This window comes from Salvelinus namaycush, unplaced genomic scaffold (assembly GCF_016432855.1).
Source record: "Salvelinus namaycush isolate Seneca unplaced genomic scaffold, SaNama_1.0 Scaffold430, whole genome shotgun sequence".
Taxonomy (NCBI): domain Eukaryota; kingdom Metazoa; phylum Chordata; class Actinopteri; order Salmoniformes; family Salmonidae; genus Salvelinus; species Salvelinus namaycush.
The window spans coordinates 2549-74637 of NW_024061121.1; the positions used below are offsets into that span (position 1 = coordinate 2549).

Sequence of the window (72089 nt, forward strand, 5' to 3'; positions counted from 1 at the left end):
TGTCAACTGGACTGGGCAACACTATCTCCTAATAATATGTCAACTGGACTGGGCACTGAGACAAACTCTGGATGCATCCCAAATTGCACCCTATTCCCTATAGTGTCTTATTCCCTATAGTTCCCTATTCCCTATAGTTCCCTATGCCCTATAGTTCCCTATTCCCTATCCGTCCCTATTCCCTATCGGTCTTTGTTCCCTATAGTACCCTATTCCCTATAGTACCCTATTCCCTATAGTTCCCTGTTCCATATTCCCTATTCCATATTGTTCCCTATTCCCTATAGTGTCATATTCCCTATCCGCCCTATTCCCCATAGTTCCCTATTCTCTTCCTTAAACCCCAGAAAGACTATCTGACTCAGTCTTTCTGGGGTTTAAGGAAGAGGTTAAACTGAGTCAGATAGTCTTTCTGTGGTTTAAGGAAGAGGTTAAACTATCTGACTCAGTTTAACCTCTTACTTAGACTCCAGAAAGAGAACTGATAGTCAAAGCTTCTCTTTTAGGCTGTGTACAGAAATCAAAGTCCTGGATCCTCTACTAGCAATAGACAACGAGAAATCCCCAGGAGCCGACCAATTTGGATCCCGGTCTGTTTAAGTGTGCAGCGCCCATCATTGTTGTCTCAAGAACCCATATTTTTTATTTAACATTGTTGTCAGGAAATATTCCAAAAGTATGAAAATCATCTTGTCCTGTAACTCTACAAGAGCGTGGATAGTAGTGATCTTAATTATTATCCATCCTTTTCAAGGCGTCCTTGTCTAGATTCTAAATCACCTAATCATCCCCAGCTTCCAATTGGCTCATTCATCCCCCTTCTCTCCCCTGTAACTATTCCCCAGGTCGTTGCTGTAAATGAGAACGTGTTCCCAGTCAACTTACCTGGTAAAATAACGGTAAAAAAAAATAAAATAAAACATTCTAGAATCCTTGGTAAATGTACAACTTTGTTCATCTTTATTTAAGAAATGTATTTTGAATGTTAACCAATCAGCTACTACTCTTGAACCTTTGGATGTCATCTCCCATAGTGCTCTTTGTTTTGTTACAGGGGACAGTTTTTATACTCACCACTGCATCCTGTATCAAAAGGTTGGCTGGACTTCTCTAAAGACCCGTAGATCTCTACATGACTCCCGTTTTGTTTACAAGGCACTACTTCATAAACGTCGTTGGCTGGACTTCACTAAAGACCCGTAGATCTCTACATGACTCCCGTTTTGTTTACAAGGCACTACTTCATAAACGTCGTTGGCTGGACTTCACTAAAGACCCGTAGATCTCTACATGACTCCCGTTTTGTTTACAAGGCACTACTTCATAAACGTCCGTCTTATCTAACTTTGCTGTTGAAGTATAGACACCTGAGTTGACTGACCGGATCATAGGATTGGTTAACTGTTGAGGTTCCTAACCCGTTCACAGGATTGGTTAACTCTTGAGGTTCCTAACCCGTTCACAGGATTGGTTAACTCTTGAGGTTCCTAACCCGTTCACAGGATTGGTTAACTCTTGCGGTTCCTAACCCGTTCACAGGATTGGTTAACTCTTGAGGTTCCTAACCCGTTCACAGGATTGGTTAACTCTTGAGGTTCCTAACCCGTTCACAGGATTGGTTAACTCTTGAGGTTCCTAACCCGTTCACAGGATTGGTTAACTGTTGAGGTTCCTAACCCGTTCACAGGATTGGTTAACTCTTGAGGTTCCTAACCCGTTCACAGGATTGGTTAACTCTTGAGGATCCTAGGGATTTCACTGAGCTAGGTAAATTTAATGTACCGTATTGCTGAAACAAAATTCAAAATACATTTCAGCTTGATGTTCTGGTGCCGTTCGGGCAATTTAAAGTATTGATTTGGGACTTATTTGTGGAGGAATGTAACTGTTTTTTGGGGTGATTTGTGATGTTTTATTTGTGCTTAGTATGACTGTGTTTTTGGTATTTTAATGTGTGTGTGTGTGTGTGTGTGTGTGTGTGTGTGTGTGTGTGTGTGTGTGTGTGTGTGTGTGTGTGTGTGTGTGTGTGTGTGTGTGTGTGTGTGTATACAGTGCATTCAGAAAGTATATAGACCTCTTGACCTCTTGACCTTTTCCATAAATGTCCTCATCAATCATCACACAATACCCTATAATGACAAAGCGAAAACAGGTTTTTAGAATTTTTTGCTAATTTATTCAAAATAAAAAACAGAAAGACCTTATTTAAAGAAGTATTTAGACCCTTTGCTATGAGACTCGAAATTGAGATCAGGTGCATCCTGTTCCCATTGATCTTCCTTGAGATGTTTCTACAACTTCATTGGAGTCTACCTGTGGTAAATTCAATTGATTGGACATGATTTGGAAAGGCACACACCTGTCTATATAAGGTCCCAAAGTTGACAGTGCATGTCAGAACAAAAACTGGTCGAAGGAATTGTCCGTAGAGCTCCAAGACAGGATTGTGTCGAGGCACAGATCTGGGGAAGGATACCAAAACATTTCTGCAGCATTGAAGCTCCCCAACAACATGGTGGCCTCCATCATTCTTAAATGGAAGAAGTTTGGAACCACCAAGATTCTTCCGAGCTGGCCGCCCGGGCCAAATTGAGAAATCGGGGGAGCAGGGCTTTGGCAAGGGAGGTGACCAAGAACCTGATGGCCACTCTGACAGAACTTCAGAGCTCCTCTGTGTAGATGGGAGAAAATTCCAGAAGGAGACCATCTCTGCAGCACTCCACCAATTAAGCCTTTAAGGTAGTGGCCAGATGGAAGCCACTCTACAGTAAAAGGCACAGTCCGCTTGGAGTTTGTCAAGAGGCACCTAAAGGACCATGAGAAACAACATTATCTGGCCTGATGAAACCAAGATTAAACTCTTTGCCCTGATTGCCAAGCGTCACGTCTGGAGGAAACCTGGCACCATCCCTACGGTGAAGCATGGTGGTGGCAGCACCATGTTGTGGGGATGTTTGTTAGCGGCAGGGACTGTGAGACTAGTCAGGATTGAGGGAAAGATGAACGGAGCAAAGTACAGAGAGATACTTGACGAAAACCTGCTCCAGAGCACTCAGGACCTCAGACTGGTGTGAAGGTTCACCTTCCAACTGGACAACAAACCTAAGCACACAGCCAAGACAACGCAGGAGTGGCATCGGGACAAGTCTCTGAATGTCCTTGAGTGACCCAGCCAGAGCCCGGACTTGAACCCAATTGAACATCTCTGGAGAGAACTGAAAATAGTTGTGCAGCGACACTCCCCATTCAACCTGATAGAGCTTGAGAGGATCTGCAGAGAAGAATGGGAGAAACTCCCCAAGTACAGGTGTGCCAAGCTTGTAGCATCATACCCAAGAAGACTTGAAGCTGTAATCGCTGCTAAAGGTGCTTCAACAAAGTACTGAGTAAAGGGTCTGAATAATTACGTAAATGTGATATTTCAGTTTTTAATTTTAATAAATGTGCAAACATTTCAATAAAACTATCTTTGCTTTGTCATTTTGGGGTATTGTGTGCAGATAGATGAGGAAAAAAACTTTTAATCCATTTAAGAATAAGGTAACAAAATGTGGAATAAGTGAAAGTGTAACGGCTGTCGAAGTCGTTCTCCTCCTCAGACGAGGAGGAGCATGGATCGGACCAACACGCAGCGAGGTATGTAGACATGATGATTTTAATAATAATAACGAAGACGAAAATACACTTGAACAAACTACAAAACAACAAACGACGTAGACTGACCTGAACAAGAACTTACATAAACACGAAGAACGCATGAAACAGGAGCAGACTACCTAAAACGAACGAACAAACGAAACAGTCCCGTGTGGTGCAAACAGACACAGACACAGGAACAATCACCCACAAACAAACAGTGAGAACAGCCTACCTTAATATGGTTCTCAATCAGAGGAAACGTCAAACACCTGCCTCTAATTGAGAACCATATCAGGCAACACATTTAACCCAACATAGAAACACATAACATAGAATGCCCACCCCAACTCACGTCCTGACCAACTAAACACATACAAAAACAATGGAAAACAGGTCAGGAACGTGACAGGACCCCCCCCTCAAGGTGCGAACTCCGGGCGCACAACCAAAGTCTAGGGGAGGGTCTGGGTGGGCATCTGTCCACGGTGGCGGCTCCGGACGTGGTCCCCACCCCACCATAGTCAATCCCCGCTTCCGTAGCCTCCTCCAAATGGCCACCCTCCAAATTAACCCCACTGGATTTAGGGGCAGCACCGGACTAAGGGGCAACACCGGAATGAGGGGCAACACCGGAATGAGGGGCAGCTCCGGACTGAGTGGCAGCTCTGGACTGGCTGGCGGATTCTGGCTGGCTGGCTCTGGCGGATCCTGACTGGCTGGCTCTGGTGGATCCTGGCTGGCTGGCTCTGGCGGATCCTGGCTGGCTGGCTCTGGCGGATCCTGGCTGGCTGGCTCTGGCGGATCCTGGCTGGCTGGCTCTGGCGGATCCTGGCTGGCTGGCTCTGGCTGCTCATGGCTGGCTGGCGGCTCTGGCTGCTCATGGCTGGCTGGCGGCTCTGGCTGCTCATGGCTGGCTGGCGGCTCTGGCTGCTCATGGCTGGCTGGCGGCTCTGGCTGCTCATGGCTGGCTGGCGGCTCTGGCTGCTCATGGCTGGCTGACGGCTCTGGCTGCTCATGGCTGGCTGGCGGCTCTGGCTGCTCATGGCTGGCTGTCGGCTCTGGCTGCTCATGGCTGGCTGGCGGCTCTGGCTGCTCATGTCTGGCGGAAGGCTCTGGCTGCTCCTGTCTGGCGGAAGGCTCTGGCTGCTCCTGTCTGGCGGAAGGCTCTGGCTGCTCCTGTCTGGCGGAAGGCTCTGGCTGCTCCTGTCTGGCGGAAGGCTCTAGCGGCTCCTGTCTGGCGGAAGGCTCTAGCGGCTCCTGTCTGGCGGACGGCTCTAGCGGCTCCTGTCTGGCGGACGGCTCTAGCGGCTCCTGTCTGGCGGACGGCTCTAGCGGCTCCTGTCTGGCGGACGGCTCTAGCGGCTCCTGTCTGGCGGACGGTTCTGAAGGCTCAGGACAGACGGGCGGCTTTGAAGGCTCAGTACAGACGGGCGGCTTTGCAGGCTCAGTACAGACGGGCGGCTTTGAAGGCTCAGGACAGACGGGCAGTTCAGGCGGCGCTTGGCAGACGGACAGCTCAGACGGCGTTGGGCAGACGGGCAGTTCAGGCGCCGTTGGGCAGACGGGCAGTTCAGGCGCCGCTGGGCAGACGGCAGACTCTGGCCAGCTGAGGCGCACTGTAGGCCTGGTGCGTGGTGCCGGAACTGGAGGTACCGGGCTAAGGACACGCACCTTCAGGCTAGTGCGGGGAGCAGCAGCAGGACGCACAGGACTCTGGAGGCACACAGGAGGCTTGGTGCGTGGTGTAGGCACTGGTGGTAATGGGCTGGAGACACGCACCATAGGGCTAGTGCGTGGAGGAGGAACAGGGCTCTGGAGACGCACAGGAGGCTTGGTGCGTGGTGTAAGCACTGGTGGTACTGGGCTGGGGCGGGGAGGTGGCGCCGGATATACCGGACCATGCAGGCGTACTGGCTCCCTTGAGCACTGAGCCTGCCCAACCTTACCTGGTTGTATGCTCCCCGTAGCCCGACCAGTGCGGGGAGGTGGAATAACCCGCACTGGGCTATGTATGCGAACCGGGGACACCATGCGTAAGGCTGGTGCCATGTATGCCGGCCCGAGGAGACGCACTGGTGGCCAGATGCGTTGGGCCGGCTTCATGACATCCGGCTCAATACTCAATCTAGCCCTGCCAGTGCGGGGAGGTGGAATAACCCGCACCGGGCTAAGCACACGTACAGGAGACACCGTGCGCTCTACCGCATAACACGGTGTCTGCCCGTACTCTCGCTCTCCACGGTAGGATCGGGAAGTTGGCGCAGGTCTCCTACCTGACTTCGCCACATTACCCTTTAGCCCCCCCCCCCCCCAAGACATTTTTGGGCTTGACTAACAGGCTTCCTACCGCGTCGTCGTGCTGCCTCCATTCGCCGGTATCCCTCCTCACACTGTGCCAGAGAATCCCAGGCGGGCTCCGGCACTCTCCTTGGGTCGATCGCCCACCTGTCGATCTCCTCCCACGTAGTGTAGCCCAGATCCTTCTCCTGCTTCCGTGCTGCCTCCTCATACCACCGCCTCTCGGCTTTATCTGCCTCCAGCTCTTCACGAGGGCGGCGATATTCTCCAGGTTGAGCCCATGGCCCTTTACCGTCCAGTATTTCCTCCCATGTCCAGAAATCCTGCGATCGCTGCTGTTGCTTTTCACGCTGCTTGGTCCTTGTATGGTGGGTGATTCTGTAACGGCTGTCGAAGTCGTTCTTCTCCTCAGACGAGGAGGAGCATGGATCGGACCAACACGCAGCGAGGTATGTAGACATGATGATTTTAATAATAATAACGAAGACGAAAATACACTTGAACAAACTACAAAACAACAAACGACGTAGACTGACCTGAACAAGAACTTACATAAACACGAAGAACGCATGAAACAGGAACAGACTACCTAAAACGAACGAACAAACGAAACAGTCCCGTGTGGTGCAAACAGACACAGACACAGGAACAATCACCCACAAACAAACAGTGAGAACAGCCTACCTTAATATGGTTCTCAATCAGAGGAAACGTCAAACACCTGCCTCTAATTGAGAACCATATCAGGCAACACATTTAACCCAACATAGAAACACATAACATAGAATGCCCACCCCAACTCACGCCCTGACCAACTAAACACATACAAAAACAATGGAAAACAGGTCAGGAACATGACAGAAAGGGAAAGGTGGGAGACCTAATCAGTTGTACACCTGAATGCATTCAACTGAAATGTGTCTTCTGCATTTAACCCCACCCCTCTGAATCAGAGAGGTGTGTCTTCCGCATTTAACCCCACCCCTCTGAATCAGAGAGGTGTGTCTTCCGCATTTAACCCCACCCCTCTGAATCAGAGAGGTGTGTCTTCCGCATTTAACCCAACCCCTCTGAATCAGAGAGGTGTGTCTTCCTCATTTAACCCAACCCCTCTGAATCAGAGAGGTGTGTCTTCCTCATTTAACCCAACCCCTCTGAATCAGAGAGGTGTGTCTTCCTCATTTAACCCAACCCCTCTGAATCAGAGAGGTGTGTCTTCCGCATGTAACCCAACCCCTCTGAATCAGAGAGGTGTGGGGGGCTGCCTTAATTGAAATCCATGTCATCGTCTCCCGAGGAACAATGGGTTAGCTGCCTTGCTCAGGGGCAGAACAACAGATTTTACATTGTCAGCTCGGAGATTCGATCCAGCAACCTTTCAGCTACTGGCCCAACGCTCCTACCCGCCAGGGGTCTGAATACTTTCCAAATGCACTGTATACAATATATATATTGTGTTTAATGTGTATTTTATATTGTATTATACAGGGTGCATTTGGAAAAGACACCAAGGTCGCAATATGTCTTCCCTGTCAAAATTAACGTGAATATATATATATATATTAACAAAAGGCTCTGATGGAAGAAGGCTCTGATAGGCTCTGATAGGCTTTGATGGTAGAAGGCTCTGTTAGGCTCTGATGGAAGAAGGCTCTGATAGGCTCTGATAGGCTTTGATGGTAGAAGGCTCTGTTAGGCTCTGATGGAAGAAGGCTCTGATAGGCTCTGTTAGGCTCTGATAGGCTTTGATAGGCTCTGATAGGCTCTGATAGGCTTTGATGGTAGAAGGCTCTGATAGGCTCTGATGGATGAAGGCTCTGATAGGCTCTGCTGGATGAAGGAAAGGCCCCGCTTTGAGATCAAGGAAGCGAGCTGAAGGAATTCACCTCCTGAGATATTGACAGGCACCCTTCACGACGTGAGACATGGATGGATGAATACTAGACACAAGGGGAGGTAGAATTCTCCCAACTCATCGATTTCTCCCCTCCTTTTAAAGAGAGGTGGAATAAAAGCCTGTGAGAAGTCCAGGTGTGGAGAGGTGTATCTGTGGAACAAAATACTTTAAATGTCCTGTCTGCAAGATTGAACACAGGCATTTCCTCTTTCCCGTGGTTACATGTGGCCACGTGCTATACCTCTCCCCAAGCGTACTTCCATGTCAATAGCTGTCCTGTCATTGTCTGCTAACTCTGATAGTCTACAGGGGACAGGGTCTGTCTGTCTGTCTGTCTGTCTGTCTGTCTGTCTGTCTGTCTGTCTGTCTGTCTGTCTGTCTGTCTGTCTGTCTGTCTGTCTGTCTGTCTGTCTGTCTGTCTGTCTGTGTCTGTGTCTGTGTCTGTGTCTGTGTCTGTGTCTGTGTCTGTGTCTGTGTCTGTGTCTGTGTCTCTCTCTCTCTCTCTCTCTCTCTCTCTCTCTCTCTCTCTCTCTCTCTCTCTCTCTCTCTCTCTCTCTCTCTCTCTCTCTCTCTCTCTCTCTCTCTCTCTCTCTCTGCATGCTGGGAGTGTTTGGTGCATGCTGGGAATTGTATGAGTGAGTGTGAGTGTTGTCTGGAGTTAGATGTGTTTTCTTTCTTGTTTCGTCTTCTTGGTGGTTTTCCTGTTTCTATGCACGATTAAGGTTTTCATCATTTCTATATTTGTGGTAGAATTAAGTATATTGTTTTTCTTGTCGGAATTGCACTGGTTTTGGCGGGGATGGCGACCCACATGGGGACGCCGTCCCTTTCACTTCGGCACGGCTTTAGGTGAGTTACTGAAGCCACTGTCACTGTGGAGGAGTTTCTGATCATCGTAGGAGAGAAGGTAGGCTATGAAAATGTTGCTTATGCATCGCGGATGAATAAAGTGGTGGTGGTTGTTCCTAAAGAAGAGAGTCTTGTTGATCGTATGGTTGAGCATGGTGTACTTCTTAAAGAAGAGAGTCTTGTTGATCGTATGGTTGAACATGGCGTACTTCTTAAAGAAGAGAGTCTTGTTGATCGTATGGTTGAGCATGGCGTACTTCTTAAAGAAGAGAGTCTTGTAGATCGTATGGTTGAGCATGGTGTACTTCTTAAAGAAGAGAGTCTTGTAGATCGTATGGTTGAGCATGGCGTACTTCTTAAAGAGGAGAGTCTTGTAGATCGTATGGTTGAGCATGGTGTACTTCTTAAAGAAGAGCGTCTTGTAAATCGTATGGTTGAGCATGGTGTACTTCTTAAAGAAGAGAGTCTTGTAGATCGTATGGTTGAGCATGGTGTACTTCTTAAAGAAGAGAGTCTTGTAGATCGTATGGTTGAGCATGGCGTACTTCTTAAAGAAGAGAGTCTTGTTGATCGTATGGTTGAGCATGGTGTACTTCTTAAAGAAGAGAGTCTTGTTGATCGTATGGTTGAGCATGGTGTACTTCTTAAAGAAGAGAGTCTTGTTGATCGTATGGTTGAGCATGGTGTACTTCTTAAAGAAGAGAGTCTTGTAGATCGTATGGTTGAGCATGGTGTACTTCTTAAAGAAGAGAGTCTTGTTGATCGTATGGTTGAGCATGGTGTACTTCTTAAAGAAGAGAGTCTTGTTGATCGTATGGTTGAGCATGGTGTACTTCTTAAAGGTATGTTTATTCAAGTTACGCCGCTTATTTCTCCGTCAACAAGGGTAACGGTTTTGAATGTACTGCCGTTTATTCCCAATGAGGTTTTGGAGCGCAAGTTATTGGGGTTTGGGAAGTTTGCAAGTTCAATTAAGATTGTCCCGTTGGGTTTCAGACACCCGGCTCTGAAACAAGTTATATCGTTTCAAACACCCGGCTCTGAAACAAGTTATATCGTTTCAAACCCCCGGCTCTGAAACAGGTTATGTTGTTTCAAACACCTGGCTCTGAAACAGGTTATATCGTTTCAAACCCCCGGCTCTGAAACAGGTTATGTTGTCTCAAACACCTGGCTCTGAAACAGGTTATGTCGTTTCAAACACCTGGCTCTGAAACAGGTTATGTTGTCTCAAACACCCAGCTCTGAAACAGGTTATGTTGTTTCAAACACCTGGCTCTGAAACAGGTTATGTCATTTCAAACACCCGGCTCTGAAACAGGTTATGTCGTTTCAAACACCCGGCTCTGGAACAGGTTATGTCGTTTCAAACACCTGGCTCTGAAACAGGTTATGTCGTTTCAAACACCCGGCTCTGGAACAGGTTATGTCGTTTCAAACACCCGGCTCTGAAACAGGTTATGTCATTTCAAACACCCGGCTCTGAAACAGGTTATGTCATTTCAAACACCCGGCTCTGAAACAGGTTATGTCATTTCAAACACCCGGCTCTGAAACAGGTTATGTCATTTCAAACACCCGGCTCTGAAACAGGTTATGTCGTTTCAAACACCCGGCTCTGAAACAGGTTGTCGTTGCAAACACCTGGCTCTGAAACAGGTTGTCGTTGCAAACACCTGGCTCTGAAACAGGTTATGCTGTCTCAGACACCCGGCTCTGAAACAGATTATATCGTTTCAAACACCCGGCTCTGAAACAGGTTATGTCATTTCAAACACCCGGCTCTGAAACAGGTTATGTTGTCTCAAACACCCGGCTCTGAAACAGGTTATGTTGTTTCAAACACCTGGCTGAAACAGGTTATGCCGTTTCAAACACCTGGCTCTGAAACAGGTTATGTCGTTTCAAACACCTGGCTCTGAAACAGGTTATGTCATTTCAAACACCCGGCTCTGAAACAGGTTATGTCGTTTCAAACACCTGGCTCTGAAACAGGTTATGTCATTTCAAACACCTGGCTCTGAAACAGGTTATGTCATTTCAAACACCTGGCTCTGAAACAGGTTATGTCATTTCAAACACCCGGCTCTGAAACAGGTTATGTTGTCTCAAACACCTGGCTCTGAAACAGGTTATGTCATTTCAAACACCCGGCTCTGAAACAGGTTATGTTGTCTCAAACACCCGGCTCTGAAACAGGTTATGCCGTTTCGGCGACAGGTGTTTATGTTTTTGGAGTCACCGGAGCAGACTTGAGGTATCGTTTAAAGTCAAGTTTTACAACAGACTGTATATGGCTTATGCTAGTACGGGTAGTCAACAGTGTTTTGAGTGTGGGGATGTTGTAGGAGGTAAGGACGGATTTGGGGAGCCATTTCCCCACACTGGTGAGGAGATGTCCAGTACGGGTGATGGGGTACAGGAGGTGGTTCAGGTTGAGCTAGTCTCCTAGGTAGTGGAGGAGATGCCTGGCACGAGTTATGGGGTACAAGTGGGGAGTGTTGAGAGGGATGTGGCCTCAGTTGAGGTGGATCAGGAGAAGGATATGGACGTCTCTTGATATGATAGCAGTTGGCGACGACTAAATTTACAATTTACAGGAGGTAAATGGGTATCTGGATCAAGACTTTTGGAAAATCATTCAAATTGGCAGGTTTCTTTGATGTTGATTCGTTTGTGAGGTCAGCTGTGGTATTACAGAAGACGGTGAGGTTAGACCAGTTGAGTGTGAAGAAGATTTTCCGCTTGAGGAAATTTGTTACTGCTGTTACGGCAGCAAAAGGTAGTGGGAAACGTTAAGAGAAAATGAAAACGATGATAATGATAACGCCTCATTGGGTGTTTTTTCTCTCTGTTTTGTTTCTCTGTTGTTTCTTCCGTTTTTCCTTTCTTATTTCTATATGGCAATCAACTGCAAGGAACCTTAATCAACATAGACAAACTGAGCGTGATATATAATCGTATAGTACATGGCGAACTCACTTGGATTATAGTGGCTTTGAGGCGAGCCTTGCATTTCATTTTCAAAGTGGGTGACAGAAGCAAAACTGCCACCTTTTACCAAGATGTGCTCGGCATGAAGATTTTGCATCACAAAGAGTTTGAAGAAGGATGTAAGGGCCCTTATGATGGAAAATGGAGCCAGACAATGGTCGGCTTTGTGGATGATGACTTGTGGCTGAACTGATGTACGTACATACCCCAACCAGAAGCCATGGATTACAGGCAACATTCGCACTGAGCTAAAGCGTAGAGCTGCCGCTTTCAAGGAGTGGGACTCTAACCCAGAAGCTTAAATGAAAGCTTCCAACAAACCATCAAACAGGCAATACAGGACTAAGATCGAATTGTACTACCCCGGCTCCGACACTCGTCGGATGTGGCAGGGCTTGCAAACTATTACAGACTACAAATGGAAGCACAGACGAGCTAAATATCTTCTATGCTCGCTTCAAGGCAAATAACACAGAAGCATGCATGAGAGCATCAGCTGTTCCGGATGGCTGTGTGATCACGCTCTCTGCTGTCGATGTGAGTAAGACCTTTACACAGGTCAACATTCACAAAGCCGCAGGGCCAGACAGATTACCAGGACGTGTACTCCGAGCATGCGCTGACCAACTGGCAAGTGTCTTCACTGACATTTTTAACCTCTCCCTGTCTGAGTCTGTAATACCAACATGTTTCAAGCAGACCACCGTAGTCCCTGTGCCCAAGAACACTAAGGTAACGTGCCTAAATGACTACCGACCCGTAGCACTCACGTCTGTAGCCATGAAATGCCTTGAAAGGCTGGTCATGGCTCACATCAAAACCATTATCCCAGAAACCCTAGACCCACTTCAATTTGCATACCACACCAACAGATCCACAAATGATGCAATCTCTATTGCACTCCACACTGCCCTTTCCCACCTTGACAAAAAGAACACCTATGTGAGTTCCTAACACTCAGCTAAGGACCCTGGGATTAAACACCTCCCTCTGCAACTGGATCCTGGACTTCCTGACAGGCCGCCCCCAGGTGGTGAGGGTAGGTAGCAACACATCTGCCACGCCGATCCTCAACACGGGGGCCCCTCAGGGGTGCGTGCTCATTCCCCCCCTTTACTCCCTCTACACTCATGACTGCACAACTCCAACACCATCATTAGGTTTGCTGATGACGCAACAGTGGTAGGCTTGATCACCGACAATGATGAGACCGCCTATAGGTAGGAGGTCAGAGATCTGACCGTGTGGTGCAAAGACAACAACCTTTCCCTCAATGTGATCAAGATGAAGGAGATGATTGTGGACTACAGGAAAAGGAGGACCGAGCACGCCCACATTCTCATCGACGGGGCTGTAGTGGAGCAGGTTGAGAGCTTCAAGTTCCTTGGTGTTCACATCACCAACAAACTAACATGGTCCAAGCATACCAAGACAGTTGTGAAGAGGGCACAACAAAACCTATTCACTCTCAGGAGCCTGAAAAGATCTGTCATGGGTCCTCAGATCTTCAAAAGGTTTTACAGCTGCACCATCAAGAGCATCCTCACTGGTTGCATCACTGCCTGGTATAGCAACTGCTCGGCCTCGAACCGCAAGGCATTACAGACGGTAGTGCGAACGGCCCAGTACATCACCGGGGCCAAGCTTCCTGCTGTCGTGTCTTTGGCTATGCCGGATTAAGTGATATGACATGCTATTCTATAAAATCCTTTCTCTGTAATTAATATTACCTGATTGAGCTAATCAGGTAAATGTAATTAACTAGAAAGTCGGGGCACCACAAAATAATACTTATAGAGCTGTTAACCTCTACTTCATCACCCTCCCGGATCCGGGATCCTACGAAATAACATCATAAATATTCCCTTACCTTTGATGATCTTTCATCAGAATGCAGTGCCAGGAATCCTAGTTCCACAATAAATCGTTGTTTTGTTTTAGAATGTCCATTTCTTCTGTCGAATTAGCAACTTTGGCTAGCATGGTGTTGCTCACGTGTCCATGAAGATTTTACGCATGAACGAAAAATTCAAAAAGTCATAATAATAGTCGAATAAACTGGTCAAACTCAGTTGATAATCCATCTTTAGGATGTTTTTCAGAAATATATCCAATAACGTCCCAGACGGAGCATTTCTTTGTGTCTACCTAACGCATTGCAGAAAACGATATGACAAACCTAAGTGCGTAGCCAGGTACTACCAATATGGCTGACCTCTCACTCCAACGACTCCCATCCGGCCCCAGAGAAGGCTAGACACTTCATTCCACGTTCTACTGCCCGTTGACATCTAGTGGAAGGCGTATGAAGTGCATACAGATCCATAAATAAAAGACAATTGAATAGGCAATGCCTTTCACAGAGACCCATTTCAGAATTTTCACTTCCTGTTTGGAAGTTTGCCTGCCAAATGAGTTCTGTTTTACTCACAGATATAATTTAAACAGTTTTAGAAACTTCAGAGTGTTTTCTATCCAATAGTAATAATAATATGCATATCATATGATCTAGGACAGAGTACGAGGCCGTTTAAATTGGGCACGATTTTATCCAGAAGTGAAAATGGCGCTGTGGACTCTTTGGACTCCAACATGGCGGACAATGGCTGAGCGCTGTCTCAGATTATTGCATGCTGTGCTTTGTACTAAAGTTATTTAAAAAAAATAATCTAACACAGCGGTTGCATTAAGAACCAGTGTATCTTTAATTATATGTGCAACGTGTATTTTTCAGCAAAGTTTATGATGAGTTTTTCGGTTAGATTACGTGGCTGTTTCTCCGGACATTTTGGTGCCATTTGTGACACACATAAATGTATTGTATAACATGATGTCATAAGACTGTCATCTGATGAAGTTGTTCAAAGGTTAGTGATTAATTTTATCTCTATTTGTGGGTTTTGTGAAAGCTATCTTTACGGTGAAAAACATTAAAAAAATCGGACATGTTGGCTGGATTCACAAGATGTTTATCTTTCATTTGCTGTACATCATGTATTTTTCATAAAAGTTTTATGATGAGTATTTCTGTATTTCACGTTGCTCTCTGTAATTATTCTGGCTGCTTTGGTGCCATTTGTGACCATGGCTGCAATGTAAAACCACGATTTATAGCTATAAATATGCACATTTTTGAACAAAACATAAATGTATTGTATAACATGATGTCATAAGACTGTCATGTGATGAAGTTGTTCAAAGGTTAGTGATTCATTTTATCTCTATTTATGGGTTTTGTGAAAGCTATCTTTGCGGTGAAAAAATGGCGTTGTGTTTTGGGCTATTGTGGTGAGCTAACATAAATATATGTTGTGTTTTCACTGTAAAACATTAAAAAAATCGGACATGTTGGCTGGATTCACAAGATGTTTATCTTTCATTTGCTGTATTGGACTTGTGATTTCATGAAATTATATTATATGATATCCCTGTGGCGCTAGGCTAGGCTATGCTAGTCAGCGTTTCTGATGAGGATGATCCCGGATCCGGGAGGGGGGGTCGGTAGAGGTTTTTAAGTACCAACGCATATGTTCAACTGGTTGGATTACCAAAATATGGTTCATTTACCCCCACCTTCTGATGTTCCCAGAATCTCTATGTTAGCCACAGGATTTTCAATAGTCACATCAGTAGGGTAGAGAGAGGAAAAAGGAAAAAGGGGGGGAAAGGTATTTATGACTGTCATAAACCTACCACCAGGCCAGCGTCATGACACTGCCATCCAGGACCTCTATACCAGGCAGTATCAGAGGAAGGCCCTAAAAATTGTCAAAGACTCCAGCCACCCCAGTCATAGACTGTTCTCTCTGCTTCCGCACGGCAAGCGGTACCGGAGCACCAAGTCTAGGTCCAAGAAGCTTCTAAACAGCTTCTACCCCCAAGCCATAAGACTCCTGAACAGCTAATCAAATGGCTCATGCATAGCCACTTAAATAAGCCTACCTGCGTGTACATAGTTATCTCAACTACTTCGACACCAGTGCCCCCACACATTGACTCTGTACCGGTACCCCCTGTATATAGTCTCCACATTGACACTGTACCGGTACCCCCTGTATATAGCCTCCACATTGACTCTGTACCGGTACCCCCTGTATATAGCCTCCACATTGACTCTGTACCGGTACCCCCTGTATATAGCCTCCACATTGACTCTGTACCTGTACCCCCTGTATATAGACTCCACATTGACTCTGTACCGGTACCCCCTGTATATAGCCTCCACATTGACTCTGTACCGGTACCCCTTGTATATAGCCTCCACATTGACTCTGTACCGTAACACCCTGTATATAGTTTCCACATTGACTCTGTACTGGTACCCCCTGTATATATATTTTTTAAACCTTTATTTAACTAGGCAAGTCAGTTAATTAAGAACAATTTCTTATTTTCAATGACGGCCTAGGAACAGTGGGGTTAACTGCCTTGTTCAGGGGCAGAACAACAGACTTTTACCTTGTCAGCTCAGGGATTTGATCTTGCAACCTTTCGGTTACTAGTCCAACGCTCTAACCACCAGGCTACCAATAGCCCCGCTATTGTTATTTACTGCTGCTCTTTAATTATTTATTTTTCTTATCTCTTCCTTTTTTGGGGGTATTTTCTTAAAACTGCATTGTTGGTTAAGGACTTGATAGTGAGCATTTCACTGTAAGGTCTACACTTGTTGTATTCGGAGTATGTGACAAATAACATTTGATTTGATTTTGATCTACCATTATGGAGTGGGAGAATTTCAGCTAGGCAATGGCTTCCTCGGTTTGACTCTGCTGTCTAGCCAGGCTGTCAGCAATGCTAAGCGGCTTGGCTGGCCCGTCACTGAGGTTGGAAAGGTCCTCTATCTGGCTGAGGAACCAGGAGGTTAGCACTTCTACCTGGTGGACAAAGAACAGCCTCTCAATAATCCTGTACAGAAGGGTCTGGCAGGGTCTGACCTGCAGAAATCAATACACTGCTGCTCCCCCCTTCTGGGGATGAAGGTGAAAGAGAGAAATGAGGAGAAGAAGACTGTGCTGATGGGATTCACAGACACTCAGTGTTAACTACAGCTTCACAACATTGTTGGGACAGTAGATCATGGGACAGCCTTCGGGACAATAGCATTCTCCTGTCCACGTGAGCAGTTGGCAGATCCAGAAGCCTTGATGACAAAAGGAAACCATCAAATCCTTACTACCTTGGTTAGCCTGGACACCCCTGGGAAGGCTTGGTTAGCCTGGACACCCCTGGGAAGGCCTGGTTAGCTTGGGCACCCCTGGGAAGGCCTGGTTAGCCTGGACACCCCTGGGAAGGCTTGGTTAGCCTGGACACCCCTGTGAAGGCTTGGTTAGCGTGGACACCCCTGGGAAGGCTTGGTTAGCTTGGACACCCCTGGGAAGGCTTGGTTAGCTTGGACGTCCCTGGGAAGGCTTGGTTAGCCTGGACACCCCTGGGAAGGCTTGGTTAGCCTGTACACCCCTGGGAAGGCTTGGTTAGCCTGGACACCCCTGGGAAGGCTTGGTTAGCCTGTACACCCCTGGGAAGGCCTGGTTAGCCTGGACACCCCTGGGAATGCTTGGTTAGCTTGGACACCCCTGGGAAGGCCTGGTTAGCTTGGACACCCCTGGGAAGGCTACAGTAGAAGTGAGTAATTTGGGTTGATTCAGATGCCCAAGAGATCTGCTTTGTAGTTTGAGTGTTCATAGTGTTGTGGGTTCCCAGACCCAAACTCTCTCTCTCCCATCTCCTCCCACCATTTTAGATTGGAAAAACGTCAACAGAGGAATCAACTGAAAGAGAGACTCTCTCTCTGTCTGGTTCAACATTACATTGGTGATGCAGTAAATTATTGCTGAACAACAGAAGCCCAAAGCCAGATTACCTTCTGACTCCTAAATGAATGGACGGTAGAGAAGGTAATTTTCTGCTTGTCTGCATATGGATTTGACTTATGCCTGAGTCTCTCCCCCTATCTTTCTCTCTCTCCATCTCTCTCACACTTTCTTTCACTTTATCGCTCTCTCCATCTCTCTCACACTTTCTCTCACTCTCTCTAATCTCTCTTCCTCTTTCTCACACTCTCTCTATCCCTTTCTCTCTCCCCCTCTTATTCTCCACCTCTATCACTCTATCGCTCTCTCTCCCCCTCTCTCTATCCCTCCCTCTCTCTCTATCTACCCCTCTCTCTCACCACCTCTATCACTCTCTATCGCTCCCCCCTCTCAATTCAATTCAATTCAAGGGGCTTTATAGGCATGGGAAACATATGCTAACATTGCCAAAGCAAGTGAAGTAGATAATGTACAAAAGTGAACAAATGTGAACAGTAAACATTACACTTACAGAAGTTCCAAGAGAATAAAGACATTTCAAATGTTATATTATGTATATATACAGTGTTGCAACAATGTGCAAATGGTTAAAGTACAAAAGTGAAATTATATAAACATAAATATGGGTTGTATTTACAATGGTGTTTGTTCTTCACTGGTTGCCCTTTTCTTGTGGCAACAGGTCACAAACCTTGCTGCTGCAAATCTTGCTGCTTCACCCAGTAGATATGGGAGTTGATCAAAATCGGGTTTGTTATCGAATTCTTTGTGGATCTGTTTAATTTGAGGGAAATATGTGTCTCTAATATGGGCATACATTTGGCAGGCGGTTAGGAAGTGCAGCTCAGTTTCCACCTCATTTTGTGGGCAGTGTGCACATAGCCTGTCTTCTCTTGAGAGCCAGGTCTGCCTACGGCGGCTTTTCTCAATAGCAAGGCTATTCTCACTGAGTCTGTACATGGTCAAAGTTTGGGTCAGTCACAGTGGTCAGGTATTCTGCCACTGTGTACTCTCTGTTTAGGGCCAAATAGCATTCTAGTTTGCTCAGTTTTTTTGTTAATTCTTTCCAATGTGTCAAGTAATTATCTTTTTGTTTTCTCATGATTTGGTTTGGTCTAATTGTGTCTAATTGTGTTGCTGTCCTGGGGCTCTGTCTGTTTGTGTTTGAGAACAGAGCCACAGGACCAGCTTGCTTAAGGGACTCTTCTCCAGGTTCATCTCTCTGTAGGTGATGGCTTTGTTATGTAAGGTTTGGGAATCTCTTCCTTTTAGGTGGTTGTAGAATTTAACGGCTCTTTTCTGGATTTTGATAGTTACCGGGTATTGACCTAATTCTGCTCTGGAAGCATTATTTGGTGTTTTATGTTGTACACAGAGGATATTTTTGCAGAATTATGCATGCAGAGTCTCAATTTGGTGTTTGTCCCATTTTGTGAATTCTTGGTTGGTGAGCGGACCACAGAACACTTAACCTTAAAGGGCAATGGGTTCTGTAAAAGATTCAAGTATTTTTAACCAGATCCTAATTGGTATGTAGAATTTTATGTTCCTTTTGATGGCATAGAATACCCTTCTTGCCTTGTCTCTCAGATCGTTCACAGGTTTGTGGAAGTTACCTGTGGCACTGATGTTTAGGCCAAGGTATGTATCGTTTTTGTGTGTTCTAGTGCAATGGTGACTAGATGGAATTTGTATTTGTGGTCCTGGCAACTGGACCTTTTTTGGAACACCATTATTTTCATCTTACTGAGATTTACTGTCAGGGCTCAGGTCTTGCAGAATCTGTGCAGAAGATCCAGGTGCTGCTGTAGGCCCTCCTTGGTTGGATGACAGAAGCACCAGATCGTCAGCAAATATTCGATATTTGACGTCAGATTCTAATAGGGTGAGGCCAGGTGCTGTAGACTGTTCTTGTCACGTTCCTGACCGGTTTTCTGTTATTTTGTATGTGTTTGACGGTCAGGGCGTGAGTTTGGGTGGGTAGTCTATGTTATGTGTTTCTATGTTTGTTAAAGGGTGACCTGATATGGTTCTCAATTAGAGGCAGGTGGTTTTCATTTCCTCTGATTGAGAGCCATATTAAGGTAGGTGTTTTCACATTGATTGTTGTGGGTGGTTGTCTTCCGTGTCTGTGTCTGCGCACCACACGGGACTGTTTCGGTTTGTTCGTTCGTTAGTTGTAGTCTGTAGTCTGTACCTGTTCGTGCGTTCTTCATGTGTTATGTAAGTTCTCATGTTTTAGGTCAGTCTACGTTGTTATTTGTTTTGTAGTTTATTCAAGTGTTTTTCGTGTTTTCGTTTTCGTCTGTAAATAAATCATTATGTCCTATTCCAACGCTGCATTTTGGTCGAATCCTTGCTCCTCCTCTTCGGATGAAGAGGAGGAGGAAATCCGTTACAGAACCACCCACCGAACCAGGACCAAGCAGTGTGAGTTCGAGCAGCGGCCAAATAATCAGGACTCGTGGACTTGGGAGGAAGTATTGGAGGGAAAAGGACACTGGGCTCATATTGGGGAATATCGCCGCGCTCGTGAGGAGATGGAAGCAGCGAGAGCCCAGGAGCGGTGGTATGAGGAGGCAGCAAGGAGACGTGGCTGGAAGCCCGCGAAGAAACCCCAAAAATGTATTGGGGGGGGGGCTAAGAGGTAGTGGGCCAAGGGCAGGTAGGAGACCTGCGCCCACTTCCCAGGCTAACCGTGGAGAGCGGGAGTACGGGCAGACACCGTGTTACGCAGTAGAGCGCACGGTGTCTCCTGTACGTGTTCATAGCCCGGTGCGGGTTATTCCACCTCCCCGCACTGGTAGGGCTAGATTGGGCATTGAGCCAGGTGTCATGAAGCCGGCTCAACGCGTCTGGTCTCCAGTGCGTCTCCTCGGGCCGGCATACATGGCACCAGCCTTACGCATGGTGTCCCCGGTTCGCCTACATAGCCCGGTGCGGGTTAATCCACCTCCCCGCACTGGTCGGGCAACGGGGAGCATTCAACCAGGTAAGGTTGGGCAGGCTCAATGCTCAAGGGAGCCAGTACGCCTGCACGGTCCGGTATTTCCGGCGCCACCTCCCCGCCCCAGCCCAGTACCACCAGTGCCTACTCCACGCACCAGGCTTCCAGTGCGTTTCCAGAGCCCTGTTCCTCCTCCACGCACTCTCCCTATGGTGCGTGTCTCCAGCCCAGTGCCTCCAGTTCCGGCACCACGCACTAAGCCACCTGTGCGTCTCCAGAGCCCTGTACACACTGTTCCTTCTCCCCGTACTCGTCCTGATGTGCGTGCCCTCAGCCCGGTGCCACCAGTGCCGGTACCACGCACCAGGTCCATAGTGCGTTTTGAGAGTCCAGTGTGCCCTGTCCCTGCTCCCCGCACTAGCCTGAAGGTGCGTGTCCTTAGCCCGGTGCCTCCAGTTCCGGCACCACGCACCAGGCCTACAGTGCGCCTCATCCGGCCAGAGCCATCCGTCTGCCCAGTGCCATCTGAGCCATCCGTCTCCCCAGTGCCATCTGAGCCATCCGTCTCCCCAGCGCCATCTGAGCCATCCGTCTCCCCAGCGCCATCTGAGCCATCCGTCTCCCCAGCGCCATCTGAGCCATCCGTCTCCCCAGCGCCATCTGAGCCATCCGTTTGCCCAGTGCCGTCTGAGCCATCCGTCTGTCCCGAGCCATTAGAGCCGCCCGTCTGTCCCGAGCCGTCAGAGCCGTTAGTCAGTCAGGAGCCGCTAGAGCCATTCGTCAGTCAGGATCTGCCAGAGCCGCCAACCAGACAGGATCTGCCAGAGCCGCCAACCAGACAGGATCTGCCAGAGCCGCCAACCAGACAGGATCTGCCAGAGCCGCCAACCAGACAGGATCTGCCAGAGCCGCCAACCAGACAGGATCTGCCAGAGCCGTCAGCGAGCCATGAGCGTCCAGAGCCGTCAGCCAGCCATGAGCGTCCAGAGCCGTCAGCCAGCCATGAGCGTCCAGAGCCGTCAGCCAGCCATGAGCGTCCAGAGCCGTCAGCGAGCCATGAGCGTCCAGAGCCGTCAGCGAGCCATGAGCGTCCAGAGCCGTCAGCGAGCCATGAGCGTCCAGAGCCGTCAGCCAGCCATGAGCGTCCAGAGCCGTCAGCCAGCCATGAGCGTCCAGAGCCGTCAGCCAGCCATGAGCGTCCAGAGCCGTCAGCCAGCCATGAGCGTCCAGAGCCGTCAGCCAGCCATGAGCGTCCAGAGCCGTCAGCCAGCCATGAGCGTCCAGAGCCGTCAGCCAGCCATGAGCGTCCAGAGCCGTCAGCTAGCCATGAGCGTCCAGAGCCGTCAGCCAGTCATGAGCTGCCCCTCAGCCCAGAGCTGCCATTTATCCAGAACTGCCCCTCAGTCCAGAGCTGTCTCTCTGTCCGGAGCTGCCCTTCAGTCCGGAGTTGCCCCTCTATCCTGAGCTACCTCTCTATCCTGACCTACCTCTCTGTCCTGAGCTATCTCTCTGTCCTGAGCTACCTTATCCCGGTGCTGCCCCTTGTCCCGGTGCTGCCCCTTATCTTAAGGTTACCATTTAAATTAAGTGGGTGTAATATGAGGGTGGTCATTCTAAGGGGGAGACGTAAGCTGGGATTGACTATGGTGGGGTGGGGACCTCGCCCAGAGCCTGAGCCACCACCGTGGTCAGACGCCCACCCAGACCCTCCCCTAGACTTTTGGTGGTGCGTTCGGAGTACGCACCTTGAGGGGGGGGTTATGTCACGTTCCTGACCGGTTTTCTGTTATTTTGTATGTGTTTGACGGTCAGGGCGTGAGTTTGGGTGGGTAGTCTATGTTATGTGTTTCTATGTTTGTTAAAGGGTGACCTGATATGGTTCTCAATTAGAGGCAGGTGGTTTTCATTTCCTCTGATTGAGAGCCATATTAAGGTAGGTGTTTTCACATTGATTGTTGTGGGTGGTTGTCTTCCGTGTCTGTGTCTGCGCACCACACGGGACTGTTTCGGTTTGTTCGTTCGTTAGTTGTAGTCTGTAGTCTGTACCTGTTCGTGCGTTCTTCATGTGTTATGTAAGTTCTCATGTTTTAGGTCAGTCTACGTCGTTATTTGTTTTGTAGTTTATTCAAGTGTTTTTCGTGTTTTCGTTTTCGTCTGTAAATAAATCATTATGTCCTATTCCAACGCTGCATTTTGGTCGAATCCTTGCTCCTCCTCTTCGGATGAAGAGGAGGAGGAAATCCGTTACAGTTCTAGTGCCCTCGCCAATTCGTTGATATGTTGAAGAGGGTGGGGCTTAAGCTGCATCCCTGTCTCACCCCACGGCTGTGTGGGAAGAAATGTTTTTTGCCAATTTTAAACGCACACTTGTTGCTTGTGTACATGGATTTCATAATGTCGTATGTTTTTCCCCCAACACCACTTTCCATCAATTTGTATAGCAGACCCTCATGCCAAATTGAGTTGAAGGCTTTAAAAAAAAATCAATTAGGTTATGCAGGGTGAATACCTGGTCTGTCGTACGATAATTTGGTAAAAAGCCAATTTGACATTTGCTCAGTACATTGTTCTCACTCAGGAAATATATGAGTCTGCTATTAATGATAATGCAGAGGAATTTCCCAAGGTTGCTGTTGACGCATATACCACATTAGTTATAGGGGTCAAATTTGTCTCCACTTTTGTGGATTGGGGTGATCAGTCCTTGGTTCCAAATATTGAGGAAGATGCCAGAGCTGAGGAGGATGTTAAAGACTTTTAGTATAGCCAATAGAAATTTGTGTCTGTATATTTTATTATTTCATTGAGGATACCATCAACACCACAGGCCTTTTTGGGTTGGAGGGTTTTTATTTTGTCCTGTAGGTCATAATCCAGTGGTTAATCGGACAATTGGATAATCCAGTGGTTTCTGATAGTCTTTAATAGTTGATTCTAGGATTTGTATTTGATCATGTAAATGTTTTTGGAGAAGTGGTTTACCCATATATTTCCATTAGGATAGATAATTCTTCATGTTGTTGTTTGTTTAGTGTTTTCCAATTTTCCCAGCAGTGGTTGGAGTCTTCAATTACATTGAGTGGATTTGTGACGTGCTGTTCCTTCTTTTTCCGTAGTGTATTTCTGTATTGTTTTATTTATTCACCATAGTGAAGGTGTAGACTCAGGTTATCTGGGTCTCCATGTTTTTGGTTGGACAGGTTTCTCAATTTCTTTCTTAAGTTATTGCATTCTTTATCAAACTATTTGTCATTGTTGTTAATTTTCTTCGGTTTTCTGTTTGAAATATTTAGATTTAATAGGGAAGCTGAGAGGTCAAATATACTGTTAAGATTTTCTACTGCCAAGTTTACACCTTCACTATTACAGTGGAACGGTCTGTCCAGTAAATTGTCTGAAAGGGATTGAATTTGTTGTTGCCTAATTGTTTTTTGCAAAGTTTCCACACTACATTCCTTCCAGCTATAGCATTTCTTAATATTACTCAGTTCCTTTGGCTTTGATGCCTCATGACTGAGTATTGCTCTGTTCAAGTAGACTGGGATTTTGCTGTGATCTGATAGGGGTGTCAGTGGGCTTACTGTGAACACTCTGAGAGACTCTGGGTTGAGGTCAGTGATAAAGTAGTCTACAGTGCTATTGCCAAAATATGAGCTATAGGTGTACCTACCATAATAGTCCCCTCAAAGCCTACCATTGACTACATACATACCCAGTGTGTGACAGAGCTGCAGGAGTTGTGACCCGTTTTTGTTGGTTATGTTGTCATAGTTGTGCCTAGGGGGGCACATGGGGGAGGGAATGCTGTCACCTCCAGGCAGGTGTTTGTCCCCCTGTGTGCTGAGGATGTCAGGTTCTTGTCCAGTTCTGGCATTTACATCGCCACAGACTAGTGCATGTCCCTGGGCCTGAAAATGGTTCATTTCCCCCTCCAGGATGGAGAAGCTGTCTTCATTAAAGTATGGGGATTCTAGTGGAGGGATATAGGTAGCAGACAGGAGGACATTTTTCTCTGTTAAGCTCATTTCCTTTTTAATTTCTAGCCAAATGTAAAATGTTCCTGTTTTGATTAATGTAATAGAGTGAGTTAGGTCTGCTCTATACCAAATTAGCATACCCCCTGAGTCCCTTCCCTGTTTCACACCTGGTAGTTTGGTGGATGGGACTACCAGCTCTCTGTAACCTAGAGGGCAACCAGTGGGTCTGTCTCCTCTATACCACCCACCTGGTAGTTTGGTGGATGGAACTACCAGCTCTCTGTAACATAGAGGGCAACCAGTGGGTCTGTCTCCTCTATACCACACACCTGGTAGTTTGGTGGATGGGACTACCAGCTCTCTGTAACATAGAGGGCAACCAGTGGGTCCGTCTCCTCTATACCATATTTGTTGTAGGATGACAATGTCTGTATTTCCGATTTCTTTCGTGAAGTCCAGGTTCCTGCTCTTTAGGCCAAAGGCAGATGACCTCAGGCCTTGGACATTCCTGGATGAAATAGTGAAGGCTTCGTGTTCCATAAAGTGTCCAATGTTGTTGGCCTTGTGGTTTGGCCTCAGGCCAGTAAGTGTGAGCAGAGCCTACTGAGAATCTGGTACATTCCATTGGCTTGGGATAGTGTAAGAATGGGGGTTGGGCCTGTTTGCCTGCTCGCGGCCTGGGTCTATGTTTGACGTCCATGATGAGGCTCTCTTTGCGGGAGTGTGGGGCATGAGGTGGGCAGGAGGGGCATAGGTCAGATCTGAGGGGGCCTAAATAGGGTGTTGGCATGGTTGACTTGGGGGGGTGTTGATTGGTTGTGGTGGTGGTGTGGATGTGGCTGGTGGTGTTGTGGTCTGGATGTAGGTCCTCTATGTGTAGGTCCGGGGGGGGGGGGGGGGGTCCTGCAGTTCTGGGAGGGGTGTCTATTGATCTGTTGCTCCTATGTGAAGTGTTGGGGCTGCGTTTGAGAGTGATGTCCTTTAGAGTCCGGGTGAAGGTGGGCACTTCTGCCTTGTAGAGGTGGACCTGGTCATAAAGGCTGTTCAAGTCCAGGGTGGAGTGGTGGGCCAGGAAAACATTTGGTTTTGAGGCACAGTCACAGGAAATACTTGCGTTTACCTGCTGTATGGTAGCAGGGTGGCAGTCTTTTCGTGGTAGCAGGGTGGAGATAACCACTTGTGCGTTGGGGAAAGTAGAAGAATCTTTTTCAATCACTCCCTTCAGTGCTGTGGCCACCCTGTCCTGCTGTGCTCTCAGGTCATTTGTGCCTGTGTATTATTATGTGGCTGAACCTAGTTGGTCCTCAGACAGAAGGTCTAGGGCACGCTGGGTGTTTGGACACCAGAGTTTAGACACTCTGTGTTTGGGGATTTCTTTTTTTATTGTATATATTTCCCGTTTGAGTCCATAAAGAGTACAATCTGTGTCTTGTGTATGTCCTCAGTGGGTGTGGGGGTTGTCAGGAGGGCTATCAGGGTGGCTGACAGGGGGGGTGCTCAGAGGGGGTGAGATCCCCTTGGCTTAGGGTTCTTCATTTGTCTGTTCTGCTGGGATGTCGACGCTATGGTCAGGGTCTGTGGTGGACTGTTCTGCTGTGGTGTCGAGACTTATGTCGGGAGCTGAGGTGGGCTGTTCTGCTGGCTTCTCTGCGGGGGTGGCCACCTCTAGAAGGGGTTCTCTGTCACACGCCATTCCCCTCACCCTCTCCTCCAGCAGTCTGATCCTCTCCTCTAGTGCTCTGTTCTTCTCCTGCTCCTGCACGTGCTCTATCTCCTGTTTATGTTGTCTCACCACAGTCCAGAGTGCAGATATGTCTCTCTCCACCTCCAGCTCTCCGGGTCTGGTTAAGGGGGTGTTGTTGTGCTGGACTGTTGTCTGGGTCTGTGCTGACTGGAGTGTAATCACCTGCTGTTCCAGCTCCACCTGCCTTACTTTCAGCTGGGTAAATGTATCCTTCATTTCAATGAGGGGGTAGTACTCTGTGCTGTGAGGTTGACTTTCCGCTTGGGGTTGCTCGTCTGTGGGGTTATATAATGAAGAGGTCTGGTCTGACCCGCTCGGGGTGGGGGTATCTTTCTCAAGGGAGAGCTTCTCCTGCTGGACTATAAATCTTTGATTAGGTGAAAGTCCAGCTGAAACTGTTTGGGGTTGCCCTGTACCAATACTGTTCCAGACTTATAGAGATTTATATTAGATGACTCAGAGTCCTCATTGTCTAATATCCTGAGTTTCCACCCCTCTTAACAGAGGGGTAGTGTGTTAATATAACATCGTGCCATGCCAGGGGATGGTCTGTGTGGAAGATTAAGTTGCTTATGTTGTCATTTTTATAATAGTCAGCAAAAAGTCTCTTTATTTTCCATAAGGAGGTTCATTTTGTACTCTTTTCTTGCCTTATCATTTTTTACATGAGGAGGGTACTGTATTTTAATTACCTCTGAACAGTGGGAGGCAGCTTCTAAGCCCTCTCCATTTGGTTGGAGTAGCCTGTTTGATTATCCTGCCATTGTTGGGCTAAAGGGCTTTGACACCTCTCACTTGACACGTCAGTGCTAATTGAAGTTGTTATCCCTTTGTCCTAGCAAGCTTGGTAGCCTTCATTTAGAATTCAGTCCTTATAAAGTAAAATATATCATTGTAATGTATTCTTCTTCTTGGCCTTTAACTATAAATTATAGCTTCAGACTAAACATCACTCACTCAGTTCCAGGTTGGATGGAGTTTTCATGTTTCTGTTTGTTTGCCAGAGCTTTTGCTGTATAGTTTGGGAATAATCATCTTTTGTATATATTATTGTATATATATATATATTTGAATAATCATTTTTGGTAGTTGTAAACCTTCCAGGTAATTCCGTAATTCCGTCCAAAATCAGTTTTGTAGGTTTTGAGTTTTGATTTGGAGTGAAGGTTATGTTGTGGAGGGTAGTATCCTGTATATGTTCCTGACAAAAAAAATCCAAGTTTATCTAACTCTAAATCTCTATATATTTTTAAGAACATGCTGAAAAATGCAGGAGCTCATCTGCTCATGACCTCTCTGTCTCTCTCCACTGGTCGGTCTCTCAATTCAATTCAATTCAATTCAAGGGGCTTTATTGGCATGGGAAACATGTGTTAACATTGCCAAAGCAAGTGACCTGTCTCTCTCTCCCTCTCTCTCCCATCTCCTCCCACCATTTTAGCTTGGAAAAATGTAAACAGAGGATTCAACTGAAAGAGAGACTCTCTCTCTGTCTGGTTCAACATTGCATTGGTGATGCAGTAAATTATTGCTGAACAACAGAAGCCCAAAGCCAGATTACCTTCTGTCTCCTAAATGAATAGACGGTAGAGAAGGTAATTTTCTGCTTGTCTGCATATGGATTTGATTTATGCCTGAGTCTCTCCCCCTATCTTTCTCTCTCTCCATCTCTCTCACACTTTCTCTCGCTCTCTCTCCCCCTCTTATTCTCCCCCTCTATTTCTCCACCTCTATCACTCTCTAACACTCTCACTCCCCCTCTCTCTATCTCCCCCTGTCTCTCCAACTATCACACTCTCCCCCTCTCTCTATCCCTCCCTCTCTCTCTCTCCCCCTCTATTGCTCTCTCTACCCCCCTCTCTCTCCACCTCTATCCCTCCCTCTCTCTCTCCACCTCTATCCCTCCCTCTCTCTCTCCACCTCTATCCCTCCCTCTCTCTCTCCACCTCTATCCCTCCCTCTCTCTCTCCTCTCACTCTCTCCTCTCTCTCACTCCTCTCTCTCCTCTCTCTCTCCTATCTCTCTCTCGATCTCAAATCTCTCTCCTCTCACTCTCTCCTCTCTCTCTCTCCTCTCTCTCTCCTCTCTCTCTCTTCTCTATCTCGATCTCAAATCTCTCTCCTCTCACTCTCTCCTCTCTCTCACTCCTCTCTCTCTCCTCTCTCGATCTCAAATCTCTCTCCTCTCACTCTCTCTTCTCTCTCACTCCTCTCTCTCTCTACTCATATTTGTTTTGTCCCTGTTTGAAGTGTGACTTTTTAGGAAAGCATTGAATTTCCAGACATGAGCCAGTCTGATGCTGAAAGTCCGTCGCCTCCTCGAGGAAATGTAAATGTGAAGCCGTCAGTTAGTTAGAAGTTGGCGTTTGAATATTTTTCTGGTGGGAGAAGGCGGGGTCGAGGCTTGACGCTGTTTTTGTTTGTTGTTTTTGACTTACTTGTTGACTCACTGTCTGACTGGAGTGTTGGAAGTGATCAGACTATAACAGAGGTTACGTCCCTAATAGCATTATATCCCTATATAGTTTGACCAGAGACACAAGTAGTGCACTATATAGGGAATAGGGTGATATTTTTGACTGAGCCATAGGCTGTCCTAACCTTTCTGTTCGAATGGCTGTATTACTGTTATCACAGAGTTGTTACAGACAAGGAGCAACTCAGAACAGTCTGTCCACACTTATGTCATTGCAGTCATCGTTTAAATTACAAAAGCAATTTTATTCATCGCAAGCAAATTGTTTCCCGAAGCACCCAAGCAATTTAAAGAGAACTCAGTTTGGAAGATTTTTTTAACTGTGTGTTCTGTTCTCTCCCATACAGAACCTGAAGAGAAGGAGGAGGAGGAGAAGGAGAAGGAGAGGGAGAGGCAGGAGGAGAAGATGGAGGAGGAGAAGATGGAGAAGGAGGAGGAGGATAAGAAGGAGAAAGACAAAGAGAAGAAGGAGAAGTTAAAGCCAAAGGAGGAGAAGGAGAAGGAGAAGGAGAAGAAGGAGAAGTTAAAGCCAAAGGAGGAGAAGGAGAAGGAGAAGATGGAGAAGGAGGAGAAGGAGGAGGAGGATAAGGAAGAGAAAGAAAAAAAGAAGAAGGAGAAATTCAAGCAGAAGGAGGAGAAGGAGAAGGAGAAGATGGAGAAGGAGGAGAAGGAGGAGGAGGATAAGGAAGAGAAAGAAAAAAAGAAGAAGGAGAAATTCAAGCAGAAGGAGGAGAAGGAGAAGGAGAAGATGGAGGAGGAGGAGAAGAAGGAGGAGGAGGAGGAGATGGAGGAGGAGGAGGAGAAAGATGAGAAAGAGGAGAAAGGGGAGAAGGAGATGGAGAAGAAGGAGGAGGAGGAGGAGGAGGAGAAGAAGGAGGAGGAGGAAGAGATGGAGGAGGAGGAGGAGGAGGAGGAGGAGAAAGATGAGAAAGAGGAGAAGGAGGAGGAGAAAGATGAGAAAGAGGAGAAAGAGATGGAGAAGAAGGAGATAGCGGAGTTGGAGAAAGACACTCCCGCTAGTGAAAGTGAGTAGTTGATGTCATCTAATGATTTGTACGTGTACATTTAATGTCATTTAGCTGTGTGTACATGTCACTTTATACCTCTGACACAACAGGTTACACAGGGGAAGAGGCAAGAGGTTACACAGAGTAAGAGGCAAGAGGTTACACAGGGGAAGAGACAAGACAAGAGGTCAAGTACATTGTGTTAGCAAATCAACTCTTCTGTTAGTTCATAATAGTACAACAGTTGTGGGTGTATGCACAAACTGCTCACTCATTTGGTTAAAAGGCCTTGTGGAGACGTTGAGGATACCTTGTGGAGATCTTGTGGATACCTTGTGGAGACCTTGTGGGGATCTTGTGGAGACCTTGTGGAGATCTTGTGGATACCTTGTGGAGACCTTGTGGGGATCTTGTGGAGATCTTGTGGATAACTTGTGGAGACCTTGTGGGGATCTTGTGGAGACCTTGTGGAGATCTTGTGGATACCTTGTGGAGACCTTGTGGGGATCTTGTGGAGACCTTGTGGAGATCTTGTGGATACCTTGTGGATACCTTGTGGGGATCTTGTGGAGACCTTGTGGAGATCTTGTGGATAACTTGTGGAGACCTTGTGGGGATCTTGTGGAGACCTTGTGGAGACCTTGTGGAGACCTTGTGAAGTCCTTGTGAGGTCCTTGTGGAGATCTAGTGGAGACCTTGCGAAGTCCTTATGGAGATCTTGTGGAGACCTTGTGGAGACCTTGTGAAGTCCTTGTGGAGATCTAGTGGAGACCTTGTGGAGACCTTGTGAAGTCCTTGTGGAGATCTTGTGGAGACCTTGTGGAGAGTATAAGGCTGTCTGACTCCAGTCTGGTGCACAGGCTCTAGAACAGTGTTTCCAAACCAGGGGTGCTAGGACCCTGGGGGTACTTGGCCTATCCAGCGAGTGCTAGGACCCTGGGGATACTTGGCCTATCCAGAGGGTACTATGACCCTGGGGGTACGTGGCCTATCCAGCGGGTACTAAGACCCTGGGAATACTTGGCCTATCCAGGGGGTACTAAGACCCTGGGAATACTTGGCCTATCCAGCGGGTACTAAGACCCTGGGAATACTTGGTCTATCCAGAGGGTACTAAGACCCTGGGAATACTTGGTCTATCCAGAGGGTACTAAGACCCTGGGAATACTTGGCCTATCCAGCGGGTACTAAGACCCTGGGAATACTTGGCCTATCCAGCAGGTACTAAGACCCTGGGGATACTTGGCTTATCCAGAGTGTGCTAGGACCCTAGATGTACTTGGCCTATCCAGAGTGTGCTAGGACCCTGGATGTACTTGGCCTATCCAGAGTATGCTAGGACTCTGGATGTACTTGGCCTATCCAGAGGGCACTGGGGTCTTGGGGGTACTTGGCTTATCCAGAGGGGTTACTAGGATCCTGGGGGTACTTGGCCTATCCAGAGGGCACTGGGATCTTGGGGGTACTTGGTTTATCCAGAGGGGTTACTAGGATCCTGGGGGTACTTGGCCTATCCATATGGGTTACTTGAGAAGACCTAAGGCCTACTGGTAAAATGCACATGAGGGGGTACTCCAGGGGTACTCCAGGGGTACTCCAGGAATTCAGTTGGTGGTACTGTAACCAAAAAAGGTTGGTAACCACTGATGTAAGAGATACCTAGACATATACTTCAGTATCCTACATGTACAGAAATTGTGGGTGTTTGATCATGAACAAACTTCCCCCCAAGAGTCTGTTCAGTCAGTGAGACCTTATGGAGAATGAGAGTATCTCATGTCGTTATGAGTGGTGATGAGTGATCATATTTTACTATCCTTCAATATCCTACAATGCCCACAGCATCGCAGAGATAGAAAACTCTCTCTCTCTCTCTCTCTCTCTCTCAATTCAATTCAATTCAATTCAATTCAAGGGGCTTTATTGGCATGGGAAACATGTGTTAACATTGCCTAAGCAAGTGAGGTCCTTCTCTCTCTCTCTCTCTCTCTCTCTCTCTCTCTCTCTCTCTCTCTCTCTCTCTCTCTCTCTCTCTCTCTCTCTCTCTCTCTCTCTCTCTCTCTCTCTCTCTCGCTCTCTCTCTCTCTCTCTCTCTCTCGCTCTCTCTCGCTCTCAGTGCACACAGTGTACTCTGAAAATATAGTTTCCAAGCTACCAATTACTTCATGTCGTTATGAGTGGTGATGAGTGATCATATTTTAGTATCCTTCAATATCCTACAATGCCCACAGCATCGCAGAGATAGAAAACTCTCTGTCTCTCTCTCTCTCTCTCTCTCTCTCTCTGTCTCTCTCTCTCTCTCTCTCTCTCTCTCTCTCTCTCTCTCTCTCTCTCTCTCTCTCTCTCTCTCTCTCTCTCGCTCTCTCTCTCTTTCGCTCTCGCTCGCTCTCTCTCGCTCTCTCTCTCTCGCTCTCTCTCTCTCAGTGCACACAGTGTACTCTGAAAATATAGTTTCCAAGCTACCAATTACTTCACACTGGAAGAAGTTTTAAGCCTCATGTCCCACTGGGCACAGATGTCAATTCGTTGAAAGACGTGGAAACAACATTGATTCAACCAGTGTGTGCCCAGCGGCCACCCCTTAAGAAAATTATAGTTTACTTACCTGAAGTTACTTTGAAAAACTACTTTGAGAAAAATGATCATATATAAATCTGAAATGTCATAGATTACAAATTGCAAGAACTGAACATTCTGATGCCAGATGTTGACAGAACGTGTAATTTATTTATATTAAACACAACAGCTATGTTTCAAGGGAGAATTAAGCAGGTCTGATACCAGAAAAATAAAGAAAATAATTTCCTACCTCGTCCATATACGGGATTTCTTTTTTTAAAGTGTGTAGTTGTAATGTCGAGACTCAACATGTTCACTCTAAAATGTATGTCAAACAAAAAACAATGATTGTAAAGTTAAACAACTTTATGCACAAAGACTACTTTGAAAAACTTCCACAGAAAATGTTATCAAAATATATTTACTTGAAGAATAATACAGAGGTGGATAGAAACATTTTGGAACCATTTTTTTAAGAGTGTAGTTCAACTAGTTATTTTGCAGTAGCTTGGTGTAGAGTTTGCTGTTTATCCCTCTCTCGGTCTTTTCAGCTCTTCTCAGAATGGGCTGCCCGCTGTCCTCTGGTATTCTGCTTCAGCCTCCTCCACTCTGTCTCTCTCACAGTCTTTTCCTCCCTCCCTCACTCACTCACTCCATCCATCTCTCCATCGCTCCCTCGCTCCCTCTCTCCATCTTTTCCTCGCTCCATCGCTCCATCTTTTCCTCCCTCTCTCCATCTCTCCCCCCTATCCTCCCTCGCTCCCTCTCTCCATCTCTCCCTCTTTTCCTCCCTCGCTCCCTCTCTCCATCTCTCCCTCTTTTCCTCCCTCGCTCCCTCTCTCCATCTCTCCCTCTTATCCTCCCTCACTCCCCTCTCTCCATCTCTCCCTCTTATCCTCCCTCACTCCCCTCTCTCCATCTCTCCCTCTTTTCCTCCCTCACTCCCTCACTCCCCTCTCTCCATCTCTCCCTCTTTTCCTCCCTCGCTCCATCTCTCCATCTCTCCCTCTTTTCCTCCCTCGCTCCCTCTCTCCATCTCTCCCTCTTTTCCTCCCTCGCTCCATCTCTCCATCTCTCCCTCTTTTCCTCCCTCGCTCCCTCTATCCATCTCTCCATCTTTTCCTCCTTCACTCCCTCTCTCTTCGCTCCCTCTCTCCATATTTGCCTCCCTCGCTCCATCTCTCCACATCTCCCTCTTTTCCACCCTCGCTCCATCTCTCCATCTATCCCTCTTTTCCTCCCTCACGCCATCTGTCCCTCTTTTCCTCCCTCTCTCCGTCTCACCCTCTTATCCTCCCTCGCTCCATCTATACCTATTTTCCTCCCTCACTCACTCTCTCCATCTCTCCCTCTTTTCCTTCCTCGATCCATCTCTCCCTCTTTTCCTCCCTCTCTCCCTCCTTTCATCTCTCCATCTTTTCCTCCCTCGCTCCATCGCTCCCTCACTATCTCTCCATCTCTTCCTCTTTTCCTCCCTCGCTCCCTCTCTCCGTCTCTCCATCTTTTCCTCCCTCTCTCCATCTCTCCCTCACTATCTCTCCATCTCTCCATCTTTTCCTCCCTCGCTCCATCTCTTCCTCGCTCCCTCTCTCCATCTCGCCCTCTTTTCCTCCCTCGCTCCCTCGCTCCATCTCTCCATCTTATCCTCCCTCTCTCCATCTCTCCCTCTTTTCCTCTCTCCACAGGCACATCCACTCCTGCTTGTTTATCACCATCTCGCTTCATCTCTCTCTCTCTCTCTCTCTACCTGTTTATAAAGGCCAACTGTGCATTTACAAATCCTTAAGTCCCTCAGATTCAAATCTGGACCTCAAAGCCAGTTCCACTGTTATTTTTTTATTCTCCCTCTCTAATCAGGGGCTGACTTAGACCTGGGACACCAGGTGGGTGAAATGTACAATAAGGTAGAACAGAGAAGCATCAGTAGCCCAGACCTCATAGGGTTAGAATGCCCCTGCCCTATATAGAGCACTACTTTTTACCAGGGCTCATATAAATACTGTACCAGGGAACTCACTATCGAGGGGTAGTTTGGCCCAACATCATGTGGTAAATGAGGAGCACTTCAACTTCCTGGATCTTGACCAATCATGATCGCCACATGAACAAGGTATTTTGCGATGCCTGTGATTGTACTTCTGAAGGTCAAGCTCTGTTTCTGGAAAAGGTTGTTCTAGTTTTGTTCCCTTGCGTCACGACTTTTTCTTTTCTGCCCTCTTTTCTCTTTTCTTTCCATCCAGATCTCATCAAGACGAAGGAATGAGCAGCAGGAGGAGAGACAATCAACCAGCCAACAGTGTGAAGAAAGACCGGGCCGCCACACTAACCTCTTCACCCTCTGATACTGGGGGACCAGAGGAAAAAGACCCAGTCATTCACCATAACATAACACATTCACCTATTTTACTTTTTAATTACTTTGTGAATCTTTATTATAATGAAATTATGTAATCCGTCTTCAATTAAATTAATCATCAATCAATCTTTATTACTAAATCTGTAAATCTAAATCTAATTATCAAAATCAAATATGTATGTAAAATAAATAAACGTGTAATAAGAGGGCTCTGACATATCAAACTGAAGAGATGAGTGGTGAGACACCAGGCAGTCTGTTAGATCTGTCTGAAGAGATGAGTGGTGAGACACTTGGCAGTATGTTAGATATAACTGAAGAGATGAGTGGTGAGACACCTGGCAGTCTGTTAGATCTGTCTGAAGAGATAAGTGGTGAGACACTTGGTATCTGTTGGATCTGTCTGAAGAGTTGAGTGGTGAGACACCTGGCAGTCTGTTAGATCTGTCTGAAGAGATGAGTGGTGAGACACCTGGCAGTGTGTTAGATCTATCTGAAGAGATGAGTGGTGAGACACCTGGCAGTCTGTTAGATATAACTGAAGAGATGAGTGGTGAGACACCTGGTATCTGTTGGATATAACTGAAGAGATGATTGGTGAGACACCTGGCAGTCTGTTGGATATAACTGTAGAGATGAGTGGTGAGACACCTAGCAGTCTGTTAGATATAACTGAAGAGATGAGTGGTGAGAAACCTGGCAGTCTGTTAGATATAACTGAAGAGTTGAGTGGTGAGAAACCTGGCAGTCTGTTAGATCTAACTACTACTATTAGCCATGTTTACCTTTATTTAACTACGCAAGTCAGTTAAGAACAAATTATTATTTTCAATGACAGCCTAGGAACAGTGGGTTAACTGCCTGTTCAGGGGCAGAACGACAGATTTGTACCTTGTCAGCTGGGGGATTTGAACTTGCAACCTTTCGGTTACTAGTCCAACGCTCTAACCACTAGACTACCCTGCCGCACCCATTCACATATTAGCCATAGTGCCAGAGGACTAAACCTTTTGTTCGACTACTCTTCCGTTCTATAGCCTTATATTGAGAGGTTTAATCATATCTAAACATAATATCTCTATTGCGTTCCATCTAGAACATTGTGGGAGCTTTCCATCTGACCTTACATGCCACCTAGAACAATGTGGGATCCATCTAACCTTACACGCCATCTAGAGTCTAGAACAATAATGGGATCCATCTAACCTTACACGCCATCTAGAGTCTAGAACAATAATGGGATCCATCTAACCTTACACGCCATCTAGAGTCTAGAACAATAATGGGATCCATCTAACCTTACACACCATCTAGAGTCTAGAACAATAATGGGATCCATCTAACCTTACACACCATCTAGAGTCTAGAACAATAATGGGATCCATCTAACCTTACACGCCATCTAGAGTCTAGAACAATAATGGGATCCATCTAACCTTACACACCATCTAGATTCTAGAACAATAATGGGATCCATCTAACCTTACACACCATCTAGAGTCTAGAACAATAATGGGATCCATCTAACCTTACACACCATCTAGAGTCTAGAACAATAATGGGATCCATCTAACCTTACACACCATCTAGAGTCAAGAACAATAATGGGATCCATCTAACCTTACACGCCATCTAGAGTCTAGAACAATAATGGGATCCATCTAACCTTACACGCCATCTAGAGTCTAGAACAATAATGGGATCCATCTAACCTTACACACCATCTAGAGTCTAGAACAATGTGGGATCCATCTAACCTTACACGCCATCTAGAGTCTAGAACAATAATGGGATCCATCTAACCTTACACACCATCTAGAGTCTAGAGCAATGTGGGATCCATCTAACCTTACACACCATCTATAGTCTAGAACAATGTGGGATCCATCTAACCTTACACACCATCTAGAGTCTAGAACAATAATGGGATCCATCTAACCTTACACGCCATCTAGAGTCTAGAACAATAATGGGATCCATCTAACCTTACACGCCAGCTAGAGTCTAGAACAATAATGGGATCCATCTAACCTTACACACCATCTAGAGTCTAGAACAATGTGGGATCCATCTAACCTTACACGTCATCTAGAGTCTAGAACAATAATGGGATCCATCTAACCTTACATGCCATCTAGAGTCTAGAACAATGTGGGATCCATCTAACCTTACACGCCATCTAGAGTCTAGAACAATAATGGGATCCATCTAACCTTACACGCCATCTAGAGTCTAGAACAATAATGGGATCCATCTAACCTTACACGCCATCTAGAGTCTAGAACAATGTGGGTTCCATCTAACCTTACACACCATCTAGAGTCTAGAACAATAATGGGATCCATCTAACCTTACACGCCATCTAAAGTCTAGAACAATAATGGGATCCATCTAACCTTACACGCCATCTAGAGTCTAGAACAATGTGGGATCCATCTAACCTTACACACCATCTAGAGTCTAGAACAATAATGGGATCCATCTAACCTTACACGCCATCTAGAGTCTAGAACAATGTGGGATCCATCTAACCTTACACGCCATCTAAAGTCTAGAACAATAATGGGATCCATCTAACCTTACACACCATCTAGAGTCTAGAACAATAATGGGATCCATCTAACCTTACACGCCATCTAGAGTCTAGAACAATGTGGGATCCATCTAACCTTACACACCATCTAGAGTCTAGAACAATAATGGGATCCATCTAACCTTACACACCATCTAGAGTCTAGAACAATAATGGGATCCATCTAACCTTACACGCCATCTAGAGTCTAGAACAATGTGGGATCCATCTAACCTTACACGCCATCTAGTCTAGAACAATGTGGGATCCATCTAACCTTACACGCCATCTAGTCTAGAACAATGTGGGATCCATCTAACCTTACACACCATCTAGAGTCTAGAACAATAATGGGATCCATCTAACCTTACACGCCATCTAGAGTCTAGAACAATATGGGATCCATCTAACCTTACACACCATCTAGAGTCTAGAACAAAAATGGGATCCATCTAACCTTACACGCCATCTAGAGTCTAGAACAATAATGGGATCCATCTAACCTTACACGCCATCTAGAGTCTAGAACAATGTGGGAGTGTGGAACAGTATAAACAGCAGAACACCACATTCACCGACCCAAAATACTGTAGCTCCACCAGCCACAGATTCATGAACATTACGGGTTGGGGTGGAGGGGGAGCACTATACTTTATATGGTCACCATCCTGTTTTCTAACAAGCTAAGAATCGACACGTGTCTGTCTGTCGCTAGCGTTGACATTTTGACATTCAGTAGCAGAAAACGTGACATATTCCAGCATCACTGTGCTGCTCTTGATTGCTATGCGTATGACTGGCATGGTCTTTATTAAACAACTTCAGACCTTTGACATCGAGGCAGGAGTACATCACAACATCAACACACACACATAGGAGTACATCACAGCATCAACATTACACACACACGAGTACATCCCAGCATTACACACATAGGAGTACATCACAGCATCAACATTACACACACATGAGTACATCCCAGCATTACACACACAGGAGTACATCACAACACCATCAACACACACACAGGAGTACATCAACACACATAGGAGTACATTATATCGTCACACCAGGTTCACAGAGTCTGCCATGTGTTCTTGTCACACTATGCTTGCTGTTTCAGCTCCGATGCCTTGTCACATCGTCTAATACCTTGATACACACACTAACACACAACCAGAGACACACACACACACACACACATACAGACACACACACAGAAAAGCTCTGACAATGTCTGATGTTCAGAGAGCAGCATCTGTATCTGCAGACGAAGATTAGGTACCAAGCAGCACCCTATTCCCTATGTAGTGCACTACTTTAGCACCCTATGCCCTTATGCAGTGCACTACTTTTCACCAGAGCCATATGAGCCCTGGTCAAAAGTAGTGTACTATATAGGGAAGGGGATGCCGCTTGAGACGCAAGGGGGGGGGGCAACAACTCAGTAAACAGGAAAGAGCTTCTTATCAGCACCGACAAACACTTTGAACTACAGGATGTCTGGTTTTTTGTAGTCTTTCAACGGATTAATTATGGTTCCTTCCTCCTTCCTTCCCAATGCATGCAGGGAATCGCTTAGAACTTCACAAACATGGGATGTGTGCTGAATGGCACCCAATTCCCTAAATAGTGGCACCCTATGGGTCCTGGTCAAATTATTGCACTACATAGGGAATAGGATGACGTGTGAGACGCAGACATGAAACAGTCAGGCGTTATAATAGTCTGTAATTTTCTTCTTATCGTCGGTTAACCAGATTGTTAATAATTGTATCAAATGAATTCGCCTTATTTCACATTGTCAAATGTCTTCATGATCTATTTCTAAAAGATATGAGTTTAAGTGCAGATACTTGGTTGTGTATCGCTTGCAGATGTTTGGTAATTTTGAGTATTTACCTAACGTGATTGGCTGATATTTACCTAACGTGATTGGCTGATATGTTATGTTCTACTGATTTACTCTCTTCTACTTTCTGGGTTTTGGAAAATTGAGCGAAAAGCGTTTAAATTTGTTTTCCGATGTTAACCATTCCGATGTTAGGCATTCATGAATAATTCCTTTCGGTGGTACTATGCTATACAAAACATCCAATAACAGGACAGTACTATGATACAATAAACAACAGTAAAGTACAGTACTATGGTACAATAAACAACAGTAAAGTACAGTACTATGATACAATAAACAGCAGTAAAGTACAGTACTATGATACAATAAACAACAGTAAAGTACAGTACTATGATACAATAAACAACAGTAAAGTACAGTACTATGATACAATAAACAACAGTAAAGTACAGTACTATGATACAATAAACAACAGTAAAGTACAGTACTATGATACAATAAACAACAGTAAAGTACAGTACTATGATACAATAAACAACAGTAAAGTACAGTACTATGATACAATAAACAACAGTAAAGTACAGTACTATGATACAATAAACAACAGAAAAGTACAGTACTATGATACAATTAATTACTGAAAAAATTACAGTTCAGTACTATGAAATGAATACAATGCCTTCATAATTTTCGGTGTTTTGATTTGTTAAACAATAATGAGATGAACTAATAAAGTTTAGATGGGCATGGTCATGCCTCTTGTCTATCCAGTCCGTTTCTGAATATCTGGAGAGGAGTGAACGTGCACACTTCAGGAGAAAGAGAATTAGGAAGCACAATTGACAGTCCTGTGTCTTCAGAGAAAGCAGGCTGTACTGCGATGCTACTGGCGCCAGAGAAGTCAGGCGCAGGAGAGCGGAAACTGATTTACAACGGTTGTGTTTAATTACCATAAACCACTGTCAACAGAATAATACAATAAATGGGTCAAACAAAACCCGGTAATACCAGCATGCCGTTTCATAAGCACTACAACAAACAATTACAGACAAGGACATGGGGGGGGAACAGAGGGTTAAATTCACAACATGTAATTGATGGAATTGGAACCAGGTGTGATGGAGGACAAGACAAAACCAATGGAAAATGAAAAGTGGATTGGCGATGGCTAGAAGGTCGGTGACGTCGACCGCCGAACGCCGCCCGCACTAGGACAGGGACCGACTTCGGCGGAAGTCGTGACACAGGCCGTACTTCTAGCCTAGCCTGAAGGGGTATACTATGGAACTGTATCAATGAGTTAGCCCGCTAACTTTAATAAACATCCAGAAATAACTGTCGATTTTCTGAAAGCTAAACACACACTGTACCAGTCAAAAGTTCGGACACACCTACTCATTCAAGGGTTTTTCTTTATTTTTACTATTTTCTATATTGTAGAATAATAGTTAAGACATCAAAACTATGAAATAACACATATGGAATCATGTAGTAACCAAACACATCAAAATCAATTTTAGATTTAAGATTCTTCAAAGTAGCCACCCTTTGCACACTCTTGGCATTCTCTCAACCAGCATAGCACCCCCACACCATCACACATCCTCCTCCATGCTTCACGGTGGGAATTACACATGCAGAGATCATCCGTTCACCTACACTGCGTCTCACAAAGACACGGCGGTTGGAACCATCAGACCAAATAACAGATTTCTACCGGTCTAATGTCCATTGCTCGTGTTTCCTGGCCCAAGCAAGTCTCTTCTTCATATTGGTGTCATTTAGAAGTGGTTTCTTTGCAGCAATTTATTTGTGGCCCCTGTGCCTCTCTCTCCATCCAGCAGTAAATAATTTGTGGCCCCTGTGCCTCACTCTCCATCCAGCAGTAAATTATTTGTGGCCCTATTGCCTCTCTCTCCATTCAGCAGTAAATTATTTATGGCCCCAGTGTCTCTCTCGCCATCCAGCAGTAAATGATTTGTGGCCCCTGTGCCTCTCTCTTCATCCAGCAGTAAAGGATGAGGCCCCTGTGCCTCTCTCTTCATCCAGCACTAAATTATCTGTGGCCTCTGTGCCTCTCTCTTCATCCAGTAGTAAATTATTTGTAGCCCCTGTGCCTCTCTCTCCATCCAGTAGTAAATTATTTGTGGCCCCAGTGCCTCAATCTCCATCCAGCTGTAATTGATTTGTGGCCCCTGTGCCTCTCTCTCCATCCAGTAGTAAATTATTTGTGGCACCTGTGCCTCTCTCTTCATCCAGCAGTAATTGATTTGTGGCCCCTGTGCCTCTCTCTTCATCCAGCAGTAATTGATTTGTGGCCCTATTGCCTCTCTCTCCATCCAGCAGTAAATGATTTGTGGCCCCTGTGCCTCTCTCTCCCTCCAGCAGTAAATGATTTGTTGCCCCTGTGCCCCTCTCTTCATCCAGCACAAAATGATGTGGCCCCTGTGCCTCTCTCTTCATCCAGTACAAAATTATTTGTGGCCCCAGTGACTCACCCTTCATCCAGCAGTAAATGATTTGTGGCCCCAGTGCCTCAATCTCCATCCAGCAGTGAATGATTTGTGGCCCCAGTGCCTCTCCCTTCTTCCAGCAGTAAATTATGTGTGGCCCCTGTGCCTCTCTCTCCATTCAGCAGTAGAGGTATCACTCCTTGATTTGGCTGAGGACATTGAGTCAGAGGACCTGAGGGAACTACTGGATACATAAAAAGGATGTCTGATAAAGTATGTATTGGGTTGCACAATCATAGATTGATTTAAAAACCAATAGACTCTTAAAATTAGACTGAACAAAATTATAAATGAAACATGCAGCAATATCAATGATTTAATTGAGTTAACTTTTTATGGCTGCAGGGGCAGTATTGAGTAGCTCTGATTAAAGGTGCCCATTTCAAACGGCCTCGTACTCAATTCTTGCTCGTACAATATGCATATTATTATTACTATTGGATAGAAAACACTCTCTAGTTTCTAAAACCGTTTGAATTATATCTGTGAGTCAAACAGAACTCATTTGGCACAAACTTCCTGACCAGGAAGTGGAAAGTCTGAAATCGATGCTCTGTTCTACTTCCTGCCTATACATGGGCATGATACGTAAGAGTATACGTGCACTTCATAGACCTTCCCCTGGATGTCAAGAGGCTGTGAGAGAAGAAATTTAGTGTTTATCTTGGTCTGAATTGGAATACAAGCTCTTTGTATGACGTGTCCCTCATTTCCGGTACTCTTGGGAGCGCGAGGTGGACAGTGGGATTGCCTTCTGTTTAGCTGCCGTTATGGACGACTACTATCTCCGGCTCTGATTTTATTTGATACATGTGACCATATCATCGTAAAGTATGTTTTTTCAATATAGTTTAATCAGATTATTGAAATTTTTTCGGGAGTTTTGCCGTGTTCCGTTCTCTGACTTTGTTGACGATGGAGAGATCCGTGCCACTTGGCTAGTGCGCGTGCTAAATGAAGAGGGAAAGTTGCCGTTCTAAATCCAAACAACGACTGTTCTGGACAAAGGACACCTTGTCCAACATTCTGATGAAAGATCAGCAAAAGTAAGAAACATTTTATGATGCTATTTCATATATCTGTCGTAGTCGTCGGCGCCCAAGTGTTTCTGGCTATTGTGCTAAGCTAATATAACGCTACATTTTGTTTTCGCTGTAAAACACTTAATAAATCGGAAATATTGGCTGGAATCACAAGATGCCTGTCTTTCATTTGCTGTACACTATGTATTTTTCAGAAATGTTTTATGATGAGTAATTAGGTATTTGACGTTGGTGTCTGTAAGTTTTATGGCTGCTTTCGGTGCAATTTCTGATTGTAGCTGCAATGTAAACTATGATTTATACCTGAAATATGCACATTTTTCCAACAAAACATATGCTATACAATAAATATGTTATCAGACTGTCATCTGATGAAGTTGTTTCTTGGTTAGTGGCTATTTATATCTTTATTTGGTCGAATTTGTGATAGCTACTGATGGAGTAAAAAACTGGTGGAGTAAAAAAAGTGGTGTCTTTTGCTAACGTGGTTAGCTAATAGATTTACATATTGTGTCTTCCCTGTAAAACATTTTAAAAATTGGACACGTTGGCTGGATTCACAAGATGTGTACCTTTCATATGCTGTATTGGACTTGTTAATGTGTGAAAGTTAAATATTTTAAAAAAATATATTTTGAATTTCGCGCCCTGCACTTGAGCTGGCTGTTGTCATAAGTGTACCGACGTCGGGCTTGCAGCCATAAGAAGTTAAAGTTCATATAAGTTCATATAAGGAAATCAGTCAATTGAAATCAATTCATTAGCCCTGGATTTCACATGACTGGTGTCATGATGTTGGCCTATTTAGGTACAGCAAGCCTCTCCCTGCCTCTCCCTGCCTCTCCCTGCCCCCTACAACTACGCTGCTGTGGTCAGAGAGAGGTCGTAAATTCCTGAGGAGGAGACCCTGCCACAGGCCACAACAATATAAGAGGCAGAGGGTACATTTTCATAGAGAACAAAGGGATTTCTTCCACCTCACAGAACTTGAGGTACGAACAAATTTCATGTTCCGGAGAAAGTATAAAAGATCGGTGAAGAATCCAGCTACGAACTGGTCCGTTTGTTACAACTTGGGGAAGCTCATGGGAGACGGTGTGGCCACATTACCATAACACTGTTTATATAATAGCCTCAGATATGAGGTTTACATCTAATTGTTGTATAAGATGAATGAGTGAGTATGATACTGTTTGTAAAATTGTGTAATATACTTTTGGACTGTTTAATGAAGGAAAACCCAATTCCCTTTTGATTTGAACTAAATCAGAGGACCGCCCATGAGCCCAGTTAGGGTCAGGCATCCTGGGACAGGCCTTTTCTGCAATTCCGAATAAAACCGAACTTTTGAGAAATTATCACCAGACCGAGCTTACCTCAATTACGAGATGGCTAAAGGTTGCAGACCATGATTCTCTCAATCAAAGGAGGACAAAAGGTTGCAGACCATTGCTGAATCTTTTAACCATACCACGTGGTTAAACTCTTAGACTATCGATACCGACAGAATAATAACAAGTCTTTGATATTAATTACTAGTCTGCAGCTAGGAATTCGGTATCATTGAACGTGAAGAACGACAACCGCCGAAACATCCATTCTACAACAACACGAATGAATGTCACTCTGAACTATCCACTCTAACCTACGACAGAGAGAGAGAGAGAGGACGGAAACTCTCAAACAGAAACTAACTTTTCAACAGCGATCAAGACGATACACTGAGCGTAAATATATATATTGATTGCAATTGTTCCCGAATGAGTGAGCGTTCATGTGCAAAGGATTAGCATTTCAATTGTTATAATTATTAACTCTGTAGTGACTTCTTAGTCGACCCCCAATTTTCCCTTTGGTCTAACAAGCCGCCATGCCGGTTTAGCCCACTAGGGCACATTCTCCTATCATTTCTTGTAACCATTATTTACTTTGTTTGTTTGTTTATGCATTTCTGTGAATTACTTAGTTAGTAATATATAAATCGATGTATGGATAACTCATAGTGAAGACTGGGTTCGTGCAGATAACCAACAATTTACAATGTTTGGAATGAGACTAATGTGAGGTAAAGTAAATAATTCATTAATTAAGAAGACTATTGATCAGATATGAAAATATCTGAAAGGTTATATTGGGAAATTATAACTTTGTAATCTGAATATTTTCCTTGGTGCCCCGACTTCCTAGTTAATTACAGTTACATGATTATTCAGTTTAATCGTGTAATACTAATTACAGGAATCTTTGATAAAAACTAAGTCTTCAATTTAATGATAGTAAAGACACGACACTGGGCAGGGGTGTAGCCATTGGTCGACGGTTGAGAGGCTGGTTGGACGTACCTCTACATTTTTTAATCAGCTTCTTGATATGCCACACCTGTCAGGTGGATGGATTATCTTGGTAAAGGAGAAATACTCACTAACAGGGATGTAAACAAATGTGTGCACAACATTTTAGAAAAAGAAGCTTTTCGTGCTTATGGAACATTTCTGGAAAAACAAAATTCAGCTCATGAAACATGGGACCATCACTTTACATGTTGCTTTATAATTTTGTTCAGTGTATATAATATATTTTTGTTCAGTGTTATTCTAAAACCTCCAGGCAGCCGGTGTAATGTGTGCTCTCTATCTGGTCTTGGTCAGTACCCGTGCTGCAGCATTCTGTATGTTTAGCAGTTGACCAATCGCTTTCTTGGGTAGACCAGACAGGAGACCATTACAGTAGTCAAGCTGCTTGTAATAAAAGCATGGATGAGTCTCTCTGTATCAGCCTGAGATAGAAACGGACGCACCTTGGCAATGTTCCTCAGGTGGTAAAAAGCTATTTTGGTCACATTTCTAACGTGGTGTAATTCAAAATTGGGTTCAGAAACAAAAATTCATGTTTTATCTTCATTTCCCGCAAATTAAAATGTACCTCAGTATATTGTCTGTGTAGCAGTGAAAATCTGTGCTTTCTGATAACGCTGCCAAGGGGTAACATACAGTATATCAACTGAACAGTAACGGACCCACACTCTGCTCCCAAAATAGAACCATGTGGAACGCCACATGTGATATATCTTTTTTCTCTGAGTTATGTTCCCCAAGGGTGACAAAATCTCTTGACTGGTTAACTTCTTTGGGGTAGGTGGCAGTATTTTCACGTCCGGATGAAAAGCGTGCCCAGAGTAAACTGCCTGCTACTCAGGCCCAGATGCTAGGATATGTATATTATTAGTAGGTTTGGATAGAAAACACTCTGTAGTTTCCAAAACTGTTTGAATGATGTCTGTGAGTATAACAGAACTCATATGGCAGGCAAAAACCTGAGAAAAAAATCTAACCAGGAAGTGGGAAATCTGAGGTTTTTAGTTTTTCAACTCTTTGCTTATCCAAGATACAGTGGAAATGGGGTCATGTTGCACTTCCTAATGCTTCCACTAGATGTCAACAGTCTTTAGAACTTTGTATGATGCTTCTACTGTGAAGTGGGGGCGAATGAGAGGGGATTGAGTAAGGTCTGCCATGAGCTGACCATGCGCTGACCATGCGCATTCATGTGAGAGTTAGCTTGAGTTCCATTGCATTTCTGAAGACAAAGGAATTCTCCGGTTGGAACATTATTGAAGATTTATGTTAAAAACATCCTAAAGATTGATTCTATACTTCGTTTGACATGTTTCTACGGACTGTAATATGACTTTTCGTCTGAACTTTTGCCTGGACCTGCCTGCGCGTCATGAGTTTAGATTGTGTACAGAACGCGCGAACAACAAGGAGGAATTTGGACATAAATTATGGACATTATCAAACAAAACAAACATTAATTGTGGAACTGTGATTCCTGGGAGTGCATTCTGATGAACATCATCAAAGGTAAGTGAATACTTGTAATGCTATTTCTGACTTCTGTTGACTCCAACATGGCAGATATCTCTTTGGGTTGATTTGTCGTCTGAGCGCCGTACTCAGATTATTACATGGTTTGCTTTTTCCGTAAAGTTTTTTTGAAATCTGACAAAGCGGTTGCATTAAGGAGAAGTGGATCTAAAATGCCATGTATAACACTTGTATTTTCATCAACATTTATGATGGCTATTTCTGCACATTGATGTGGCTCTCTGCAAAATCACCGGATGTTTTGGAACTACTGAACATAACGCGCCAATGTAAACTCAGATTTTTGGATATAAATATTAACTTTACCGAACAAAACATACATGTATTGTGTAACATGAAGTCCTATGAGTGTCATCTGATGAAGATCATCAAAGGTTAGTGATTAATTTAATCTATATTTCTGCTTTTTGTGACTCCTCTCTTTGGCTGGAAAAATGGCTGTGTTTTTCTGTGACTTGGCTCTGACCTAACATAATCGTTTGGTTTGCTTTCGTCGTAAAGCCTTTTTGAAATCAGACACTGTGGCTGGATTTACAACAAGTGTATCTTTAAAATGGTGTAAAATACATGTATGTTTGGGGAATTTTAATTATGGGATTTCTGTTGTTTTGAATTTGGCGCCCTGCAGTTTCACTGGCTGTTGACGAGGTGAGACGCTACCGTCCCACATACCCTAGAGAGGTTAAACAATTTAGAACTGGACCGGAGAGGCCAACCCACCTCTCCAGTCTGTCTAGAACAGGCCTGGGTCTTACCTGAAACCTGATAAGGCCTGGGCAATTCTAGTCTTTAGGGGCCTGATTGGTGGCACACTTTTGCCCCAGCCCCAGCTAACACACCTGACTCCAATAATCAACTAATCATGATCTTCAGTTTAGAATGCAATTAGTTTAAATCAGCTGTGTTTGCTAGGGATGGAGAAAAAGTGAGACACCAATCAGGGCCCTGAGGACTAGAATTGCCCAGGCCTTATCAGGTTTCAGGTAAGACCCAAGTGCAGTCTGTGTTGAAATAACAATGTTTATTGCAACAACAGGGGCAGGCAAATGACAGGTCAAGGCAGGTCAAGGGGTCGATAATCCAGAGTAGTGGTGCCAAGGTACAGGACGGCAGGCAGGCCCAGGGTCAGGTCAGGCAGAAGTTGATAATCCAGAATAGGGACAAAGGCACAGGACGGCATGCAGGCTCAGAGTCAGGACAGGCAAGGGTCAAAACTAGGAAGACGAGAAAAAGAGAGACTGGGGAAAAGCAGATGCTGAGACAAAACACTGTTTGACTTGAACAAACAAGATGAACTGGCACAGACAGACCAAAAACACAGGTATAAATACCCAGGGGATAATGGGGAAGATGGGCGACACCTGGAGGGGGTGGAGACAAGCACAAGGACAGGTGAAACAGATCACGGCGTGACAGTATCCCCCCCCCCCCCCCCTCTTGTGCGCATACCTGGGTGAGCGGGATGCCGGCGCTGGAACATGAGGCCTGGGTCCAGGATGTCCCTAGCAGAGACCCAGCACCTCTCCTCTGGGCCATAACCCTTCCAGTCAACCAGGTACTGAAATCCCCTGACCCAAGGTCGAACCTTCAGGAGACGTTTCGCCGATTTTGATTAGAGGAGAGGTGCCAGCGCTTAACCTTCTTGGATACCAGTCGGTGCTGCGGAAGCGAAGTGGCCTGGGCCTTACTGAGCGAAGTGGCCTGGGCCTTACTGAGCGAAGTGGCCTGGACCTTACTGAGCGAAGTGGCCTGGACCTTACTGAGCGAAGTGGCCTGGACCTTACTGAGCGAAGTGGCCTGGGCCTTACTGAGCGAAGTGGCCTGGGCCTTACTGAGCGAAGTGGCCTGGACCTTACTGAGCGAAGTGGCCTGGACCTTACTGAGCGAAGTGGCCTGGACCTTACTGAGCGAAGTGGCCTGGGCCCTCCCGAACACCAGCGTAATAATGTACGCTATCTTCGAGCGGTCCGAGGGGAACGAAGAAGGATGCCGCTCGAAAACAAGGGAGCACTGGGAGAGAAAGGCCCGGCAGGTTCTGGAATCTCCATCGTAGCGTTCCAGGGGAGATAAGCGGGGTTCCCGGGACACCGGGGTGACAGCGCTGCTACCAGCCGGGTTACTGAGGGGTTGGGAGGTTACCGTCGTGGTTTTCTCCTCCCTGATTCCTTCCACTCCTAGAATATTTTCTCCTAAACTTGCAGAGAGCTACCTCCCTGCTTCTTTCCATTCCTAGAATATTTTTTTCCTGAACTTGCAGAGATCTACCTCCCTGATTTCTTCCACTCCTATAATATTTTCTCCTAAACTTGCAGAGCTACCTCCCTGCTTCCTTCCACTCCTAGTTCTAGTATATTTTCTCCTACAGCTTCCCTAGAACCTAATCAAGCATCTGACACAATTATGCAAGATTTTAGTTCTGCGTTTCAGAGAGTAACAATACCCTGACAGTAAGGCCAGGATTAAATCCGATCGCTCTTTGTCAGCTAAGAGCCATTTAAAGTTCATTTCCATTTTAACCGACATATGCAGCATATACCGTTAATGCAGTCTCCGCGAACGATGGAACAATAGACCCATTATTTCCATGGTTTAATCTGCCATGAAATGTTTTGGCCTGCTGTACTTTTATACAAGTCTGCTGCTTCTGTAAGAGAACAGCTACTGTAGTCGCCAGAGAACTGAACAAAAGTAATGGGCTTACTGTGGCATTGTGTCACTCGCTAAGCCACATCAGCTATGCAGAGAGAGAAATGAAGGATGGTTCCAAACCTGCACCAGTATTGGTAGAATAGAAAGGGGGATACCTAGTCAGTTGTACAATTGAATGCATTCAACTGAAATGTGTTTTCCACATTTAACCCAACCCCTCTGAATCAGAGAGATGCGTGGATGCCATAATCAACATCCATGTCTTCGGCGCCCGGGGAACACTGGGTTAAACTCCCTTGTTCAGGGGCAGATTATTTTACCTTGTCAGCTCTGGGATTCAATCCAGAAACCTTTCGGTTACTGGCCCAACTCTCTAACCAGTAGGCTACCTGCCATTTCCTAGGACAATAGTGTTGTGTAGTACATTTGATGTCAGGGTTAACTTACTGGCTGATTGTCACGACTTCCACCGAAGTCGGCTCCTCTCCTTGTTCGGGCGGCGTTCGGCGGTCGACGTCACCGGCTTTCTAGCCATCGCCGCTCCATTTCTCATATTCCATTGGTTTTGTCTTGTTCCATTACACACCTGGTTTTCATTCCATAATTACTGCATGTATTTAGTCCTCTGTTCCCCTCCATTGTCTTTGTGTGTAACTGTTTGTTTGTTATGTGGATTATTGTCAGGCACTTTACTTTTTCTATGTTCCGTGTTTTTTGGCACGTTATTGTTCTTATGTGCTGTCATTTTGGGAACAGAATTAAAGTGCACCTGTTCACTACACTCTGCTCTCCTGCACCTGACTTCACCTCCCGTGCACAACCTTGACAGAATTACACACCGAACCATGGAGTCAGCAGGAGCAGGGACCTCGGTTAAAGGAGTCGAGGAGCGTGTCCAGGAACATTCTGCTATGTTACATCATCTTGGTGCCATGATGGATCGCGTTGACCAGACTATGGACCGCTGGGAGAGGCAGGAAGTCTCCCCAGTGCCTCGACCAGCGCAGCCGGGGTTACCTCCACCCGTCCCGTCCGGAACCAGTCCCAGTGGGATGCTTCTCTCCCTTCCCAGGGAGTATGATGGGACGGCAGCACAGTGCCAGGGATTCCTGCTACAACTGGACCTCTACCTGGCCACTGTGCACCCAGCTCCTTCGGAAAGGGAGAGAGTGTCTGCCCTCGTCTCATGCCTCTCGGGGAGAGCTCTGGAGTGGGCAAACGCCGTGTGGGGAGAAGAAGACGAGGCGTTGGACCACTTCGGGGAGTTCACCCATCGCTTCCGGGCCGTCTTTGATCATCCACCCAAAGGTAGAGCGGCGGGGGAACGGCTCTTTCATTTGAGGCAGGGGACGAGGAGCGAAATGGAATTCGCCTTGGAATTCCGGCCCTTGGCCGCCGGAGCAGGCTGGAACGACAGGGCCCTCATCGACCACTATCGGTGCAGCCTGCACGATGACGTTCGACGTGAGCTGGCCTGCAGGGATGCCACCATCTCCTTCGACCAACTGGTGGATTTGTCCATCCGATGGATAACCTGCTGGTCACCCGCAGACGTCCAGAGGGGCTCTGTCGGTGCCATCTTCCAGCACCCCCGCTCCGGTGCCCATGGAGTTGGGAGGGGCTGCGTGTAGGGAGACTGGAGGAGGAGCCATCACGTGCACCATCTGTGGCCGCAGAGGGCACACTGCTGGCCGGTGCCATTTCGGTTCCTCTGGAAGTAGAGGCAACAGGCAGGGCACTCTGGCGTCACCCCAGGTGAGTCTGCACAACACTCATCCAGAGTCCTCTGTTGACCACCTGTTTGTACCTGTTTGTTTCCCTGATTTTTCCCCGCATAAGGCGCTCGTCGATTCAGGCGCAGCTGGGAATTTTATCGACAGAGCGTTAGCCCTTAGTTTAGGGATCCCCATTATTCCTGTAGTTAGTCCTTTCCCGGTTCACGCTCTGGATAGTCGACCATTAGCGTCTGGCCTGATCAGGGAAGCCACCATCTCCTTGGGCATGGTGACGCAGGTGGGTGACGAGGAGAGAATTAGTTTCTTCCTCATTGACTCTCCTGCGTTTCCCGTGGTACTAGGCCTTCCCTGGTTAGCTCAGCATAACCCCACTATCTCCTGGCAACAGAGGGCTCTCACGGGGTGGTCGCGAGAGTGCTCGGGGAGGTGTGTAGGGGTTTCCGTTGGTGCTACCACGGTGGAAAGTCCAGACCATGTCTCCACCGTGCGCATCCCCCCAGAATATGCCAATTTGGCTCTCGCCTTCTGTAAAAAGAAGGCGACTCAATTACCACCTCATCGACGGGGGGATTGTGCGATAAATCTCCTGGTAGATGCTGCGCTTCCCAGGAGTCATGTGTATCCCCTGTCGCAAGCGGAGACGGTGGCTATGGAGACATATGTCTCTGAATCCCTGCGTCAGGGGTACATTCGGTCATCCACTTCACCCGCATCCTCGAGTTTCTTTTTTATGAAGAAGAAGGATGGAGGTCTGCGCCTGTGCATTGACTATAGTGGTCTAAATCAAATCACGGTGAGGTACAGTTACTCGCTACCTCTTATCGCCACGGCGATTGAATCAATGCATGGGGCGCGCTTCTTCACGAAACTGGATCTCAGGAGTGCGTATAACCTGGTGCGTATCCGGGAGGGAGACGAGTGGAAGACAGCGTTTAGTACCACCACAGGGCATTATGAGTACTTAGTCATGCTGTACGGGTTGATCAATGCTCCATCAGTTTTCCAATCCTTTGTAGATGAGATTTTCAGGGACCTGAATGGGCAGGGTGTAGTGGTGTATATCGATGACATTCTGATATACTCCGCTACACGCGCCGAGCATGTGTCCTTGGTACGCAAGGTACTTGGACGACTGTTGGAGCATGACCTGTACGTCAAGGCCGAGAAATGCCTGGTCTTTCAGCAGGTCGTCTCCTTCCTAGGGTATCGCATTTCCACATCAGGGGTGGAGATGGAGAGTGACCGCATTGCAGCCGTGCGTAATTGGCCGACTCCTACCACGGTAAAGGAGGTGCAGCGATTTTTAGGGTTTGCCATTTACTACCTGAGATTTATCCGGGGTTTTGGCCAGGTGGCTGCTCCCATTACCTCACTGCTGAAGGGGGGTCCCGTACGGTTGCAGTGGTCGGCTGAGGCGGACAGGGATTTTGGGCAGCTAAGAGCTCTGTTTACTTTTGGCTCCCGTGCTGGCCCATCCAGATCCCTCTTTGGTGTTCATAGTGGAGGTGGACGCGTCCGAGGCTGGAATAGGAGCCGTGCTCTCACAGCACTCGGGTACACCACCAAAACTCCGCCCCTGTGCTTTCTTCTCGAAGAAGCTCAGCCCAGCGGAGCGTAACTATGATGTGGGGGACCGGGAGCTATCTGCTGTGGTTAAAGCATTGAAGGCTGGGCTGACCACCTCAATCTGGAGTACATCCGGGCAGCGAGGAGACTGAATCCTCGTCAGGCAAGGTGGCCATGTTCTTTACCCGTTTTGTGTTTACCCTATCCTACAGACCAGGTTCCCAGAATACGAAGGCAGACGCACTGTCCCGGCTGTATGACACAGAGGAGCGGCCCATGGATCAGACGCCCATACTCCCGGCCTCTTGCCTGGTCGCGCCGGTTGTGTGGGAGCTGGACGTGGACATTGAGCAGGCATTGCGTACAGAGCCTGCTCCCCTCCAGTGTCCTGTCGGGCATATGTAAGTTCCGTCTGCTGTCCGTGACCAGTTGATCTATGGGCCTACACGTCACCATCCTCTGGTCATCCGGGGATTGGCCGGACGGTGTGCTGTCTGACTGGGAAGTACCTGTGGCCCACCTTGGCAAAGGACGTGAGGGTTTATGTTTCCTCCTGTTCGGTGTGTGCCCATTGTAAGGCTCCGAGACACCTGCCCAAAGGTAAGCTACACCCCTTACCCGCTCCACAACGACCTTGGTCACACCTGTCTGTGGATTTTTTAACCGATCTACCACTTTTCACAGGGTAACACTACTATCTTGGTAGTTGTGGATCGTTTCGCTAAGTCCTGTCGTCTCCTCCCTCTGCCCGGTCTTCCTACGGCCCTACAGACTGCGTAAGCCCTGTTAACTCACGTCTTCCGGCACTACGGGGTGCCTGAGGATATAGTGTCTGATCAGGGTCCCCAGTTCACGTCGAGAATCTGGAAGGCGTTCATGGAGCGTCTGGGGGTCTCGATCAGCCTTACCTCGGGTTTTCACCCCGAGATTAACGGGCAGGTAGAGAGAGTCAACCAGGATGTGGGCAGGTTTCTGCGTGCCCTAGGCCGAGATGGTACAGAAATCGCTTCGCCACTCCTCCACTAACCTCTACCCGCTTCAGTGCGTATTGGGGTACCAGCCGGTTCTGGCGCCATGGCATCAGGGTCAGACCGAGGCTCCTGCGGTTGACGACTGGTTCAGGCACGCGGAGGAGACATGGGAGGCCGCCCGTGTTCACCTCCAGCGAGCCGCGCTCTGCCAGAAGAACAGCACGGACCGTCACCGTAGTGAGACCCCGGTGTTCGCACCGGGGGACCGGGTCTGGCTCTCGACCCGAAACCTGCCCCTCCGCCTGCCCTGCCGGAAGCTGGGTACGTGGTTTGTGGGGCCATTCAAAGTCCTGAGGAGGGTGAACAAGGTATGTTACAGATTACAGGTTCCCTCTGATTACCGCGTTAACCCCTCGTTCCATGTGTCTCTCCTCAGGCCGGTGATGGCTGGTCCGCTCCAGGAATCTGAGGTGCGGGAGGTCCATCCGCCCCCTCTGGACATCGAGGGGGCCCCGGCGTACTCCTTTTGTTCCATCCTGGATTTGAGGCGTCGAGCAGGGGGCCTTCAGTACCTCGTGGAGTGAGAGGTGTTGAGTTCCGGTGGCGGATGTTTTGGACCACGAACTGCTGAGGGAGTTTCGCCGCTGGAGCCGCGCGTCAAGGGGGGGGGGGGGGCACTGTCACGATTTCCACTGAAGTCGGCTCCTCTCCTTGTTCGGGTGGCGTTCGGCGGTCGACGTCACCGGCTTTCTAGCCATCGCCGCTCCATTTCTCATATTCCATTGGTTTTGTCTTGTTCCATTACACACCTGGTTTTCATTCCATAATTACTGCATGTATTTAGTCCTCTGTTCCCCTCCATTGTCTTTGTGTGTAACTGTTTGTTTGTTATGTGGATTATTGTCAGGCGCTTTACTTTTTCTATGTTCCGTGTTTTTGGCACGTTATTGTTCTTATGTGCTGTCATTTTGGGAACAGAATTAAAGCCTGTTCACTACACTCTGCTCTCCTGCACCTGACTTCACCTCCCGTACACACCCTTGACACTGATGCATTCATGACACTCTGTAGCTCAGCATGATTGTTTGGTAGAGTCCTGAGAGTATCATTTGGTGTGATTGTATGGATGAGCAGTGAAGGGGAGGTGGTAGCAGGACTGTAGAAGCACTAACAGGCCAGTACTGCTCTTAGTGCTACTGACAGTTGCCATCAGTCTAACTATGGCGTTCCACTATCCAAATCACAAACAATTTGCTACCTAATGCAACGTACTGTAACAAAAAAGGTACAAGAGAGCATTACCAGGAGCCTATGTGATTATTTAATCGTGTTTGATGTCGTACATTAGACTGTTTATACTGTAGCATCACCAGCAGACAATCGCTGCTAGTAGAGCTGCAGAAACGTGTTTTCAGTCAGAGCACCATGGCAACTACGGGGATACATGGAAACACTGGGTAATAAGATAGATAGCATAAAAAAAGGTTTGCCAATAATGTACAGTATCTCAAACTAACTGTTCTATATAGGCTGATTTTGCATAGCATAACACATTTAAAATGAGTAATAGATTGATTATTGTGCCTGCACACCCATGCAGTATGTTGGATAGATGAGAGTGGGATCGGGTGTTTTTTATTTTCTACACAGTGCTTTGACTTTCTTATCTTCTTACTGCGACTAAGCGATAGTAACGCACCGGTATTGGCAACGGGTAAAAACAAGATTGAACGGCACAATAACCCTGAAACGAACGCATTATCATTAAGTTAATAAAACGGGAGAAGGACAGAAAACGTGTGTTGATCTAGTTCTCTTTGTCTGTCTTTCTCTGGTCATTAGAATCGGTCAGGCAGCGTAAAGCACATTTACTTTTATTTAGACATCAAATGCATCCAAACTTCGGTCCTGAGGCAGCTTTTATCCTCAATGTTTGTCTCAGTTTTTCAACGTGAGCTTAATGATCCTAAAAGTCAATTTCCTTCCCAACATTTCAATAGCTTCCCTCAGCCCTTTGAAGAGGCGGGGATCCATAGTGAATGGCATCCATTTTTACCCCAATTACAATGTCTATCTCAATTTAGTTCACCTATGGTGTTACTGCCTTGCCTTTGCCTGCCTCTTGTGTGAGGGAGGGCAATGAATGAAGGACAAACAAACACTGTATTTCAGATTTAAAAAACAGCTTATCCAGCTCTGGGATTTGGCTGCTTTGCTTTGGAGCAGGAATATATTTCCCCAGTTTGTTTATGTTGTTCTAAAACAGCTCAAGTAGGCCTGGGACACGGTCGAGGGAGAGACGTGGAGTGGCGCGAGAGAGCGGGAGAGAGGGAAGGAGAGAGAGAGAGAGAGAGAGAGAGCGAGAGGGAAGGAGAGAGAGAGAGAGAGAGAGAGAGAGAGAGAGGGAAGGAGAGAGAGAGAGAGAGAGAGAGAGAGAGAGAGAGAGAGAGAGAGAGAGAGAGAGAGAGAGAGAGAGAGAGAGGGAAGGAGAGAGAGAGAGAGAGAGAGAGAGAGAGAGAGAGAGAGAGAGAGAGAGAGAGAGAGAGAGAGAGAGAGAGAGAGAGAGAGAGAGGGAAAGAGAGAGAAAGAGAGAGAGAGAGTAGAAGCAAAGTAGCTTGTTTACACACAAATATGGTGTCAGCATTTACACAGTCCACCACAGCAGAGATGAACAGACAGGAGAGGGTAAAGAAAGATGCTGGATCTGTGTACCAAATGGAACCATAGGGCTCTGGTCAAAAGTAGTGCACTATATATATCGTCGAAAGTAGTGCACTATATAGGGAATAGGGTTCCGTTCAGTACCCATACAGGATTATATGGATGCTGAAAGCTAAGAGAGTAAACGATGGGGCTGACCCATTGCTCGCTGTCACGCCTACATGGCTTCCTAATAAACGGACTAATGTATGATTATCAAACATGATTCAACCTTCACAGATCCTACCGGTTACTATAACACTCTTGGACATTATTTTATACTGTGTTGCATTGGAACATCTGTCCTTTGTGTATCAGATTCTTGAAACTAGTTAGGGAACGATTAACACAGCTTCAACAGTCAACAGCTTCAATGGTGCAGATAGGTTTTGGGTTCTATCAAACTAAACTTGTTTACATCATTTCTAACATTGTATTGTATTTTTTTTCCACTGACGATTGACACACTAGATTGTTGGAGATGATGAAACAACTGCTCTATTGGTTAACGTTGGATTCTGATTGGACATTATTTAGTCCTGCTGAAGCTGACGATCTAGTGGGTCATCGTCCACTGTGAAGGGTCTCTGCTTTTTTTTTTTACACGCAAGAACATAACAAAATAGCATCACAGGGTTGAGGTGAACACTTCCTCATCATCATTATCATGTTGTTAGTCTTCTTTCAGAGGGTTGAGGTGAACTCTGCTCTGTTCGAAAGACTGCTCTTTGATGACTTCACTGTTATCAGAAGTCCACATTGAATAGAATAACTTTGTAAGGCTGACGATAATCCGTCCAAAAAAAACTTCGACCACAGCGACCTACTAAATTGAACCCCCTGCCACTTGACAAAACTGGACTCCTTGTACCTCATGACATTTAGAGACTGGACTCCTGTGTCTCATGACATTTGGAGACTGGACTCCTTGTGTCTCATGACATTTAGAGACTGGACTCCTGTGTCTCACGACATTTAGAGACTGGACTCCTCGTGTCTCATGACATTTAGAGACTGGACTCCTCGTGTCTCACGACATTTAGAGACTGGACTCCTTGTGTCTCATGACATTTAGAGACTGGACTCCGTGTGTCTCATGACATTTAGAGACTGGACTCCTCGTGTCTCACGAAATTTAGAGACTGGACTCCTTGTGTCTCATGACATTTAGAGACTGGACTCCTTGTGTCTCATGACATTTAGAGACTGGACTCCTTGTGTCTCACGACATTTAGAGACTGGACTCCTTGTGTCTCATGACATTTAGAGACTGGACTCCTTGTGTCTCATGACATTTAGAGACTGGACTCCTTGTGTCTCATGACATTTAGAGACTGGACTCCTCGTGTCTCATGACATTTAGAGACTGGACTCCTTGTGTCTCACAACATTTAGAGACTGGACTCCTCGTGTCTCATGACATTTAGAGACTGGACTCCTTGTGTCTCATGACATTTAGAGACTGGACTCCTTGTGTCTCATGACATTTAGAGACTGGACTCCTCGTGTCTCATGACATTTAGAGACTGGACTCCTCGTGTCTCATCACATTTAGAAACTGGACTCCTTGTACCTCATGACATTTAGAGACTGGACTCCTTGTGTCTCATGACATTTAGAGACTGGACTCCTTGTGTCTCATGACATTTAGAGACTGGACTCCTTGTGTCTCAACACATTTAGAGACTGGACTACTTGTGTCTCATGACATTTAGAGACTAGACTCCTTGTGTCTCATGACATTTAGAGACTGGACTCCTTGTGTCTCATGACATTTAGAGACTGGACTCCTTGTGTCTCATGACATTTAGAGACTGGACTCCTTGTGTCTCACAACATTTAGAGACTGGACTCCTCGTGTCTCATCACATTTAGAGACTGGACTCCTCGTGTCTCATGACATTTAGAGACTGGACTCCTCGTGTCTCATGACATTTAGAGACTGGACTCCTCGTGTCTCATGACATTTAGAGACTGGTCTCCTTGTGTCTCACGACATTTAGAGACTGGACTCCTCGTGTCTCATGACATTTAGAGACTGGACTCCTCGTGTCTCATGACATTTAGAGACTGGACTCCTCGTGTCTCATGACATTTAGAGACTGGACTCCTCATGTCTCATGACATTTAGAGACTGGACTCCTCGTGTCTCATGACATTTAGAGACTGGACTCCTTGTGTCTCACGACATTTAGAGACTGGACTCCTTGTGTCTCATGACATTTAGAGACTGGACTCCTTGTGTCTCATGACTTTTAGAGACTGGACTCCTTGTGTCTCACAACATTTAGAGACTGTACTCCTTGTGTCTCATGACATTTAGAGACTGGACTCCTTGTGTCTCACAACATTTAGAGACTGGACTCCTTGTGTCTCATGACATTTAGAGACTCATTATGGTAAGTGGTGAAATAAGTATAGCCAGTTACAATTGTAATGGCCGAGCAGATAATAAGAAAAGACAATCAGTATTTGCCTGGCTAAAAGAGAAGGAATATAGTGTCTATTGTTTACAGGAAACCCATTCAACAGTTTTAGATGTGGTGTTGTGGAAAAAGAACTGGGGGGGCGAAATATATTTCTCCCATGGGCAAAGAAGTTCAAAAGGGGTGATGTTTTTAATTAACAATAATTTTGATCCAAAATGTGCAAATTATCCAAACAGATCCTCAAGGTAGATGGATTATTTTAAATATGTTATTGGACAATAAATAGATATGGCTTATTAACCTATACGGTCCGAATAATGATGATCCAAGCTTCTTTGAAAATATATATAAGAATTTATCAACTCTACAAGCAACACTAGACTCTATTATTATGGTGTGAGATTTTAATACGGTCTTAAATACCTCTATGGACCGGAAAGGAAATCACACTACAAACTATCACCCTCAGGCACTTAAGGAAATCATGAATGTCATGGATATATTGGAATTAGTGGATATATGGAGACTTAAATACCCTGACCTAGTGAGATATACATGGAGGAGGTTTAATATCCTGACCTAGTGAGATATACATGGTGGAGGTTTAATATCCTGACCTAGTGAGATATACATGGAGGTTTAATATCCTGACCTAGTGAGATATACATGGAGGAGGTTTAATATCCTGACCTAGTGAGATATACATGGAGGAGGTTTAATATCCTGACCTAGTGAGATATACATGGAGGAGGTTTAATACCCTGACCTAGTGAGATATACATGGAGGAGGTTTAATAGCCTGACCTAGTGAGATATACATGGCGGAGGTTTAATATCCTGACCTAGTGAGATATACATGGCGGAGGTTTAATATCCTGACCTAGTGAGATATACATGGCAGAGGTTTAATATCCTGACCTAGTGAGATATACATGGAGGAGGTTTAATATCCTGACCTAGTGAGATATACATGGCAGAGGTTTAATATCCTGACCTAGTGAGATATACATGGCAGAGGTTTAATACCCTGACCTAGTGAGATATACATGGCAGAGGTTTAATATCCTGACCTAGTGAGATATACATGGAGGAGGTTTAATATCCTGACCTAGTGAGATATACATGGAGGAGTTTTAATACCCTGACCTAGTGAGATATACATGGCGGAGGTTTAATATCCTGACCTAGTGAGATATACATGGAGGAGGTTTAATACCCTGACCTAGTGAGATATACATGGAGGAGGTTTAATATCCTGACCTAGTGAGATATACATGGAGGAGGTTTAATACCCTGACCTAGTGTGATATACATGGAGGAGGTTTAATATCCTGACCTAGTGAGATATACATGGAGGAGGTTTAATATCCTGACCTAGTGAGATATACATGGAGGAGGTTTAATACCCTGACCTAGTGAGATATAGATGGAGGTTTAATATCCTGACCTAGTGAGACATACATGGAGGAGGTTTAATATCCTGACATAGTGAGATATAGATGGAGGTTTAATATCCTGACCTAGTGAGATGTACATGGAGGAGGTTTAATATCCTGACCTAGTGAGATATACATGGAGGAGGTTTAATATCCTGACCTAGTGAGACATACATGGAGGAGGTTTAATATCCTGACATAGTGAGATATAGATGGAGGTTTAATACCCTGACCTAGTGAGATATACATGGAGGAGGTTTAATATCCTGACCTAGTGAGATATACATGGAGGTTTAATACCCTGACCTAGTGAGATATACATGGAGGAGGTTTAATATCCTGACCTAGTGAGATATAGATGGAGGTTTAATATCCTGACCTAGTGAGACATACATGGAGGAGGTTTAATATCCTGACATAGTGAGATATACATGGAGGAGGTTTAATATCCTGACCTAGTGTGATATACATGGAGGAGGTTTAATATCCTGACCTAGTGAGATATACATGGAGGAGGTTTAATACCCTGACCTAGTGAGATATACATGGAGGTTTAATATCCTGACCTAGTGAGATATACATGGAGGAGGTTTAATATCCTGACCTAGTGAGATATACATGGAGAAGGTTTAATACCCTGACCTAGTGAGATATACATGGAGGTTTAATATCCTGACCTAGTGAGATATACATGGAGGAGGTTTAATACCCTGACCTAGTGAGATATACATGGAGGTTTAATATCCTGACCTAGTGAGATATACATGGAGGAGGTTTAATACCCTGACCTAGTGAGATATACATGGAGGAGGTTTAATACCCTGACCTAGTGAGATATACATGGAGGAGGTTTAATATCCTGACCTAGTGAGATATACATGGAGGAGGTTTAATATCCTGACCTAGTGAGATATACATGGAGGAGGTTTAATACCCTGACCTAGTGAGATATACATGGAGGAGGTTTAATATCCTGACCTAGTGAGATATACATGGAGGAGGTTTAATACCCTGACCTAGTGAGATATACATGGAGGAGGTTTAATATCCTGACCTAGTGAGATATACATGGCGGAGGTTTAATAGCCTGACCTAGTGAGATATACATGGAGGAGGTTTAATACCCTGACCTAGTGAGATATACATGGAGGAGGTTTAATATCCTGACCTAGTGAGATATACATGGAGGAGGTTTAATATCCTGACCTAGTGAGATAAACATGGAGGAGGTTTAATATCCTGACCTAGTGAGATATACATGGAGGAGGTTTAATACCCTGACCTAGTGAGATATACATGGAGGAGGTTTAATATCCTGACCTAGTGAGATATACATGGAGGAGGTTTAATATCCTGACCTAGTGAGATATACATGGAGGTTTAATATCCTGACCTAGTGAGATATACATGGAGGAGGTTTAATATCCTGACCTAGTGAGATATACATGGAGGTTTAATATCCTGACCTAGTGAGATATACATGGAGGAGGTTTAATATCCTGACCTAGTGAGATATACATGGAGGTTTAATATCCTGACCTAGTGAGATATACATGGAGGTTTAATATCCTGACCTAGTGAGATATACATGGCGGTTTAATACCCTGACCTAGTGAGATATACATGGAGGAGGTTTAATACCCTGACCTAGTGCGATATACATGGAGGTTTAATATCCTGACCTAGGGAGATATACATGGAGGTTTAATATCCTGACCTAGTGAGATATACATGGCGGTTTAATACCCTGACCTAGTGAGATATACATTGAGGAGGTTTAATACCCTGACCTAGTGAGATATACATGGAGGAGGTTTAATATCCTGACCTAGTGAGATATACATGGAGGAGGTTTAATATCCTGACCTAGTGAGGTATACATGGAGGTTTAATATCCTGACCTAGTGAGATATACATGGAGGAGGTTTAATATCCTGACCTAGTGAGATATACATGGAGGAGGTTTAATATCCTGACCTAGTGAGATATACATGGCGGAGGCTTAATTATCGTAATTACCGAGGTTAGCTAGTCAGCTATTTTCGTCCTAGTCAACACTGCTAGCTAGCCAGCAGCTAGCCGCTAGCCAACGTCTACCGTCTACCGAATAGCAGCACTGTAGAAACTATTACATTAGTTTCTACATCACAACGGAACGACTTGATTAGTGTAGTGTTAGCTAGCTACATAGTTGTCGTTGCTGTCTTTGTATCCAAGGTAATTGTGTAGTTTAGAGTAATTATCGTAATTACCGAGGTTAGCTAGCCAGCTATTTTCGTCCTAACGTAGGCAACACTGCTAGCAAGCCAGCAGCTAGCCAACGTCTACCGTCTACCGAATTGCAGCACTGTAGAAACTATTACATTACAACGGAACGACTTGATTAGTGTAGTGTTAGCTAGCTACATAGTTGTCTTTGCTGTCTTTGTATCCAAGATAATTGTGTAGTTTAGAGTAATTGTCATTTTAGTCAATAAGATTTTTTGCAACGTAAGCTTAACTTTCTGAACATTCGAGACGTGTAGTCCACTTGTCATTCCAATCTCCTTTGCATTAGCGTAGCCTCTTCTGTAGCCTGTCAACTATGTGTCTGTCTATCCCTCTTCTCTCCTCTCTGCACAGACCATACAAACGCTTCACACCGCGTGGCCGCCGCCACTATAACCTGGTGGTCCCAGCGCGCACGACCCACGTGGAGTTCCAGGTCTCCGGCAGCCTCTGGAACTGCCGATCTGCGGCCAACAAGGCAGAGTTCATCTCAGCCTATGCTTCCCTCCAGTCCCTCGACTTCTTGGCACTGACGGAAACATGGATTACCACAGATAACACTGCTACTCCTACTGCTCTCTCCTCGTCTGCCCACGTGTTCTCGCACACCCCGAGAGCTTCTGGTCAGCGGGGTGGTGGCACTGGGATCCTCATCTCTCCCAAGTGGACATTCTCTCTTTCTCCCCTGACCCATCTGTCTATCGCCTCCTTTGAATTCCATGCTGTCACAGTTACCAGCCCTTTCAAGCTTAACATCCTTATCATTTATCGCCCCCCAGGTTCCCTTGGAGAGTTCATCAATGAGCTTGACGCCTTGATAAGTTCCTTTCCTGAGGATGGCTCACCTCTCACAGTTCTGGGTGACTTTAACCTCCCCACGTCTACCTTTGACTCATTCCTCTCTGCCTCCTTCTTTCCAGTCCTCTCCTCTTTTGACCTCACCCTCTCACCTTCCCCCCCTACTCACAAGGCAGGCAATACGCTTGACCTCATCTTTACTAGATGCTGTTCTTCCACTAATCTCATTGCAACTCCCCTCCAAGTCTCCGACCACTACCTTGTATCCTTTTCCCTCTCGCTCTCATCCAACACTTCCCACACTGCCCCCACTCGGATGGTATCGCGCCGTCCCAACCTTCGCTCTCTCTCCCCCGCTACTCTCTCCTCTTCCATCCTATCATCTCTTCCCTCTGCTCAAACCTTCTCCAACCTATCTCCTGATTCTGCCTCCTCAACCCTCCTCTCCTCCCTTTCTGCATCCTTTAACTCTCTATGTCCCCTATCCTCCAGGCCGGCTCGGTCCTCCCCTCCTGCTCCGTGGCTCGACGACTCATTGCGAGCTCACAGAACAGGGCTCCGGGCAGCCGAGCGGAAATGGAGGAAAACTCGCCTCCCTGCGGACCTGGCATCCTTTCACTCCCTCCTCTCTACATTCTCCTCTTCTGTCTCTGCTGCTAAAGCCACTTTCTACCACTCTAAATTCCAAGCATCTGCCTCTAACCCTAGGAAGCTCTTTGCCACCTTCTCCTCCCTCCTGAATCCTCCTCCCCCTCCCCCCTCCTCCTCCCTCTCTGCGGATGACTTCGTCAACCATTTTGAAAAGAAGGTCGACGACATCCGATCCTCGTTTGCTAAGTCAAACGACACCGCTGGTTCTGCTCACACTGCCCTACCCTGTGCTTTGACCTCTTTCTCCCCTCTCTCTCCAGATGAAATCTCGCGTCTTGTGACGGCCGGCCGCCCAACAACCTGCCCGCTTGACCCTATCCCCTCCTCTCTTCTCCAGGCCATTTCCGGAGACCTTCTCCCTTACCTCACCTCGCTCATCAACTCATCCTTGACCGCTGGCTACGTCCCTTCCGCCTTCAAGAGAGCGAGAGTTGCACCCCTGCTGAAAAAACCTACACTCGATCCCTCCGATGTCAACAACTACAGACCAGTATCCCTTCTTTCTTTTCTCTCCAAAACTCTTGAACGTGCCGTCCTTGGCCAGCTCTCCTGCTATCTCTCTCAGAATGACCTTCTTGATCCAAATCAGTCAGGTTTCAAGACTAGTCATTCAACTGAGACTGCTCTTCTCTGTGTCACGGAGGCGCTCCGCACTGCTAAAGCTAACTCTCTCTCCTCTGCTCTCATCCTTCTAGACCTATCGGCTGCCTTTGATACAGTGAACCATCAGATCCTCCTCTCTACCCTCTCCGAGTTGGGCATCTCCGGCGCGGCCCACGCTTGGATTGCGTCCTACCTGACAGGTCGCTCCTACCAGGTGGCGTGGCGAGAATCTGTCTCCGCACCACGTGCTCTCACCACTGGTGTCCCCCAGGGCTCTGTTCTAGGCCCTCTCCTATTCTCGCTATACACCAAGTCACTTGGCTCTGTCATATCCTCACATGGTCTCTCCTATCATTGCTATGCAGACGACACACAATTAATCTTCTCCTTTCCCCCTTCTGATAACCAGGTGGCGAATCGCATCTCTGCATGTCTGGCAGACATATCAGTGTGGATGACGGATCACCACCTCAAGCTGAACCTCGGCAAGACGAAGCTGCTCTTCCTCCCGGGGAAGGACTGCCCGTTCCATGATCTCGCCATCACGGTTGACAACTCCATTGTGTCCTCCTCCCAGAGTGCTAAGAACCTTGGCGTGATCCTGGACAACACGCTGTCGTTCTCAACTAACATCAAGGCGGTGATCCGTTCCTGTAGGTTCATGCTCTACAACATTCGCAGAGTACGACCCTGCCTCACACAGGAAGCGGCGCAGGTCCTAATCCAGGCACTTGTCATCTCCCGTCTGGACTACTGCAACTCGCTGTTGGCTGGGCTCCCTGCCTGTGCCATTAAACCCCTACAACTCATCCAGAACGCCGCAGCCCGTCTGGTGTTCAACCTTCCCAAGTTCTCTCACGTCACCCCGCTCCTCCGCTCTCTCCACTGGCTTCCAGTTGAAGCTCGCATCCGCTACAAGACCATGGTGCTTGCCTACGGAGCTGTGAGGGGAACGGCACCTCCGTACCTTCAGGCTCTGATCAGGCCCTACACCCAAACAAGGGCACTGCGTTCATCCACCTCTGGCCTGCTCGCCTCCCTACCTCTGAGGAAGTACAGTTCCCGCTCAGCCCAGTCAAAACTGTTCGCTGCTCTGGCACCCCAATGGTGGAACAAACTCCCTCACGACGCCAGGTCAGCGGAGTCAATCACCACCTTCCGGAGACACCTGAAACCCCACCTCTTTAAGGAATACCTAGGATAGGATAAAGTAATCCTTCTAACCCCCCCCCCCCCTTAAAAGAGTTAGATGCACTATTGTAAAGTGGTTGTTCCACTGGATATCATAAGGTGAATGCACCAACTTGTAAGTCGCTCTGGATAAGAGCGTCTGCTAAATGACTTAAATGTAAATGTAATCAAGCTAGTCGTCTTGTCTACTTTCTTATACCATTCTCTGTGGCACCAAAAGTTTAAAAAGTTAATAGGGGACAGAATGTGGTCGGATCATCACATAATTGGCATATATATTACTCTTACAGAATTTCCACGTGGGCGAGGATATTGGAAATTTAATCAAAGCCTACTAGATGATAAGATGTTTAGAACTAGGACAGAAGAATTTATAACTGACTTTTTCAGACATAACATAGGTGCAGCAGATCCCCGTATTGTATGGGACACTTTTAAGTGTGCCTTTAGAGGCCATGCAATTCAGTACTCATCTATAAAACAAAAGCAATTTAGATCAAAAGAGTCCATATTAACAAAGGAAATTGAAGGACTAACAGTACATATAGATAGCAATAAAAACGGTACCATAGAGGCACAGAATAAGTTAGACGAAAAACAAAAAGAAATGGAGGAACTTATTCAAGAAAGATCCAGTGTAATATATTATAAGAATAAAGCGAACTGGATGGAATACGGGGAAAAATGCACCAAATTCTTTTTCAATCTTCAATATAGAAATGCTACCAAAAAAAATGTATTAAAACTTGTTACAAATGGGCCTCCCGGGTGGCGCAGTGGTCTAGGGCACTGCATCGCAGTGCTAACTGCGCCACCAGAGTCTCTGGGTTCGGGCCCAGGCTCTGTCGCAGCCGGCCGCGACCGGGAGGTCCGTGGGGCGACGCACAATTGGCATAGCGTCGTCCGGGTTAGGGAGGGTTTGGCCGGTAGGGATATCCTTGTCTCATCGCGCTCCAGCGACTCCTGTGGCGGGCCGGGCGCAGTGCGCGCTAACCAAGGGGGCCAGGTACACAGTGTTTCCTCCGACACATTGGTGCGGCTGGCTTCCGGGTTGGAGGCGCGCTGTGTTAAGAAGCAGTGCGGCTTGGTTGGGTTGTGCTTCGGAGGACGCATGGCTTTCGACCTTCGTCTCTCCCGAGCCCGTACGGGAGTTGTAGCGATGAGACAAGATAGTAATTACTAGCGATTGGATACCACGAAAATTGGGGAGAAAATGGGATACATTTATTTAAAAATAAAAAATAAAAAAAAATGTTACAAATGATGGAGCCACGCATGATTCACCAAATTTTGAAAGAGGAAGTAAAGTACTTTAAGAATATGTTTTCGTTTCAGGCTCCTCCATCTCCACTAACTGAAACTTATTGTATGGATTTTTTTCCTAATAATAATGTAAAATTAACATCTGTACAGAAAGACTGTGAAGGCCAAATTACAGAGGAGGAACTGCTTGATGCAATTGGGGCCTTTAAGGATGGGAAAACTCCAGGGCTGGATGGCATACCAGTGGAAGTATACACAACTTTTTTTATATACTCAAAGGACCATTATTAGCTTGTATATACCACTCCTATATAAATGGTAGATTATCAGACACGCAACAAGAAGGTCTGATATCATTATTACTGAAACAGGACCCAAGTGATATATATAAAGATCCAGTCCATTAAAGAAATTGGAGACCTCTTAATGTTGTGATGCAAAAATCCTAGCAAAATGCTTGGCGCATAGAATTAAAAAAGTATTGTCAGATATTATTAATCCTAATCAGGCAGGTTTTTTACATGGACGATACATTGGAGATAATATAAGACAAGTACTGGAAACAATAGAACACTATGAAATATTGGGGACACCAGGCCTGGTTTTCATAGCTGATTTTGAAAAGGCTTTTGATAAAGTACGACTGGAGTTTATATATAAATGCCTAGAATATTTCAATTTTGGGGAATCTCTTATAAAATGGGTTAAAGTTATGTATAGTAACCCTAGGTGTAAAATAGTAACTAATGGCTACATTTCAGAAAGTTTTAAACTATCTAGAGGAGTAAAACAAGGTTGTCCACTATCGGCATATCTATTTATTATTGCCATCGAAATGTTAGCTGTTAAGATTAGATCAAACAATAATATTAATGGATTAGAAATCCGTGGCTTAAAAATTAAGGTGTCATTGTACGCTGATGATTCATGTTTTCTTTTAAAACCACAATTAGAGTCTCTCCACGGCCTCATAGAGGATCTAGATACTTTTGCTATCCTCTCTGGATTAAAACCAAATTATGATAAATGTACCATATTACGTATTAGATCACTAAAAAATGCACATTTTACATTACCATGTAGTTTACCAATTAAATGGTCTGACGGAGATGTGGACATACTCGGTATACAAATCCCAAAAGAAAGAAATGATCTCACTCCAATAAATTTTTATAGAAAGTTAGCAAAAATAGATAAGATCTTGCTACCATGGAAAGGAAAATACCTGTCTATTTGTCACGTTCTGACCTTTATTTCCTTTGTTTTGTCTTTATTTAGTATGGTCAGGGCGTGAGTTGGGGTGGGCAGTCTGTGTGTTTTTCTATGTTGGCGTTTTGAGTTCGGCCTGGTATGGTTCTCAATCAGAGGCAGCTGTCAATCGTTGTCCCTGATTGAGAATCATACTTAGGTAGCCTGGGTTTCACTTTTGGTTTGTGGGTGTTTGTTTCCGTGTGAGTGTGTGTTGCCACACGGTACTGTTTCGGTTTCGTTCATGTTCACATTTATTGTTTTGTATTTCATAGTGTTCAGTTTATGTTTTAAAATAAACGTTATGGACACTTACCACGCTGCGCATTGGTCCTCCGATCCTTCAAACTTCTCCTCCTCAGATGAGGACGACAGCCGTTACACTATTTGTGGAAAAATCACCCTGATTAACTCTTTAGTTATATCACAGTTTACCTATTTGCTTATGGTTTTGCCTACACCTAGTGACCTGCTTTTTAAATTTTATGAACAAAAAATATTCAATTTTATTTGGAACGGCAAGCAAGATAAAATTAAAAGGGCTTATTTATATAACGAATATGAATTCGTAGGGCAGAAATGATTAAATATTAAAGCATTAGACCTCTCACTAAAGGCATCAGTCATACAAAAGTTCATAGGTTCAGTAGGTTCATGCTCTACAACATTCGCAGAGTACGACCCTGCCTCACACAGGAAGCGGCGCAGGTCCTAATCCAGGCACTTGTCATCTCCCGTCTGGATTACTGCAACTCGCTGTTGGCTGGGCTCCCTGCCTGTGCCATTAAACCCCTACAACTCATCCAGAACGCCGCAGCCCGTCTGGTGTTCAACCTTCCCAAGTTCTCTCACGTCACCCCGCTCCTCCGCTCTCTCCACTGGCTTCCAGTTGAAGCTCGCATCCGCTACAAGACCATGGTGCTTGCCTACGGAGCTGTGAGGGGAACGGCACCTCCGTACCTTCAGGCTCTGATCAGGCCCTACACCCAAACAAGGGCACTGCGTTCATCCACCTCTGGCCTGCTCGCCTCCCTACCTCTGAGGAAGTACAGTTCCCGCTCAGCCCAGTCAAAACTGTTCGCTGCTCTGGCACCCCAATGGTGGAACAAACTCCCTCACGATGCCAGGTCAGCGGAGTCAATCACCACCTTCCGGAGACACCTGAAACCCCACCTCTTTAAGGAATACCTAGGATAGGATAAAGTGATCCTTCTACCCCCCCCCTTAAAAGATTTAGATGCACTATTGTAAAGTGGTTGTTCCACTGGATATCATAAGGTGAATGCACCAATTTGTAAGTCGCTCTGGATAAGAGTGTCTGCTAAATGACTTAAATGTAAATGTAAATGTAAAAGTTATACTTAAATCCAAACTGGTTCTCTAGTCAATTGGTACGAATGTCTCATCCTATATTCAAAAAGGGCCTTTTCCCCTTTATTCAGATTACACCTGCTCACTTTCAGTTGTTTGAAAAGGAAATAATCTCCAAAATATCTTTATTTTTTAAACAAGCCTTAGAAAGTTTGTTGCAATTTCAGTTTAATCCACCTGAAAGGACTGAACAAATAGTACAACAAATATTGTGGTTAAATTCAAATATACTAATTGATTAAAAAAAACTGTATTTATCGAAGAAATTTTTACAAAAGGTATAATTTAATGAATGATATCATAAACAGGACTGGTGGAGTTATGTCACACATGCAGCTAACACAGACATATGGAAATGTCTGCTCTCCCCAAAATTACAATAAACTGATTGCAGCATTACCACAAAAATGTAAGAGGCAAGTAGAATGGGAAAAAAGTAACAAACTTATATGTCGGCCCTGCATTAAAGAACATAAATGGTTAAAGAAAAGTGTGATAAATAAAAACATATACCAATTTCATTTAAGGACTAAAAAACTGACAGTTGTGCCATATAAATTGCCAAATAGTTGGGAAGAGATTTTCGATGTACCCATTCCATGGCACATGGTTTATGAATTGATGCGTAAAAACAACGCCGGATTCAAAACTTCAAATTTTTCAATTTAAATTACTATACAAAATTCTTGCAAATAATAGAATGTTATATATATGGGGGATACAATCTTCCCAGCTCTGCAGATTCTGCTGTGAGTAGGCAGAGTCATTAGATCATTTATTTTGTTATTGTCCATATGTAGCTTGTTTTTGGTCACAGGTCCAGGAATGGCTGAAGAATTGCAACATTTGCCTAGAACTAACGCTGCAGATAGCAATACTGGGTGATTTGAAAAGCCATAGTCAATCAATCAATAATATAATAATTATTTTAGCAAAAATGTTTATTTTTAATTTACAATCTGTAGAAGCTATGAGAAAAGGAAGGTTCAATTATTTTGTGAAGCATCACAGCACAGTTGAAAAATATATGGCAAATAGAAATCCGAAATGGATGATGTTGAGAGATAGATGGGAGCTGAATGGAGCTGAATGGAGCTGAAGGGTGGGACTAATAACAAGATAAACAATGTAAAACATACGGGATCTGTAAAATTTATATAGGTTCGGAACTTTTGTGAAATAGCATAGTTACAAATAGAAATCAAACTGGATGGACATCAGAAATAGAGGAAGGACTAAGAACAAACAAGAGAGAACTATTGTAAAGTATACTGTGTCTGTAAAATGTGTATAAGATGTATAAATTGAAGGTAAAAGCAGAAGTGTTTATTAGTTTACTCCAATTGGGGGATCGGTGGTAGGGTTTGTGGGGAATAATAATAAAGGTATATTCTTTAAAAAAGTATGTATGTTTATATAGGTATGTGTATGTATATATGTGTATATGTATGCATGCGTGTATGGATATATATATTGTATTTACCCAAAAAATATGGGGGATTGGAAATGATGCAAACAATTACATTGGAAGCAACATTCTTTCCGCAATATTAAGCTGATCCACCCCTTAAAAAAAAGAAGGGATAAAAGAAAAAGAAAAAAGAAAAAAAAGAACAGAAAGAACAGAATGAACGTAAAGAACGTAAGGAACAGAAAGAACAGAAAGAACGTAAAGAACGTAAAGAACAGAAAGAACAGAAAGAACATAAAGAACATAAAGAACGTAAAGAACAGAAAGAACGTAAGGAACAGAAAGAATGTAAAGAACAAAGAACAGAAAGAACAGAAAGAACGTAAAGAACGTAAAGAACATAAAGAACGTAAAGAACGTAAAGAACAGAAAGAATGTAAAGAACAAAGAACAGAAAGAACAGAAAGAACAGAAAGAACGTAAAGAATGTAAAGAATGTAAAGAACAGAAAGAACGTAAAGAACAGAAAGAACATAAAGAACGTAAAGAACAGAAAGAATGTAAAGAATGTAAAGAACATAAAGAACGTAAAGAACGTAAAGAACAGAAAGAACGTAAAGAACGTAAAGAACAGAAAGAATGTAAAGAACAGAAAGAACGTAAAGAACGTAAAGAACATAAAGAACGTAAAGAATGTAAAGAATGTAAAGAACAGAAAGAACGTAAAGAACAGAAAGAACGTAAAGAACGTAAAGAACGTAAAGAACATAAAGAACGTAAAGAATGTAAAGAATGTAAAGAACAGAAAGAACGTAAAGAACAGAAAGAACATAAAGAACGTAAAGAACAGAAAGAATGTAAAGAACATAAAGAACATAAAGAATGTAAAGAATGTAAAGAACATAAAGAACGTAAAGAATGTAAAGAACAGAAAGAACGTAAAGAACGTAAAGAACAGAAAGAATGTAAAGAACAGAAAGAACGTAAAGAACAGAAAGAACGTAAAGAATGTAAAGAACATAAAGAACATAAAGAATGTAAAGAACAGAAAGAATGTAAAGAATGTAAAGAACATAAAGAATGTAAAGAATGTAAAGAACATAAAGAACATAAAGAATGTAAAGAATGTAAAGAACATAAAGAACGTAAAGAATGTAAAGAACATAAAGAACGTAAAGAACGTAAAGAACAGAAAGAATGTAAAGAATGTAAAGAACGTAAAGAACAGAAAGAACGTAAAGAATGTAAAGAACATAAAGAACGTAAAGAATGTAAAGAACAGAAAGAACGTAAAGAACGTAAAGAACAGAAAGAATGTAAAGAATGTAAAGAACATAAAGAACATAAAGAACATAAAGAATGTAAAGAACAGA

General features: G+C 45.3%; 1 pseudogene; it reads left to right on the plus strand.

Annotated features, from left to right (window-relative positions):
• The first annotated feature begins 11676 nt into the window (after positions 1-11676).
• LOC120041285 lies at positions 11677-16923 on the plus strand (annotated as a pseudogene).
• The last annotated feature ends 55166 nt before the right edge of the window (positions 16924-72089 follow it).